This window comes from Borostomias antarcticus (genome assembly GCF_949987555.1).
Source record: "Borostomias antarcticus genome assembly, chromosome: 8".
NCBI lineage: Eukaryota > Metazoa > Chordata > Actinopteri > Stomiiformes > Stomiidae > Borostomias > Borostomias antarcticus.
Genome location: NC_140241.1, coordinates 4,083,842 through 4,154,483, shown reverse-complemented (window position 1 = coordinate 4,154,483; position 70,642 = coordinate 4,083,842). Strand labels below are relative to the sequence as shown.

General features: G+C 44.1%; 5 protein-coding genes across 6 annotated transcripts in view; 1 reads left to right on the top strand and 4 right to left on the bottom strand.

The window, feature by feature from the left end:
• Positions 1-23,729: 23,729 nt before the first annotated feature.
• On the bottom strand, positions 23,730-28,865 carry cfap418 (cilia and flagella associated protein 418). The gene is made up of 6 exons (XM_084441823.1): positions 28,575-28,865; positions 27,441-27,543; positions 27,246-27,307; positions 26,010-26,075; positions 25,715-25,810; positions 23,730-24,465 (listed from the first exon to the last, which is right to left on the bottom strand). Exons 1-6 carry the CDS (start codon positions 28,715-28,717, stop codon positions 24,306-24,308), a joined length of 630 nt encoding a protein of 209 aa, XP_084297949.1. The 5' UTR covers positions 28,718-28,865; the 3' UTR covers positions 23,730-24,305.
• Positions 28,866-30,953: 2,088 nt separating this feature from the next.
• Positions 30,954-32,832, bottom strand: cd83 (CD83 molecule; the record flags this gene model as incomplete). The annotated part of the gene is made up of 4 exons (XM_084442026.1): positions 30,954-31,109; positions 31,856-32,086; positions 32,392-32,516; positions 32,781-32,832. 4 exons carry the CDS (start codon positions 32,830-32,832, stop codon positions 30,954-30,956), a joined length of 564 nt encoding a protein of 187 aa, XP_084298152.1.
• An 8,011-nt stretch (positions 32,833-40,843) lies between these two features.
• On the bottom strand, positions 40,844-55,862 carry LOC311312153 (uncharacterized protein; the record flags this gene model as incomplete). The annotated part of the gene is made up of 23 exons (XM_084442024.1): positions 40,844-41,049; positions 41,731-41,808; positions 42,433-42,523; positions 42,716-42,892; positions 43,283-43,429; positions 44,226-44,270; positions 44,604-44,639; positions 44,995-45,066; positions 46,643-46,696; positions 46,902-46,955; positions 47,050-47,103; positions 48,177-48,230; positions 48,351-48,404; positions 48,555-48,608; positions 48,735-48,788; positions 49,060-49,113; positions 49,503-49,556; positions 49,841-49,894; positions 51,335-51,388; positions 51,709-51,822; positions 52,105-52,241; positions 53,058-53,142; positions 55,836-55,862. The coding sequence occupies 23 exons, from the start codon at positions 55,860-55,862 to the stop codon at positions 40,844-40,846; spliced, it is 1,809 nt and encodes a 602-aa protein (XP_084298150.1).
• Positions 55,863-56,760: 898 nt separating this feature from the next.
• snrnp48 (small nuclear ribonucleoprotein 48 (U11/U12)) lies at positions 56,761-62,263 on the bottom strand. Its single transcript, XM_084442181.1, has 9 exons — positions 62,064-62,263; positions 61,081-61,194; positions 60,797-60,857; positions 60,538-60,618; positions 59,665-59,850; positions 59,311-59,432; positions 59,009-59,106; positions 57,839-58,525; positions 56,761-57,454 (listed from the first exon to the last, which is right to left on the bottom strand). The coding sequence occupies exons 1-9, from the start codon at positions 62,235-62,237 to the stop codon at positions 57,313-57,315; spliced, it is 1,665 nt and encodes a 554-aa protein (XP_084298307.1). The 5' UTR covers positions 62,238-62,263; the 3' UTR covers positions 56,761-57,312.
• A 3,789-nt stretch (positions 62,264-66,052) lies between these two features.
• sri (sorcin) overlaps positions 66,053-70,642 on the top strand; it is a 6,614-nt gene continuing 2,024 nt past the window's right edge. The window contains exons 1-5 of one of the 2 annotated variants that reach the window (XM_084442416.1): positions 66,053-66,149; positions 67,042-67,137; positions 67,624-67,693; positions 68,084-68,127; positions 70,324-70,471. In XM_084442416.1, the coding sequence (XP_084298542.1) occupies positions 66,102-66,149; positions 67,042-67,137; positions 67,624-67,693; positions 68,084-68,127; positions 70,324-70,471 (406 nt within the window). In that variant the 5' untranslated portion in view covers positions 66,053-66,101. The remainder of the gene's footprint in view (positions 66,150-67,041; positions 67,138-67,623; positions 67,694-68,083; positions 68,128-70,323; positions 70,472-70,642) is intronic. The other variant, XM_084442417.1, reaches the window with a different exon arrangement.

Below are 70,642 nucleotides of genomic sequence, written 5' to 3'. Positions count from 1 at the left end.
ACTCAGAACTGGCTAACCTGGGTGGAGTTACAGTACTCAGACCTGGCTAACCTGGGTGGAGTTACTCAGACCAGGCTAAGCTGGGTGGAGTTACTCAGACCTGGCTAACCTGGGTGGAGTTACTCAGACCTGGCTAACCTGGGTGGAGGTACTCAGACCTGGCTAACCTGGGTGGAGTTACTCAGACCTGGCTAACCTGGGTGGAGGTACTCAGACCTGGCTAACCTGGGTGGAGTTACTCAGCTACTACAGTAACTAACGTGCTGATGATCATTCGCCTCTGATTCAGGAAGCGAGAGGCTCGTGGGAGGAAGAGTGGTCCCTCCTCACAATCACCACCCGCCATGTTCTGTCTCTGCTGTTGGGAGGTGGATGTGAAATGCAAGAACTCACTCACACACACACACACACACACACACACTGTCGTATGGATTTTTTTTTTCTACAATCCCAAATCTTCTGTATGTCTTCGTTTGTCAGTTTTTATACTTCAACGGTCAAACTCACCCGAGTGATGACGTGGACTCTGTCATAGACTCAGGGCGTAGCCCGGAAAGTCTGTGTGACAAAACTGAGCATGAAAAGGGATTCATGTCTTATTTTCTTTCATTTGTTGTCACTGCTCTAAGGAGTGATTCCAAGACACCCATTTCAGCTGGCAATAAGATATCAGAATACCAATACTTGTGATTTTGGAATGCAGATCTCTGTCTTCTCTATTGTCTATGATTATTATCAGATGCTCTCCAAATGCTTCTCAATATATTCTCTTTTTGAAGGGTTTTCATGAATTGGTTGCAGATGATTTTGTTGTGGATTGCACTCACATCGGTGGCACATTAATCTTGATGCGATCAACCCTACGGCATACTATACGTTAGTTCCCAAATGATCATGTCTATCCAGGTTGTTCCTCTGAATGCTTTTTAAAGACTTTTGTACATTTGTACAGTTCATTTTGTACATTTAGGTAGATGTTAAGACGACGGGTTCTCCCTGTGCTGTTCGCAACTACAATAATGACGACCGGATCAATCACCAGCACTTTACCCTCCCTGAGAGACGGGTCGGAACCTGGACTTACGTTGTCACGGAGACCGTAGAGACTGACAGGATTGGACCGTGGTACTTCCTGTATGACATCACCTCTGGAGGGTGAGATGAGATGAAATCCAGAGCAAAAACAAGAGAGCTTACCATTCCCTTAACAAGACTGTCTTGTTTGTTTGCTCTGTGATTGGAACCACTCGAATCTCATGGAAAAGAACTCGCGTTCGTGTGGTGTCTTTGCGATATCCTCCTCCCTTGTGATTTTGTTTTGCTGTTTCGTCATTTCAATAACTTCTCAAAAGGGCTAAAACCTGAATGTAATCCAGCATATCATTATTAAATACTAATTTTCTCTGAAATATTCTCTAAATAACGTGGTGGTGGTGTGTCTGTCTGTCCTCTGCTCTCACACCCCTGCATTCCAATAAAAACAGATCTTCAATTCTTGTGTATTTCAAACAGGAAATAGGTTTGTTGTGTGTTCATGGCTGACTGAGCTCCATGCTGTTTAGAATGGAACAGCCAAATGATGGCAGGGGCCCAAGAACCCACTGGCCTATGACGTCATACATTCTTTAGTCAATGGTCACATGACCTACTGTACACTATTGACCCGACCCCTCTTGACCATAACCACTGTGGTGTAGTAGCCAAAGTCTGTCAGTGCTGCTCAGCATGAAGCCTGGCTCATAGTTCTGAACTAGTGAGTAGGCTAGGTAGCTTATTAAGGAATAATAGGCTAATGGACGTGACATCACTGCAAATGACGTCATAGTGTAGCCTACAATAAAATAAAACAATTCTGTTACATAGCAGGCTTCCTCCTAGGCTCCTTCTCTCGTCTACCCACGCGACCCATTAGACGGAGGGATGAGTAACCGGATCGCAGGTAATCCCGTTATGATAGTAGCCGAGCTGCGCTCATTTGCGCCCCCTACCGGAGCACAAGGAAACTTATTCAACAGGCGTGAACTTGAACTTTAAACTGCTTGAAACGCAGCCACCACTGCACAGAGATCCTCTAACCCTGTTTTATGTTGGCCCATTTATTCAATGTAACGTTATCTAGGCCTACCACTGGATAGATAAATGACTAATAGTAGGCTACCTAATATAATTAATTTTATTTATAAAGCACCCTTCATTGTAAACAATCTCAAAGTACTGAAACAATCGCAAAGTCATTAGGAAAACAGACACAAATTAATAGGCTATATAAAATATATATTACTTAAGCTTTTCTAAATAAATAGCCTAGGTCTTTAGACCAGTCTTAAAAGAACCTAGAGTCTGAGGTGCCCTCAGATTGTCAGGGAGGGCATTCCAAAGGCGGGATAGAGCAGAGCTGGGGGTATGAAGTCCTGGGGGTATGAAGTCCTGGGGGTATGAAGTCCTGGGGGTATGAAGAAGCAGGCTGTGTCCAGATCAAATATATCAGGGGGCGTTTGGCGGAGAGAGTTCTTAAAAGTGTATTAAGTGTATTACAGTAGGCTAGTCCAGCCTTGAGGAGACAGAGGCATCCACAGTCCTCTCAGCATCAGACAAGGTTAAGGTGGGCCGTGGGACGGAGTATGGTGATGTTTTTAAGGCGATAGAACGATGTCTTACAGAGATGTTTGATTTAGGTGTCGAAGGATTGACCTCTAACTTGACATCGAGGTTGAGGAGGAGAGAGCGACTGAAAATGACTCAGACACTTAAAATGACTCAACTCTTAAAGATATCAAACTGAATAGACAATTTTGATTGTTCTTCTTTGCCTATCTAAACCGATTGTTTTAAAACGGTTCTTCTAGCCTATCAAAACCAAAAATCAGACATCGCGGATGATCCGCGTAACAATCGATTTGATCGTTGGTGTCGATTACGTCAGATAGCCTACGTCAAATCACAACGAATTCAGATGCGCAATTTGCTTTGACATAGGCTTATTCGTTTCAGCCAACGTAAAAGCATGGCTGATGTTAAATGATTTATGCAACCATGTTAACTCGTAGCTCCCAGGATACTCCCACTCCCGGTAAAACGTTTCCACGATGTAGTTTGTAGACGGGCTCGGTCAAAATTAGCAATTTGCACTAAAACATTGAAGCAATATGTTTATCAACAATGTTTTATTACACATACAGTGCAATATGTATTAATTAATTAATATATGCATATTCATTTTGCATTTGTCTAACATTTACAGACCAAAGAAATTGTTCACAAATTGCTTATTAAGGGCTATTGTTGGTGAAAGTGGGAGTGTGGACATGTAAATCTTCATTCTGAATAATCGTCATGAAAACAGTTTGCCTCCTCTCTCATTGTGTTGCCCTCAGCCTACAACACCAGGGGCCAGGCTTTGAGGATCCTGAATGGGGCAGGAGAGAGGAAGAGAAAGAGGTCTGGAACCCACTGCGCCAGAACTGCTGCTGGACCAGAATGCAGTTCACCAGACGAGTCTTCGGCTGTCCCCACGCCCCCCGTGCCCAAGGTCCTGTGCCGACGGTCTGCGAGAGTCCGTGGGAGATGCGAAGCACCGTCCTCCAGGGCCCGGGCTGCAGGCAGCTGGGGGTGGCTGGAGCCCTCACCCCACCACGCAGCCCTGAACCCTGGCCAGAGCTCCACACCACCAGCCCTGAACCCTGGCCAGAGCTCCACACCACCAGCCCTGAACCCTGGCCAGAGCTCCAGACCACCAGCCTTGAACCCAGGCCAGAGCTCCACACCACCAGCCCTGAACCCTGGCCAGAGCTCCAGACCACCAGCCTTGAACCCTGGCCAGAGCTCCAGACCACCAGCCCTGAGGGAACCGGAGGAGATGAACCGCCGCCAGGGCCGTGGGTCCCCCTCCACCTCCCGTCCCAAAGCCTCTAAACGCCGTCGCAAAGGTAAAGAGGGGCTGCCTCCCCGCACCTCAATACAGCCTGGAGTTCAAACACAGATCAAAAAAAGTTACTAACTTTGGTTGTCTGTCCCTCTTACTCTCTCTCCCTCTCCCTCTCTCCCTCCCTCTATCTCTTGCCCTCTCCTCTTCTCCTCTCTCTCCTCTCCCCCTCTCTCTCCTCCCTCTCGATTCTCCTCTCTCCCTCTCTCTCTCTTCTCTCCCTCACTCTCTCCCTATTTCTCCCCCTCTCTCTTCTTTCCCTCTCTCTATCTTCTCCTCCCTCCTGTCCCTCTCTCTGTCTGGGCAGTGAGGCTGGAGAAGGTGTACACTAAGGGTCCGTTGCTGGGGAAAGGCGGTTACGGCTCGGTCTACGCCGGCACCCGGATATCAGATGGCCTGCCGGTGAGACACCTTCCTGCTTCTGGACAGTTTGACAGTGACACTGTTTCAGGAGCGTAATCAGTCAGAACTTCACCACAGCCTGGAACTGAGCTTTCGGTCCACTACAGCCTAGAAGAACTTAGCTTTAGATCGACTACAGCCTAGAAGAACTTAGCTTTAGGTCCACTACAGCCTAGAAGAACTTAGCTTTAGATCGACTACAGCCTAGAAGAACTTAGCTTTAGGTCCGTTACAGCTTAAAACGTAGCTTTAGATCGACTACAGCCTAGAATCAAGCTTTGAGTCCATTACAGGTTTTATGCCCACTTATACAACACCTATATTAGTACCTTATAGCTACTCTACTCCAGTACTTTTGAGACTCTGGAGAGAGAGAGAGGGAGAGAGATAGATAGATATATATAGAGAGAGGGAGAGAGATAGATATATATAAAGAGAGAGACAGACAGAGAGAGAGAGAGAGACAGAGGTGAATGGTGATGCAATCATGGGATAAGAATGTTCGCAGTCACTTATAAGAATCCAAAATAACCTGGTCTCAAACTGTCCTGCATCATGTGTCCTATTGTACCTCAGAGGGCTGTTTTTCCTCAGACTGTCAAACAATATTACTGTCCTCCACCTTGGAACTTTCCCTCCCTCCTCCCTCCCTGATATCTGCTTGAGAACATGATAGAGAAGGCTGGTTTTTAGAACGAAGCATCAGAAAAGACGAAATAACAAAAGACGTTCAAGGTTTAGCACCTCTCCTGCATTGCAGAGCAGTAACACCATCAGAAAAAGCCATCAGCCTACTGATGAAAGACCTGGTCCAGCTGAACGATGTCCTGAACCTGTCCTCCCCTCTGGGTCCTTCGCTCTTCCCTCCCTCCCCCGGTTCAGCTGAACATCTTGATTTTCAAACTACAGTATATTAGACTATTATATTTCGCTACGCTTGCACTTTGGCTTTAGCACTAGATTATGCTTTTAGTCACTTGTTTAGAAGGGAGATGCACTGAGTTCTGCCAAGTAGTAGTACACTAACTGTCTGTTAAATGCAGTTATTGTAAGTCGTTTTGGATAAAAGCGTCTGCTAAATGACTGTAATGTAATGACTATAATGTCATATGTTTTACCTCTAAACTTTAGAACATTTAAGGAGATTACCTTTAAGAGCTTACCTTTCAAAACTGTGGGATGATATCATTATTGAGTCTATTATCATCTTAAATTAAGGGAAAATTACCTATCTCTTTCAATTGGCCACTGATATGTAATCTTTGGTGGTTTTTAAAGCTTTAATGACATTGTGCTTCTGGGTAATGTTTTTTTATGGTGGAGCCCTGCGCAGTGTGCAGGAAAGGTAGGCCTACTCTTCCTTCAATGTCTTTAGTTGTTTCTTCTTTTTGAGTGACCCTTCGTTCTAAAAATGAACCATGCTCTTTTAATTGTGCTGCTAACATCTTTCACAATATGACAGTATTACAGGCACATTCATTAAAAGCTTTGCTAACTTTTAATACCATCACAAAGTATTTATTATCCCTGTTGCAGGTGCACTGACTGACTGCCAAGAGTCATCAGGTTAAGAGCTAATGTAGTAGTAATGTAGCTAATGTAATGCATGAACCATAGGCATTAGCCATAGGCTTCGACCCCAAGGAGGCCAAGCCTGACCCCTGATATATCACTGTCTAATAGGTAGCCATCAAGTATGTGTCCAAGGCCCAATCTGAGGAGGAGCTAGACATTGTGAGTACTTGTATCAGATATTAGCTTAGCAAGCTGAATGCTAATAGCCGATAGCTGTATCCAAAAACGCTAACACCGCACTCTCTCTCCGCGCGGCCACGCAGCCGGGTCAAGGCGGGCCGCTGCCCCTGGAGGTGGCGCTGATGAAGCAGGTGAACGGGGCGCCGCCGTGCCCCTACGTCCTGCAGATGCTGGAGTGGTTCGACCAGCCCACGCGCTACGTCATGGTCCTGGAGCGGCCCGAGCCCTGTCAGGACCTGCTGGCCTTCTGCGAGGACCTGGGCGGTACCGTGGGCGAGGGGCTGGCGCGCCACGTGCTGGCGCAGCTGCTGAGGGCGCTGGAGCACTGCTGGGAGAGAGGGGTCCTGCATCGGGACGTCAAACCCGAGAACCTCCTGATCCAGAGCGACTCGCACCGGGTCAAGCTCTTTGACTTCGGGTGCGGGGATGTGTTGAAAAATACAGCCTACAAGGAATTTGCAGGTCAGGGGGTAATTTATTTCAGAAATGGAATAACTGGAATTCTTAAAATCTTCTTTGTCATCTCACCGTACCTCAGAGATCGTAGGGCAGGACAGGGTTAGTGGCACAGGTGCAGGGATTACACCTGCAGTATTAATAGTAAAAGTAATGGTCTACCATAGGATATGAATGGTGACGGTAGATATTTTCATGGGCTGAATGGTGACAGGTGGTATTTTCAGATTTGAATGGTGACAGGTGGTATTTTCAGATTTGAATGGTGACAGGTGGTATTTTCAGATTTGAATGGTGACAGGTGGTATTTTCAGATTTGAATGGTGACAGGTGGTATTTTCAGGGGCTGAATGGTGAAATCCCCCCGTTGCCCGTCTCTCCCTCCCCGCAGGCACCCTGGAGTACTCGCCCCCCGAGTGGTTCCACCAGCAGCAGTACCTGGCCTGGCCGGCCACCGCATGGTCCCTGGGCATCACCCTGTACCAGCTGGTGTGCGGCTGCCTGCCCTTCTACACCCTCCGGGAGACCATGAAGGGGCGCGTTCACTTCACCAAGGGCGTCTCCCCAGGTGAGAGACAAGAGGAGGGATGGAGGGATGGAGGAGGGAAGGATGGAGGGAAGGAGTACTCAACAAAAAGTAAAATGAAGGACTGCGTGGTGACGTGGGTGTTATGCTACTTGTTGCGTTAAGATATGCCGAGTGAGGGGGAACAGATGGTTGTCGACAAGTTTTGGCTTGTCAACAAAGCATGTGGCTTAATTGCTCTGTGGGAATCCTACAACATGCCCAGCAGGCCTTTCATTTGAAATCCACTCTGATCTGGGCCTGTCAGATTGCCGTCAGCTGATTCGTTGGTGTCTGAGAACGAACGCGATGGAACGGCCCAGCCTGGAGCAGGTACAGCTCCACCCCTTTCTCATGGAAGGACCCGCCCCCAGCCAGGTCTGCCCAGAAGGCCACTCCCACTCAGGGACAGATTAGCTAAATGTTTGACTCGTTTTGACAGGAAGAGATAAAACGTTGAAAATGAAAACTTGTCATTTGCCTACTCCTACTGTTACATGCTCCTTCTAAAAATGTTAAACCTACTTAAGTCTACTACTACATCTACTGCTTAAGTCTACTACTACTTCTACTACTTAAGTCTACTACTACTACTACTACTACCTCTACTACTATTACTACTACTACTACCTCTATTACTACTACTACTACTACTACTACTACTACTACTACTACTACTACTATTACTACTACTACTACTACCTCTACTACTACTACCTCTACTACTATTACTACTATTACTACTACTACTACTACTACTACTACTACTACTACTACTACTACTATTACTACTACTACTACTACTACTACCTCTACTACTACTACCTCTACTACTATTACTACTACTACTACTACTACTACTACTACTACTACCTCTACTACTACTACCTCTACTACTATTACTACTACTACTACTACTACTACTACTACTACTACTACTACTATTACTACTACTACTACTACTACTACTACTACTACTACTACTATTACTACTACTAGTATTACTACTACTAGTACAACTACTACTACTACTACTACTACTACTACTACTACTACTACTACTACTACTACTAGTATTACTACTACTACTACTACTACTACTACTACTCCTATTACTACTACTACTACTACTACTACTACTACTACTACTACTACTACTACTACTACTACTAGTATTACTACTACTACTACTACCTCTACTACTATTACTACTACTATTACTACTACTAGTATTACTACTACTACTACTACTACTACTACTACTACTACTACTATTACTACTACTAGTATTACTACTAGTCACAGAGTGACTCACCAACAGAGAAAAGACTGAAAGAACAGGAGGAGAGAGAATTTCCACAGGCTGGTAGAACAGAGAGTTCAGATGAGGGACATGTCTGAACAGGTTGTCCTGTCTGTCTCAGGGATATGAAATCTCACATTGAGACACCAGGGGGAAGTGTCTACGCTGCAGGGGAGAGGCGGAAGGCTAGTTGGACGGATGTTTTGATGAAACTTAGGATGGATATAAGACCCAGACCAATGAATGGTACATGTCGAGACTTTGGTCTAATATATAACTACAACGCAGGGCTATTGTCTCCCTAGGAAAAGCCACATGGCTTCATTTCCTGGTTGTTGTGGTGCTGAATTCTGTCGTGAACACGAGGGCAACGCAGGAAGTTCAGAGGAATCAGCTACAGTATCTGTGTGAATGAGTGTTTGAACAAAGCCAGAGAAATAGGTCAGCCATCTTCGGTATAACTAATTATTAGACTGGAGAATCAACCCCACAGAGATTAGATAGAATTTGCTTATATCAATGGACTTGACACAATTCTGAATGTGCAAAATGCTTGTTACTGTATAGGCTACAGCATGCTGTACACAAATGTGACTACTACATTGTTAAATGTAAACTCTGATGAAGAGCAATTCAGATGCTAACCGAATGAAAAGGTGAAAATGAAGCTGAGATGCAGCATGTTTGTGCTACGTATCAGTAAAGAACAGTGTACATTATACTGCACAAAGGACACAAGTTCATCACAAAGGAAGAACCTAAGAAGAAAATACAGGAGGACAGGAGAAAGAAGTGAATTTAGTGGAAACAGTTTTCAAAGAGCTCAATCTCAGGATGTCCTGATAAAGTAATTTATTGATTCGTTCCTTTATGTTAGTCACATTGAGTCTGAACAGGTCAGGACAGGCAGTGTTCTACGCCCAGAACAAAAACAAACACTTAAAACATGACAAACATACATGGAAAAACAAAGAAATCAATATAGGCTATTAAGCAAGGACAGCCTCAAGTCTCTGATTGATCATGTTAGCTAGGTTTTGGTGATAGCTCTGTCTGGGTCTATTCTCTTTATTTCTAGGTAGGACTGAATATCTTTATTACTAGGTAGGCCCTAGTATCTTTATTACTAGGTAAGCACTAGTATCTTTATCTCTAGGTAGGATCTAGTATTGTTATTACCTGGTAGATCCTAGTATCTTTATTACTGGGTAGTCACTAGTATCTTTATTACTAGCTTGGACCAAGTATCTTTATTTCTAGGTAGGACCTAATATGGTTATTACCTGGTAGGCCCTAGTATCTTTATTACCTGGTAGGCCCTAGTATCGTTATTACTAGGTAGGCCCTAGTATCTTTACTACTATGTAGGACCTAGTATCTTTATTACTAGGTAGGCCCTAGTATCTTTATTACTATGTAGGACCTAGTATCTTTATTACTATGTAGGACCTAGTATCTTTATTACTATGTAGGACCTAGTATCTTTATTACTATGTAGGACCTAGTATATTTATTACTAGGTAGACCCTAGTATATTTATTACTAGGTAGACCCTAGTATCTTTATTACTAGATAGGCCCTAGTATATTTATTACTAGGTAGGATCTAGTGCTTTATTACTAGGTAGACCCTAGTGTATTTATTACTAGGTAGGACCTAGTATATTTATTACTAGGTAGGACCTAGTATATTTATTACTAGGTAGGACCTAGTATATTTATTACTAGCTAGGACCTAATATATTTATTACTAGCTAGGACCTAGTATATTTATTACTAGCTAGGACCTGGTATATTTATTACTAGGTAGGACCTAGTATATTTATTACTAGCTAGGACCTAGTATCTTTATTACTAGCTAGGACCTGGTATATTTATTACTAGGTAGGACCTGGTATATTTATTACTAGCTAGGACCTAGTATATTTATTACTAGCTAGGACCTAGTATATTTATTACTAGCTAGGACCTAGTATATTTATTACTAGTGAGGACCTAGTATATTTATTACTAGCTAGGACCTAGTATATTTATTACTAGCTAGGACCTAGTATATTTATTACTAGCTAGGACCTAGTATATTTATTACTAGCTAGGACCTAGTATATTTATTACTAGTGAGGACCTAGTATATTTATTACTAGCTAGGACCTAGTATATGTATTACTAGCTAGGACCTAGTATCCTGTCCAACGTGTCTTGCTTTAGCAGCTGAATGCTTACAGTATCTTGTGTTCTTGTTACTTTCATTGTTTTTACATTGGGCACTTCTTCTTAGACTGTACATATTTAAAACAGAGGACAGTTTATGAACAAATGTGTACAGTATATACAGTAGGTGTGTGGTTACGTATTAACAAATGTGTATACAGGTGTGTGGCTGCAAATGTGATACATGTGATAAATGTGATACATGATAGATACATGGTTCCATGTTTTTTTAAGTTTTATTAGGATCCCTATTAGACAGCCAGTCTTCCTGGGGTCCGCACAGCAAAGCAATTAATAGAAACACTGAATTTAGCGGATAATACAACATTATACAAAATTAAAATAACAATAACATCAACAACAACAACAACAGCAGCAGCAACAATAATAATAATCATCATCATCATCATCATAAAAAAAAGAAAATCTAAACTTTATAAACATGATTCCCAATTAGAAGCGGCATTCATTGCTACCTTATTGCTTATCGCGTGTTCCAACATTTTTGTCCATGTTCTGTATATTGTTTTAACATTGCTGTAACACAGCTTTAACATTTCTAGGATGTGAATGATTTCTGATGTTTTCGTGAGGGCGTATCTGTCTCTCAGACGATCTTAGACGTGTGACTCAGAGAGCCTGTGTTCTCCTGTACAGAGACAGACCTGTTTGATTATGTGTGAGAAGCAATGCAGGGGGGAAACCACATGTTGCAACACCACAAACAAACAGAGCGAGGCCACACTTTCACATTAGCAACACACTCCTCCATTAGAGGGCTTGATAGGCATCTCTTGATTGGCAGGCAGCCTCCTGCTGTTGAAGAAGCTGACAGTAGCTTCGTCTGTCACGGAAGCGTGCATGAAGCACCCTGCTCTGCCGGGTGGGGAATGGAAATATTAAGGCTGAATCTAATTCCACTTTTTCTTATCGTCTCACAAGGTAACCATCTTTTTTTTTGCCATATACTTCTTTCCTGCACACCTGGATACTGGCCATTTCAGGTGTGCAAAAGACTTCTGTCAAGAGTTCTTTCAGTCCTCTGACAAAGTAGCATGCTTCAAACCCGTACTGGCATTTATATTGTATTCAATCTATTTTCTCATTGCATATTTCATTCAGCGACACTATCATCACTATCTGTATCGATGTGATATAATGATTGTGCTACCTGTGACTCAATTAATGTCAAATATAACACTTAAAAATGTGCAATTTAGAAAAACGTGGTAAGTGGCATTCACAAAGATATTGCCGTGTTGTGATTTTTGATCAATACTATTTGGCTGCCGCTTTCTCATTCTGAGCCAACAAATAACCTGGAAAGCCCAAACAAAGTGAAAGTCATGTTTATTTGTAACATACTACATCATACAGGTACAAAGTACGAAGTAGTGATCCTGTTCTTCCGCTAGCTCCTAGATTGTGCACACACTAAGCAATATATATATATATATATATATATATATATATATATATATATATATATATATGAGAAACAATGTCTTATGTATTTAGATATAAGATACAAAGTATATACATGAAGGGATGGGATGCTGGAACTATAGACTAGTGCAGTTGGGTTAAATAGATAGGTATACGCATGGGTCTAGAATTCGTAATTCATAATATAAAGTGCAGTTGTGCTGAATGTAGCTACTGAGTTGAGTCCAGAGTTCAACAGGCCGTCTCTGTATTCAGAACCCTGCTGGTCTGAGGCAAGAAGGCCTTCTGAGTCTCTTAGTTGGTTTAGAGTTTGCGCTACCTCATTCCTGACCTGAGCAGAAAGAGGAGGCTGTTGTCCAGGTGACTGGGATCCTTCAGGGTTGTCCTGGTGACTGGGATGCTTCAGGGTTGTCCTGGTGACTGGGATCCTTCAGGGTTGTCCTGGCCCTGGTTCTGCACCGCCTTGTGTGGATTTTTTAATTTTACCATTTCGTCAGGCAAGTCATTAAGATCTTCTTCTTCTTATGGCGGCCTGGGAGATGAAGATGAGATCACCCCTGTGCTGACCGGACCTCTCTGCCTTCTGGTCTTTCCTGGAGATACTCCCATACCAGTTGGTGATGTTGCCGGTCAGGACCATCTCAATATGTGTAGAAACCCCTGAGTATCTGGGGAGACACTCGGAACTTCCTCAGACGCTGAGGTGGAACAGCATCTGCCTTGATTTCCTCACCATTGGGGCGGCTGTAGCTCAGTTGGTAGAGCGGGTCGTTCAATGATCGAAGGGTCAGTGGTTCGAATCCCAGCTCCGACTGTACACATGTCGAAGTGTCCTTGAGCAAGACACCTAACCCCAAATTGCTCCCAATGAGAAGGTTAGCACCTTGCATGGCAGCTACCGCCATTGGTGTGTGAATGTGTGTGTGAATTGGTGAATGAGAGGCCATTGTAAAGCGCTTTGAGTGCCGCTAAGGTAGAAAAGCGCTATATAAGTGCAGTCCATTTACCATTTACCATTTACCATCGTGTCTGTGTTTATAGCCCATGTCAGATCCTTGCTGATCTGGACACCAAGAAGATCTGGCAACCAAAAAAACAATACAAAATATCTCTCCACAGGGGTTCCATTGATGTTTAGAGGGTTGTAGATCTCTCCTGCTTCGCGAGTCTTCCCGTAGTCCACTATCATCTCCTTCATCTTTCTGACAACACAGAACTACACTACAAGAACTCATCTAAATGACCACTACAATAACTAATCTAAATGACTACACCACAATAATTAATATGAATAACTATAAATGATCTAATCTTCTGTGATACTTCTTGAAACAATTTCTGTTATATGAAGAACACGTTGCCAATGAGATACATGGGGAGCACAATTTTCAAATAATTTCTTGAAAGAATGTGTTTATATGCTGGTGCTAATATTACATTACATTACAGTCATTTTTCTGATGCTTTTATCCACAGCGACGTACAGTAATTGCATTTAACGTAGGAAAAGCCAATGTTCTACTACTTGCCAAAACTCAGAAGTGCATCTCCTTTCTAAAACAAGTGACTAAGAGCATAGTCTAGCACTAAAGGTAAAGTGCAAGAAAATCAAACTTAAAATACAATAGGTGCTTAAGAGGGAGGATTGTGGTAGTAGTATGTGGCAGTAATATTATTTATCCAAGTCAAGCTGTAAATGAGGCAGTTCAGATCGTGATAAAGTGCAGGGAGTTAGTGTCAAACAGACGGGCCCGATAACACCAAGCTCAAAGTGAACAATGACTAAGTCCATTTACAATGTTTTTTCATTGAGGTCTGAATAAAATACACAATTCAGTGAAACTCTTCTGTTTAGAAAAGTGTAGATTCAAATGAATGTTTCATAAATTAACACTTTCCCTCTGCATTATAGTTTGGAGCAACAATACAGCCATGGTTGTTCATGGTTCCATTATTGTATTTCATGGTTTCATTATTGTATTTCATGGTTTCATTATTGTATTTCAAACACTACTGCGGTGTCGATCTGTTTAATAGTTTATTAGCCATGTTACTTGTGACGTATCCAAGAACTCAATCAACAATGTGATGGAGCTGAGGTGGCTAAATACATGACTATACCACTTCACATGGCATAATCTACACCCAATCATTCTTTATTAGGATCCCCATTGGCTAACTCCACAGAGACAGCTAGTCTTCCTGAGGTCCAAACTCACAACCACAACAACATTACAAACAGTGAAAAAGACCATTTAAAAACCGATACAAAATGTCTAACTTATGCACTATTGATACTAAATTTGAATAAACTTAAATTCATGCCATGCAGCGATATGATCCTTTGCTTACAGTGTGTATGTGATAAGGTAGTGTATTTCATAGGGAAATGGCTCTGTAAACAGTTGTCCTTTTCAAGAATATTAGAATTATATAACCTCAAATACCATAACCTACTGTAAACCCTATAACCTAAACCCCACAATCTAAACCTTATACATATTAACTGACATGGTTCAGTTCAAAGATTCAGAGGCTTCATTGCTGTTATCAGCATCTGACATTCATTGTTTCAACTGTTCCAACAGTTTGCTCTGTCGGCTTGGTAAAATATACCACCTGGGCTTACTTGAGAGATAGGGTTACAAACTACCCTTCATTATCAATATTGTTTTAAATATATAATTAAAGCCAATTCTCTTCCAATGACCTTATGATCCGGAGAGACTGAGGAGTTGACCTCCGGTCTGACTGAGTGACTCTTGTATTCAAATGATGCTACAGTGACTCAAAATACCCAACCAGTCTTTCCTCAGTACTGATTGGACGCTCCAGCCAAGCTCAGTTTGACATCTGGAGGCCTCCGCAATCTGTGTTGATCTGACACCATAGAATATAGTCCCTGAAACGCCATAGAATATAGTCCCCCTAAAATAATATTTTAAACAGATGAGATCTCTTTGGGTGAACAAAATGTTCCACCACGTTCGCTGTGTACAGGGCAACGGTGGTCATTAAAATATCGACCTGTTTCCAAATCAAGACAGTCTTTTCAGAATGCTGCTCTAACTCAAATGAGGAGCCCAGCATCCCATGAGGTGAAAACCAAGCACAGTTGTCGTGGTGTTCTTACTACATTCAAGGCTGGTCCCCTCAGTGTCCCCCCCCCCCCCCCCCCCACCCCACCCTCTTTTTCCACAGTGACATTTCCACAGGAAGTGACTCACAGGATGTGGCTGCTCTTCTGGAACGTCTGCAAAGAGCACAGCACACCATTGGCCTCCAGACAGCCAGGGCATTTACTCTGTGTGTGTGTTTGTGTGTGTGTGTGTGTGTGTGTTTGCGCCATGCGTGTGAGTTTCCATTTCGTGCCTGTGCCCAAAATATATTTCACCGTAAACACTGAGGGTTTCACACCATATTTGATTTGTATCTTGATTTCCAGAAACCCGTACACCACAAGGCTACTACAAGTGAATACCCACATAGCAAGCGGATGTGATAATGATTCTGGGCCATATATGGGCCGGAACTAAGCCACAAGGGCCAGATCTGGCCTGTATATGGCCCAGATCCGCTTGCTGCTCATCATATGTCCCGTCTCTAGGAGCATTTCTTGGCACCTGTATCTTGTACATAACGACAAAGAAACATCCTTGACCTTCTTCTAACCTCCCTGTTCCACAGGCTCCGCTCTACCACTGCGGCTGTCTCACAACTGCTCCGGTCTCATCCAGGCTCTCTACGGGGGGACATGGACACCTCTGACCTTTGACCCTGGGGCTCCAGAGTGGCCCGGGGCAGCGACAGACTTATGTGCCAGTGTAAGCTGTGGGGGAGGCGGCGAGTTCAGCCAGAAGGGCGTGGTCCTTCTGGACATGTCCAGCTGCCTGAGCGGGTGTGTGTACGGTGGGCAGCAGGTGGACAACTGCTCTGCAGCTACAGGGAGTGACTGCTCTAATGGGACGAACGTTATCTGTGGCGAGGATCTCGTTAGTGGTCAGTACAGTTTGTCAGATCAAGTGATTATATTTGACTAGTTTACCAGATGAATCGGCACTCAAAGCTAGGGCTTCCTAAGCAACAAACTGTTAGTGTTCAGATTCTGTGAAACAGTATCGCCTTGATCTTTTTTGAAACCTCAAATATGATATTGCTACATTGCATGCAACAGTTGAATATCTGGAGTTGTGCTCAGCACCATTTTGGTTGGAAACTGTGTACAACACCTCTCATTGAGCCTGGTCCTCTGTGAACTGATTGGTTGATTGATCTGTCACTCAGGGCAGCAGGAAGTGCGATTGGCCGGAGGAACGGGCCCATGTGAGGGGAGGGTGGAGGTGTGGAGGGGGGGCCAGTGGGGGACGGTGTGTGACGATGGGTGGGATCTGGTAGACGGGGGCGTGGCTTGTGCCCAGTTGGACTGCGGCTTTGCGCTGAACGTGACGGGACAAGGCGGGGCCTACGGACCAGGCGTGGGCGTGGTTCACCTGACGGAGGTGAGCTGTGGGGGTGGAGAGAAAAGCCTGTGGGAGTGTCCATCGCAGCGGAACGCCAATCACTGTGGACACAAGGAAGACGCAGGGGTGGTGTGCTCAGGTACAACAACGCTATTTTCATATATCATATCAAGTGTCATATTCTGTGTTAAATGCACATAATGTAATCAATTAATCAATGGATTGACAGTTGATCATTCAGATTAATAGTTTCTAACAGCTTTCTTTGTATCTTTCATGGTTACACTCAAATAATGCCCTGGAATGCCTATTAACATATCCAGTAACAACTAAAACGTGACTGTCTTCATTACCTCAAGTTTCTCAAGATCTTCCTCATATCCCTGATTGTTTGCCGGCTACAGGCCAACGACAGGGATGTGATGAGTTGAGAGAGTGAGGAGCAAAGAGGGATGAGGCTCATGACCTTATCAGGCTGTGTTTATATGTGTGATATTTATTCCCTTTGCTCTCGAGTAGCGCGGAGGAAAGGAAACTCCTCATAGCTAGTGTAACCCATCCGTTTCGGCGTGCCCAGGGCAGGATTAGACCCCCTGTCTCCCGTTTGGGAGGCGAACACACTGACAGTTGCGCCAATAGGGACGGACCTCTTGGAGGGCCTGTCAGCGCCGGTTTCATCCAGCTGCTCTCACCTTTCACTCAGTTACACTTGCATGGAGAGCAGGAAAAACCCTCTATATGACGTCACACCACGTTGCTATGACGACCAGTCGCATTTAGCTGAGCTTTTGTTGTGTACTTCACTCATGAAGCCTACTTTAGTTACACTCAGTATAGTTCAGATGCTAGACCTCCAACAAGGTATTATCATTATCACAGCATTATCGTTATCTAGTTTTCATTCTTCTATTCATAATTCTGAGGCACTGCCATGGATTCCTGTGTGTAATTGCTCACTAAAATGTCTGACCATGAACTCTGACAGAGTAAACACTTAAATTAATGAACTTGAGGGACAAAAAAACAGATACCTGAGGTGGTGATCTCTGGTCTAGAATATCAGGGAGCTGTGCGGCACGTGTGTGTGTGTGTGTGTGTGTGTGTGTGTGTGTGTGTATGTGTGTGTGTGTGTGTGTGTGTGTGTCGCTTTTGTATGAATTTATAATACCTTAATTATTTTCTCTTCTCCGACAGGAATTTTCAACGGATCTCTACCAGACCACCCGACAGAACAGAACACCCCAATTTGGACCACAAGTAAGCCAACGTTTCAGCTTCATAGTTAGCTTGTGGGGCGAGTCTCTAGTTGTACTGGCTGCCTATCTCACAAAGCTGCTCCCGCTGGGCCGAGTAGGCCGTGATGAGGCTGAAACGCTATTCCACGAGAACGCCACGCCAGCAGCGCGATCTTGGCTCTTACCATCTACGTATGTGAACAGAATCAAAGTGTTGTTGAACATCCATGGCGGCCGGCACACCTTATTATAGGATTTGATCAAGAAGCCTAGCCTCCTGAATTCATACAAATATGCAATGCAATTAATAATACTGAGACTGCTCATTAAATAATCTTTCTTGTCTACTTTACTATTCTACATTTTAATCTGACTCAAACGATCATTTCAGTTTTTCTCCCTCCAGACCAGGTGACGTTGACCGGTGAAGCAGAGAAGCCACCCCGCCTCGCCCCAGCCGTCTGGGGCTGCATCTGTCTGTCTGTCCTCCTCCTCCTCGCCCTCCTGTCCAACGCCAGACTCTTCCTGTCCATCAGGAGGAGAGCTGGTGAGTCACTGTTCGGCTGTCATGTTGTTTCCCATTTCCCCAGTCTTTCTCGCTGTAACTCTTCCGGAATGTTCCTTTCCTTGAACCTCTCAGACAAGAGTGTTGCATGACAAATAAAGACTTCTTCTTAAAGTACCTACCTATGCACCAAAGGCAGACATGGGAATGAACTTTTTCTCTGTTACTAACACTTGTGATAGACCAAACACACATCCGTCAGCTGACGCCCGACCAGTCCCTCCCTAGCGCCAGAGGGGGCGCTAGTCAAGCCCACCTCGTCAGTGTCAGGACCACAGACAGGTACACCAGTGAGTAGCCTACTGTACTAACTGACACACTCCTGCTGTTATGGATGACGCACTTTATACTCTTAGCACCTTATTGGTTCTACTTCCCCTGCAGGTCCACTGTGTATTTGGTGGAGAGTTTTGGTGTTGGTCCTCATTTACCTCCTTTGTCCATCTCTCCTTCATCCCTCCATCTCTCCCTCATCCCTCCATCTCTCCTTCATCCCTCCATCTCTCCCTCATCCCTCCATCTATCCATCTCTCCCTCATCCCTCCATCTCTCCCTCATCCCTCCATCTGTCCATCTCTCCCTTATCCCTCCATCTCTCCCTCATCCCTCCATCTGTCCATCAATCCCTCATCCCTCCATCTGTCTATCTCTCCTTCATCCCTCCATCTGTCCATCTCTCCCTCATTCCTCCATCTCTCCCTCATCCCTCCATCTCTCCTTCATCCCTCCATCTGTCCATCTCTCCCTCATTCCTCCATCTCTCCCTCATCCCTCCATCTCTCCTTCATCCCTCCATCTCTCCCTCATCCCTCCATCTATCCATCTCTCCCTCATCCCTCCATCTGTCCATCTCTCCCTCATCCCTCCATCCGTCCATCTCTCCCTCATCCCTCCCTCATCCCTCCATCTCTCCCTCATCCCTCCATCTGTCCATCTCTCCCTCATCCCTCCACCCGTCCATCTGTCCCTCATCCCTCCATCTCTCCCTCATCCCTCCATATCTCCCTCATCCCTCCATCTCTCCTGCAGACCTTTCCCAGCGGCTTGATCAAAGTTCCTCAGATGACTCTGACTATGAAAATTATGACTTCAATGTCCAACCTCCCATTGCTATGGCTACTGCCCTCGGTGAGTTGATATGATGGAAACCCCAACGTTGTTCATCCTCACAGTTAGCAATGATTAGCAATTTAAGAACATGTGATTTTGTTTTCTTAGTTGTGCCCCCCAATGCCCCAGAGAAACACAGTGTCCCCTCTGATGGGGACAGAACAGAAGAGAAATGCGATACTGCAAACCAAACTGGTTCGTACACAGGATCATTATGTTCATCATTTGTGGATATCAATGTTGTTGTAGGTACTTTTTGACGTATCTAGTGTGAAGGCAAGGCAAGCCTAATACATGTCCACATTCTAGTGAAGGTCTATTAAATAATGACATGTCCATGTTCGAGTGAAAGTCAATTAAACAATGAAATGTCCATGTTAGTGAAGGCCTAAAACATGATATGTCCATGTTCTAGAGAAGGCCTATACGTGATGAATAATGACATCTCCATGTTCTAGAGAAGGTCTATACGTGATGAATAATGACATGTCCATGTTCTAGAGAAGGCCTATACGTGATGAATAATGACATGTCCATGTTCTAGAGAAGGCCTATACGTGATGAATAATGACATGTCCATGTTCTAGAGAAGGCCTATATGTGATGAATAATGACATCTCCATGTTCTAGAGAAAGCCTATACGTGATGAATAATGACATGTCCATGTTCTAGAGAAGGTCTATACATGATGAATAATGACATGTCCATGTTCTAGAGAAGGTCTAGACATGATGAATAATGACATGTCCATGTTCTAGAGAAGGCCTATACGTGATGAATAATGACATGTCCATGTTCTAGAGAAGGCCTATACGTGATGAATAATGACATGTCCATGTTCTAGAGAAGGTCTATACATGATGAATAATGACATGTCCATGTTCTAGAGAAGGCCTATACGTGATGAATAATGACATGTCCATGTTCTAGAGAAGGCCTATACGTGATGAATAATGACATGTCCATGTTCTAGAGAAGGCCTATACGTGATGAATAATGACATGTCCATGTTCTAGAGAAGGCCTATACGTGATGAATAATGACATGTCCATGTTCTAGAGAAGGTCTATACATGATGAATAATGACATGTCCATGTTCTAGAGAAGGCCTATACGTGATGAATAATGACATCTCCATGTTCTAGAGAAGGTCTATACGTGATGAATAATGACATGTCCATGTTCTAGAGAAGGTCTATACATGATGAATAATGACATGTCCATGTTCTAGAGAAGGTCTAGACATGATGAATAATGACATGTCCATGTTCTAGAGAAGGTCTATACGTGATGAATAATGACATGTCCATGTTCTAGAGAAGGCCTATACGTGATGAATAATGACATGTCCATGTTCTAGAGAAGGCCTATACGTGATGAATAATGACATGTCCATGTTCTAGAGAAGGCCTATACGTGATGAATAATGACATGTCCATGTTCTAGAGAAGGCCTATACGTGATGAATAATGACATGTCCATGTTCTAGAGAAGGTCTATACGTGATGAATAATGACATGTCCATGTTCTAGAGAAGGCCTATACGTGATGAATAATGACATGTCCATGTTCTAGAGAAGGCCTATACGTGATGAATAATGACATGTCCATGTTCTAGAGAAGGCCTATACGTGATGAATAATGACATGTCCATGTTCTAGAGAAGGCCTATACGTGATGAATAATGACATGTCCATGTTCTAGAGAAGGCCTATATGTGATGAATAATGACATGTCCATGTTCTAGAGAAAGCCTATATGTGATGAATAATGACATGTCCATGTTCTAGAGAAAGCCTATATGTGATGAATAATGACATGTCCATGTTCTAGAGAAAGCCTATATGTGATGAATAATGACATGTCCATGTTCTAGAGAAAGCCTATATGTGATGAATAATGACATGTCCATGTTCTAGAGAAGGCCTGTATGTGATGAATAATGACATGTCCATGTTCTAGAGAAGGCCTATACGTGATGAATAATGACATGTCCATGTTCTAGAGAAAGCCTATACGTGATGAATAATGACATGTCCATGTTCTAGAGAAGGCCTATACGTGATGAATAATGACATGTCCATGTTCTAGAGAAGGCCTATACGTGATGAATAATGACATGTCCATGTTCTAGAGAAGGCCTATACTTGATGAATAATGACATGTCCATGTTCTAGAGAAGGCCTATACGTGATGAATAATGACATGTCCATGTTCTAGTGCATTCGTTCCGCTCATCCAGCACATCGTCTGGGGAATGCTATGTAAGCATTTATGCAGAGGAGAACGAGCAGCTGGAATCACCTCTGTTTTTTAGCACGGACAGCGCAGTAGGTAAGCATCACGCTTCCTCACAGACGTTTTTGGGAGACTGTAGCCATGTTTCCATCCACTTGTCAATCGAATTGTGTGAGGATCGCTAAAAATATGAATGCGAATAAAGCCGGTGAACGTGCGTTTCCATCTAGAGCTTTAAATCGGATAAAGCATTTATCACAAAATACTTTTATCGAAGAGAAAATCCGATGAGATCGACAGTACAAACTTTTTGTAGATTTTCATGATTTTTAATCGAATTTTACTGTTTCCATAAGGCATTTTTAATTCGATATAACTTAATTCGCATAAAACGTGTGGATGGAAACATGGCTTGTGAGAGCCTAACACAACAACACTATTTACTCTTACAGTAATATCGTTGCCTAACTCGCACATCATCCGTTTCTCCCTAGAGAGGAGACTGAGAGGGGATGGCCAGCAGGCGGATGTTGTGTGTGGCAGAGTGGACTCCCTGGGGTCCACCTCTAGCACGTCGTCTGGAGAAAGCTATGAGAACATAGCCAAGCCTGTGGACGAGTCTGCACCACCAGGTTCGCGTAATTATTGTCACGTAAACGCCACCTTACAAATTTGTGAACGGCTAGATAGATTTGCACCAAACAAACACAACCCCCACAATATTACTGACAAAATGTTTTCACTCTAATTACTTCAACTTAGGAGCACTGTGTCATTAACGTTCCTAGTGAGCAGATATGCAAAGCACTGAAAGCTGTGAACCCATGAAAAATGCATTTTGTTCACAGGAGAAAGTGCTTATACTCCAGGTACTGTGCAATCAGCCAATCAGCAACATCAGTGCCAGGCAGGAGGCAACGACCATTGCCTGATGACCAATCAGAATCAAGGTACCTGATACTGCAGCTCCAGCTCTGATGAGTCTGTTTCCTGGTGTCAATGTTTTTTGGATTCTGTGAATTAATTCAACGGCCGCCGAAGTAATCCGTCAAAGGAGAGAACTGAGTCTACATTGAAACGTTTTGCTAAGCTCATAAAAGTCAAAGACAACATTTCAAATTATGTCAAAGTGTAATTCAAATAGCTGAGGTATGGCAGATCTGGGCATAGGTCATAGCTTGTCATGTCTTGTCAATAGCTATTCACCATTGCTTCATCAGCTGTTGTTGCTGTAGGGGATGGTCATTAGCATCTCCACGGCCATGACACTGTCAATCCACTGGACCTTCAAATACACACTCTCCATTTCATTTGGAAATGTTCATGAGACATATATACTATTGTAATAGTGATGTCAGAGTCATGAATACATTATCTACTGTACAGTACAGTATAACGTAGTTACTTTGATTGTAATTCACTGCGTACTATGGTCCATGTATGTTATCATAATAGCTGATGGGAATCTTTATTTTACAGTCGATGTGAAAAGTTGATCTTCTTCTCCAGGGCCTTACGAGGACAAGGAGGTCCCAGGCGAAGAGGAGCTGGGTTCTGTTGCCCTGGGGGAAGATCTTAAGAGGAGTCCTTCAGACAGCGAGTATGCTGTTACCAAATAAACACCAACCACAGCTATGAGCTATGAACTTCAGAACTGTAAAAGTCAACGCACTATGAAAGGGATGAGTTATTAAAAAGGTATACAAGGCAAGCTGGTGAAATGAAGGGTCGTTTTTTCGACACTAGTTACGTCCAGAAGTACCTACAACAACACTGTGGAATACAATGAGGAATGAGGTTGCTCTACGGCTCACTTCTTCATACAAGTGACCTTCGACCTCCACATCTGAGACTGACCGATACCTAAGAGGAAGCAGCATGACATTTCCTCAGACATCTGCTGTATTCGCATATGCTATGGTAGCAGGACTCCACACTGACATGTATAAATAGTCACAAAGGAATGAAAGCACCAGAGGATTTACGTTGTAATAATCCATTTAATTAAGTAGTACATAATGTGAATAGTCTACTATACACACACATGCACAGACTGGGCGCAGGAGAACACATGTAGGCTAATGCAATAAAATAAAACATTTTTATGACTTCAACTACTCATCATGACTGACATAATTACATATTATACAATGATTCATGTATATATATATCTTTGGTTGGAATGGAAGCTTTCATTAAGTGTTAGTCAGGTGTAATAAACGCCAGTCAAACTAATAGAGAAACACTTCAGACATCCCTTAAAACAGAGAGAACACTGGGAAAAGACGAGTAGGGACCTTGAGACACGAGGTAAAGATCTGGAGCATCTGAAGTAGGTATTATACTGAATAACAAACCAGTGTATCCACAAATAAAAATTGTGCTGCGTCTGGCAAAGACGGCTCTTAAAACGGAGCTAGCTACGGGATCTGATGTTCGAGGACAGAGGAAGAGGTCCCAAATTCAACTAACATCAAGATAAATGAGAAGAATTTCAGCAAAAACATCGCAGAGGCAGCGGAAATTTCTCAGTATGTCTGTTTCTAATTGGAGGACCGATTGGTATTTAAAGTAACTGAGTGGGTAGAACGAGACGAGGTGTGTGTGTGTGTGTGTGTGTGTGTGTGTGTGTGTGTGTCAGATGCTGTGTTTTCCACAGACCCACTTGAGCTGTGACTGGTCCCTCAGGTGGGTCAGGTCTCCGGCTGAGAACCAGCTGCACTGGCAGGCGTACGCCCGTCTGCCCCCCCTCCTCCTGAGCTTGGCTCGCAGCTTCTGACAGTCTGGCATGTTGTTCCTGACACACACACACACACACACACGCACACACACACAAAGGTCAACAAAGCAATGACTAAATAAGGCTAATAAACAGCTCTCACAGTACAGTATTGGTATCAATTCAACGTATTTTACTTTCCATGCAGTGGCTGCTGCTACTCAATCAATCAATCAATCAATCAATCAATCAATCAATCAAAGCTTTATTTGTATAGCGCATTATAGCTGCTGCTACTGCTATACAGTATGAGCGCCCCTCCACCATGTCAGTGACCCTGGCTATCAAGCAGCATTGTGGGGTTTATAATTCAATTTATAGTAGATCTGAACCATAACTAATGTGCCGGATCAGTCAGAATAATACAAATCTAAATTGTTCCTTCTCTAGAGTTCTTAACTTCAAGAAATCAATATGTCCAGGATGAGGTGTATGTGGCTGGATATAAAGTAAAGCTCAATGCTGCCATCTACTGACTAAATAAACCAGTCAGTGAATCTTTTTCTTTGACAAACACTGCAAGATGAAATTAAATTTCAGTCATAATATTTCACTTAAATCTTCAAGGCTTTTAAAGCGGACATACAATTACTTTCTAACACTTTAAATGCAATGATTGAAAACTGAGAACAAGAGACTCACCCGACTCTAATCTGACCAAGGAGAGACCTAGTCTTATCTGACCAAGGAGAGACCTAGTCTAATCTGAACAGGGTGAGACCTAGTCTAATCTGAACAGGGTGAGACCTACTCTGACCAGGGTGAGACCTACTCTGACCAAGGAGAGACCTAGTCTAATCTGACCAGGGTGAGACCTAGTCTAATCTGACCAGGGTGAGACCTAGTCTAATCTGACCAAGGAGAGACCTAGTCTAATCTGACCAGGGTGAGACCTAGTCTAATCTGACCAGGGTGAGACCTACTCTGACCAGGGTGAGACCTACTCTGACCAGGGTGAGACCTACTCTGACCAAGGAGATACCTAGTCTAATCTGACCAGGGTGAGACCTACTCTGACCAAGGAGAGACCTAGTCTAATCTGACCAGGGTGAGACCTAGTCTAATCTGACCAGGGTGAGACCTACTCTGACCAGGGTGAGACCTAGTGTAATCTGAACAGGGAGAGACCTAGTGTAATCTGAACAGGGAGAGACCTAGTCTAATCTGAACAGGGAGAGACCTACTCTGACCAGGGAGACTCACCTGAAGAACAGGTAGTCAGAGGAGAGACTCACCTGAAGAACAGGTAGTCAGAGGAGAGACTCACCTGAAGAACAGGTAGTCAGAGGAGGCATCCCACTCATGGTCATCAAATGTGACCACACGGAAATCACAGGAGGTACACCTCAACTGATCACATGACCTGTCACCACACACACACACACACACACACACACACACACACACACACACACACACACACACACCATATTTAGTACTGTGGCCGCTCAAGCTTCCATTGCTACAGACGCTCACTTCTCAGATGAAAGTACTCATTCTTATAGGAGAATGTAAAGAAAACAACTGGACAAAGATCAGTGTGAGTGTGAAATATAGTTCACCTTTGAGAGACGGCTGTTCCAACACCGTTTGCAATGGAGCTTCCACCCAGGAAAACTGGACAGCACCTGAAAACAAGTCAACTGAAATTCACAGCCTAGGACTCCAGTATAGCTTTGCCAAAATAGCCTCACTGGAATCTAATTTCATATAAATAGCTTTACTATAAGCTCACTCCACAAGTTGACCAACTGTGATAGACTATTCTGCTCACAGTTAGCTGTGTGATCTATGTGAACTGTCTGGTTATTGCTGGCTGCAGTACATCCAGAACAGTGCTGCCAGGATCCTGATGAGAGTGTGGAAATATCCCCCCATCACCCCTATCCTGGCATCTTCACTGGCTCCCTGTCTCCTACAAGACTCAATTCAAAACCTTTCTCGTAACTTTTAAATAGACACATGGTAATGCACCACCCTACCTTAAATAACTCCTCACTCCACTAAACCCCTCTGGCAATCTTCGATCTGGAAACAGCCTGCTTCTTCATACTGTACCTCCAGGACTAAGCTCTGCTCTATGGGAGATCGGAGACCCCCCCCCCCCCCCCCCCCTTTGGAATGCCCTCCCTGACAATCTCTGGGTTCTTTTAAGACTGGTCTAAAGACCTAATTATTTATAAAAGCATTTTGTGTATATAGTGCGTCTTTGTTATTATTCTGCTTGCTTTTATTCTGCATGTTTGTTTTCTTAATGACTTTGCATAGTTAGCCAACATTATCTATAGTTATTTCTAAGTGTCCATCTAGCTAACTAAGGCTAGTTAATATCTTAATTACAGCACATGAGGCTAGCTAGTTAGAGAAGCCAATGTTAGGAAAGTAACACATTCGCCAACAATAGCATCATTATACTGGTGGGCGACATTGAGCTGTGTCAAGTAGGTGATCCACAGATCAATGCACCTAACCTCTACACTAACCAATGAGAATCCTTACATGTACAAGGATTAGACGAGATAGGCGTCTCCTCGAGCTTTAAACTCTGTGCATTTGGAAAGTAGAAGTGCCCCTGTGTAGAAATAGACTATACGTTTACACAGTCTATTTTTTTGTGGCAAGCACTCTCTAGTGGGGGCTCTGGTACAGTGTGAGGGACGAACAGACACAGACCGATCAAATACCCCCCCTTTGGATTTCATCAGGTGGGGGGACAATTATCCACTGCCCATAATAGCTGTGTCACTGAAATGACAATGACATTTATTTGCCTTTAAATCACTCTGAAGTTCACTTACTTTTTCTCTCCTGATTGTGGCAAAGACCTCTCAGTCTTTGGAGCTCTGGATCGTTGCTCAGCCTGCAAGAGTGAGACAGAGTATGAGAACAACCTTCTGCTGAAGCTTGTTCAGACACATGGTCACTTTAGAAAAGCAATAAAAGAAGGTTTTCTGTAGCTGAGTGAAGGCTTTTCAAATAAAGCAAAGGCTTACTTTTAGATTCAGGGCTTCATAGTCCTCGTCGTCAAGTATGTCATCAAGAAGGGCGTCTATATCTTCACTGTCACTTTTCCTCTGGGTTGAATGTTTGGGGGTACTGAAAATGAAAAACAAGGGTTATAAGCAGTCAGAAATGAATGAATATTGAAATTAGCCGTCTAGGTAGATGGTAGCCTACTCAATCCCCGAGGAGAAATTGCACTGTTACAGTAGATTCAAGTACAGTAGATATATAAATATTATAAATATAATATACAATAGACCTACAATGTACAGAAATGTAAAAAAAAAAGATGCCTGCACACTGCCCCAACCACCAACGTTGGACTGGAGTAGGCCTACCATGTTTGTGCCATGTTTGTTCGTGTCTGTTGGTTGGATGGATGTTTTGTTGGTCAACATTGGTCGGGGCCGGGTGCAGGTACCCGGGTGCAGGTACCCGGGTGCAGGTACCCGGGTGCAGGTACCCGGGTGCAGGTACCCGGGTGCAGGTACCCGGGTGCAGGTACCCGGGTGCAGGTACCCGGGTGCAGGTACCCGCACCGTCTCAGTCGGTAGTAGCAAACTCAAGCGGTCAAGCAAACGTTACCTTTATGCCTAACGTTAGCCTAGAACGATATTCCAGAACCAAACAATGATAACATAATGATAGCATTATATAAGCTAGCTTTCTTAAGATACATACTAGGGATATACGTTAGAATGCTAGTCTAGACAACTAGCTAGCACTGGCTAACGCGTTAGCTAACTTTGCAGTTATGGTGCATTCGTTTGTGGTCGGAGGTGGCAAGTCGCAAGTGGCAAAATACCTACCTCCGACCTGTGTGCATTCGAGCTATATACCATTATATCACAGTTACCTAGTTATATCTATATACCATTATATCACAGTTACCTAGTTATATCTAGTGCATTCGAGCAACTGGGGGCTGAGAAACATATCCGAATTTGCGACGAGGAAGTGCGAGTTCATGCGGTGTTTTATTTAATCATTCCTAGTAGCAAGTCACAATTTGCCACCTCCCAGTTATAAACGAACGCACCATTAGTGCACTACTAGCTGACGTTAGCCTAGGTGATTTACCAGGCAGCTAAACCCATAACATAGCTAACGTCCTGTCCACGTACCTCCGTTTTATCTTCCCTCCCGTTATTTGCTTCATTAAAGTTCGATCCGTGCACACACCGGGTGGGGCTTGTGGCGTCAGTGAAACATTGCGACAAAACTTACTTTCAACCTCATCAAGTAGTTCGTCCAAATCGTCAGCCATCGTCTCACATTATGTTAGCTAGCGCCAGGTGGCCATACACTCACGTCGTTACCATGGGCATTGACGGAGTGATTAGTAGAAGCTACTAGCTAACATGCTAACGTTCACTAGCTGTATTCCCACGGTAAACGCACGGCTGAGGTTTGTGTACCTGTTCACAAATAGATCAAATAACCGGAGAGGGGGAAAGTAACAAAATTAAAAATGCCTTACTAGAAGCGAAAAAAAGCATGTTCCCTGACCGGGAATCGAACCCGGGCCGCGGCGGTGAGAGCGCCGAATCCTAACCACTAGACCACCAGGGATCTGTGTTTTCGGTGCATCAAGTATAGTATTTGTTTTGATGTACCAGAACAAGCTGACCTGATTGGTTTTATTTAATAATTAGCTGGAAAACTGTCTCAATGTTTTTTCCTGTTTAAATAAAGGTTATAAATAAATAGGAACTGGTATCAAAATCCTCTGACAGGGGCGTTCTCCATCCGATAGATGGAGCCATTCTAAAGCAAGCATGTGTTTGTTTAGGTCGTTTATTGATCCACGGGAGTAAATAGTGCTGTTATATCATCAGTATACAAAGGCCATTTTTGGCTATCATATGATACATCAATAGTGACGCTATAAAACGTGCTTTATAACCAGTGATTATTTTAGTACACATCATCACTGTAATGTAGGCTGACCTGGCCGTCTCTCGAGACACTTATCCATTGCTCCCTTTTCATGTATAAGGGCAGCCCTAATGCAGCTCCCCCCATACCTAGGTCATTACCCATAAACACACAGCTCATATAGAACACAGGACTGGTAAACCCTGGAGGTCCCTTTAATAAATTGAGAATTGGGGAAACTCTGCTTTTAGTTATAGTGCCTGTGCCGTGAGCCCGTTGTGGTCACTGTCCCTATGGAACAAACTTTGGGATGTACTAGTGCCATTAAAAGACTGGAGTTTTATTCTGATGTTTGTAATTGTTTTTATTGAGCAACACATGACCGCTGACTGTAGGCTACTGTACATAGGCTGCACACACATCACAACGGCACACATACAGTATATAAAACGTCACACTCACATTAACACTCTGTACACATACTGTTCTCATCGCACACCATTTTGTACATTGTATTTTACATTTTGCTTTGCTCATTTGCACTGTCCTGTCTTTGCATTGTCCTCTCTTGTCCTTGCATTCCGTCTAATGTCGTCAATCACCAAATCAAATTCCTAGTAGGTGTAAAAATTACCTGGCTAATAAAAGTGATTCTGATTCTGATGTGCACATGCTTTATACTACTTGTATTGAACTGTTTGATTTTGTACTTTGTGCCAGCAGCCAACAGCCATCACAGTGCCTGAGACATTTGACTACCCACAAAATGAAATTATTGTAAGTCACTTTGCATTAAAACATCTGCCAAATGACTGCAATGTAATGTTTTCCATTCTTGGACTATATTATGTATATTTGGCTTTTTCTGCTTCTTTTGTATTCAGTACTTTACTTTCTGTCGCTCTGCTGCTGTAACACCCAAATATACCCCCCTGTTATAAAGTGTCATCTTACAAAAGAGATCTTTTTCTCAATGGGACACCATGCATAAACAAAGGTTAAAAAAGGTAGTATATACATAGCATTAGGGAAAAGTAGTCCAAGGCACCAGACTGCACCTCCTTCACTCTACTGCCATCTAGTGGTTCATGGTCATAGTTACACAAGTTCCCATTGATGATAAATAAAGTATCTAGGGATGAACAGCTGCTTACTGTATAATAAGTGCAATATTTTTCAGCCTAGGGTGCTCTAGAGTGTTGGCCAGATTATGTGTAACTCCTTATAGGGGCCAGATTATGTGTAACTCCTTATAGGGGACAGATTATGTGTAACTCCTTATAGGGGACAGATTATGTGTAACTCCTTATAGGGGATAGGTACTGTATGACTGACCCCCAGGGATCTGCCCTCGTCTTACACCTCTGAGTTTTCAGGGGAACCTTGCAGCATTTCAACAGGGCTGTAACACCTGTGACCATGTTACATTCTCATGTTACAACTCACCCCTCTGTCTGCCTGATCTCACTCCTCTGTCCAGCTTGGCGGAGTGCTAAGGCGCTTGGATTTGGACACTACCAACTGACTGAGACTCTCAATTTGAGTGATACGTGAAAGTGAAATCTTCTACCTACCTACCCACCTACTGTACCTATGCTGAGCCCAGACCAGCTGAGAAGTGTCTCTCACACACACACATGTTTCATGGACGCCTGTCCCGACCAATTAGGACCCAGAGTGTAGATCAACATCAAGTCTTTCTTCTCCAGGGGTTTGTCCAGAAGGACTTCTTTTGGGTTCCTCTTCTTCCTCATCTGCAGCAGTGTATGTTTCAGGCAGGCCTACAAGTGGAAGAGTGACAATGAGCCTTTACGGTCGTTATCCCTTTAAACACACTGGATTGATATATTATAATGTTTATATTATGTGTTTGCTTTTCATTGTGTTTGTTATCACACAAATTCAAATAGGTATGTAGGGAGGTACATTTTAATCCCAGAGGGGAAATTGCAATAGTCCCACTTGTTAATAATGCAATGTTGTGTTAAATAACAGATTTGCTTGAGTAATGCAATTGAGGGGGAGCTGAGTAATACAATGTAAAGTAGCCTGTATGAATATAGTAATTATAATTCGACATAAAATAACTCACATAGCTGATGATAAATGTCACAAGTGCTATGACAAGCAGCAAAATGGCGCCCAACAGGTACATATTATCCTTATCTTTTGACTGGTCTGTGGATTTGTCGTTTGGACAACCTGCAATTGAATAAAATGTAATTGTTACGGGTTTTTTGTTGAAGAGTCCAGCTTAGAGTCCAAACATCCAGTACGATTTACAATACTGTCAATCATAGAGCAATAAAACACACAAAGAAATCACAAAGATGTAAGTTATTTTAGAAAAAGCAGACAGTGGCAGTTGAACCACAGAGTGACCATGGTATTTCTTTTACCTGCTACAACAAAAATTGTAGAGATGGTAGCCTAATTATTTGCTTTAAACTGTACTTTCATTATCTGTCAAGTCCTCAAGTTTAAACTTTCAGATGTGGATATTATAGCTGTGTTACTTACCCACTACCCTGAGGTAGGTCTGACCCTCCTGGTTCTGCTCTCCAATAGGTGCAGCTAGGTGACACCTGTAGTCCCCGCTGTCCTTGACGGTCACATTGGGCAAGATGATGTCCAAAGAATTCTCGAGTAGTTCTACTGGTCGCTCCAAACCGGAATACCATCTGGTGGTGCCATTAGGTGATAGGTCTTTCATTAGCAGACCTCTCAACCGGTGAGAATAATCTTCATCTTTGTCAAACTGTACAAGAAGGAGAGTACTTTAATGTTGCATTTTAAGATGGGTTAGAATACAATCAAGTCTGGGAACGAGAACACTCACAGTGATGGACCCCAATTGTCTGAGTGATAGCTTTAATTTGTGATATTATGACAAATCTAATTCATAGGCTATAGTGTTGGTGTTCTCACTAAGACATGGGAACCGTTATTCATAACTACGCGGCCCAAAACGTTTGGACATCCGAAAGGGTCAAATATGGTCGAATTGGTAACTCCTCTCTAAAGATCATGCTGAGGGTAAAGCTTCAATTGAATTGAACTTACCTTATACCATTTCACTGCGCGGTATTTGACGTCCGGCTTACTTTTAGCTTGACACCGTATAACAGAGCTCATGCCACAGCCAGACCTGACCTCCACAGCATCCTCTGTGATGACCGAGCAGTACGCTAAAAAGAGAATGGTAATGTTCAATTCCACGAAAAACGACATAGCCTACAACCCCCCCCCCCCCCAAACACACAAACACCCCACTCCAGTACAAACACAGACATGAGGAAACATACCTGAGAGAGCCAAGAAAACAACGGAAAGCCCCAGTACACGCATGTTGCAGTTTAAGACAGACTGTAGCGCCTACAAGAGTGTTCAGTAGCCTTTGTACTTGTACTTGTGAAAGTGGAAGTGAGTCTATGCTCCTCCCCCACCTTTACCCTCTCTGCTCCCTCCTCCTCCTCCTCCTCCTCCTCCTCCCTCGAGGATCATAATTACTGTATCATCTATCCACGCCGTCCGCGAGGGAGGCTACCTACAGTAGGCTATACCGCACTGACCAGAAGAACCTCAACATGACACATTGGCTACGCCGATTCTTAATATTTGGTAAGCCTTTATTTACAAATAAAGAATAGAAATAAAATAGAAAAGTTGTATCATAGCGCTCTTCAGCTGACAGAAATAGATTCGGATGAAATGTATTTTTGCGAGCATATTAGGCGTACTCATACAGCAAAAACGTTGTAGTCTCGTTAGGACTATTTGACAGACAGATGATGTGTCTAAAACAAATGTCACACCAATCGTCAAAATTCTACGACTTTAATTAGCTGTAGGCTAAGTGTTATTAGCTGTAGCTGGACCCGGTTGATTACCTGGGAAATCAGATATGGGAAGTCCCGTGCCTTCCAACAGTTAAATGTCAGGGGGGGGGTTCCCATGACGTACCGTTAAGAGAACGGGTTCCCTGCTTGGGTTTCCCCAGGCCTGCCGCATGCGTGTTATAGTATATGGGAATTCCGACTTTTTTGTGCGTGGCTGTAAGCCAGCGCACCATAGATAGCATTTGTCTGGTTGTCACTCCCTCCCCCCTTCCCTCTCTCATTCCGTTCCGTTGTTGACCTGCAGTTCTATGTTGCCACCACAAGAGGCAGTAGTCCCAGCACACCAAAATAAATACACTATGACACCACATACTTTACAGATCATCAGTAGTACAGTGGATAAAGTGTCTGACTCCCATGTGGATGGTCAGGGGTTCAAGCCCTGGTGAGGAAGATTTTGTTTTGTCACTGGATGTTATAGAAGCTATGTAAAAATGTGGTTACCTGGTGGTGCTATGTCAGTTATTGAATTTATGTGCAGTTATTGAACACTTAAAACACTCCTTTTTTGAAATTATACCTACAGTATAGGTGTCTCAGTAATTACCCATTATATATTAGGCTATACTTTGCATGTATTTACAAGGTAAATGGTTAGTAATTGGGGAACTATGAAAGGAAGAGTTACTCAAAAAATGTTCAGAGTAAGTTAATTTAGCAATAAAAAATCCATAAGCTTAGGGCCAATGGGCCTAGGATATAGACAATAAACTACTGGTGGAAGGTCCGCTAGCCTTGTGTTATCTGGGTTTATCCCTTACCGTTGTCCAGAAACAGAAATTGAACCAATTGCAGCAAAATAGCTAAAGTTACAGGAATCATCAGTGTAACTGCTTTAGCCACTGACCGCTACCATTAATGTTATGGAAGCTGCTGCTAGTTGTTGTGAGCTCATGAGCTAACTGGCCATCCCGCTCTTATTGTGCTGGATTAGCATTGGAAGCATTGGAACTGATGTGTCCAGGCGACAAGACCTATCTTAATTTATCAGACATTATTTCACGTCATTTCAATTCACAGCTATTTCAGTGGCATGACTAGCTTCCGTCCTACCAGTCCTGAACAGAAACAAGCCAGCCACGCACATAAGCCAGGCTGTACCTGGCCTGGTTTAGTGAGTCAGATTCATTGACTCAGCAATAAAATAAAAAACCTTCTTTCGGCTTCCACACGGCTCTTCAGACAAATTTTGTTTTGACCTATGATAGTATGTGTGGCACATAGGCTATCACTAAATTATTCTATGTAATTATAGCATAAACCTTATTTATTCCCGATTATCATAATTTTATTTTACAAAACCTTGAACAATGTAAAAATCAAAGCCCAGCATGGTATTGTACCACCACCTGCATGCCCCTCTAGGCATCCTTGGAAAGGCTACTGGTAAAAAATAAGTAGCCTAGTCCAGGGTTCCCAACCTTTCTTCCCCAGAACCCAACTTACTTACATCTGATGGGATTTGTGCCCCCCACCCCCAAGTCGTTGTGAACGTCCAGTCTGTGTACGTCCTACGGAGGCCAGCACACACTGGAACGCACTACAACTTGACGGGGGGGGGGGGTAAATTCCATCAGGTGTAAGTTAGTGTACAAATGAAGTGCTTTGACAGTTTAGCAGTAACGATAATGTTGACATGATTCAGAGTCTCAGATTAATTAGTTGAATTTATATATTGTAGTGTGGTAGATACAATTGCTCTGTGACATGTCAAGGTCATGATTCCTTAACAAATATTTGTCCAGCTAAATATGATATGAATTAAGGCCTCAAATTGTTTGAGGCCCAGCGCCCCCCCCCCCTGCTATCATTGTCGGCCCCCTGGGGGGGACCCGGACCCCAGGTTGGGGAACCCTGGTCTAGTAGTCCATACCGCACCAATGTTAATGAGACATGCCTCGGCATGGTCCTGAGAGGCTGACTCTGAACAGAACGTCGCCTGCAGAGCTGCTTCAGAGAACCACTCCAACTCCTCAATTAAACGGCAGAGCTATGCGAGTCCTAACCAGGCTACAAGTTTAACACCAGCTGCGGCGACGCCCAAGAACATATAGAATGACTCGCTCTGAACCAACGCAAATACGGGGGAAAGGGGCGACTGGCGCAGCATGCAAAAGTCATTAACATCACTAGTGTTTGGTATAATATGCTTACCCGAAAGACACATCACTAGTGTTTGGTATAATACGCTTACCCGACTGACACATCACTAGTGTTTGGTATAATATGCTTACCCGAAAGACACATCACTAGTGTTTGGTATAATATGCTTACCCGAAAGACACATCACTAGTGTTTGGTATAATACGCTTACCCGAATGATACATCACTAGTGTTTGGTATAATATGCTTACCCGACTGACACATCACTAGTGTTTGGTATAATATGCTTACCCGAATGACACATCACTAGTGTTTGGTATAATATACTTCCCCGAATGACACATCACTAGTGTTTGGTATAATATACTTACCTGATTGACACATCACTAGTGTTTGGTATAATATGCTTACCTGAATGACACATCACTAGTGTTTGGTATAATATGCTTACCCGAATGACACATCACTAGTATTTGGTATAATATGCTTACCCGAATGACACATCACTAGTGTTTGGTATAATACACTTACCCGCCTGACACATCACTAGTGTTTGGTATAATACACTTACCCGCCTGACACATCACTCGTGTTTGGTATAATATGCCTACCTGCCTTGGGTTAGTCATATGATCCGTGGCGTTAAGACTTATTTAGCATTTTGTGTGTATTTACATTTTTCAGGTCTACTCTCATCAGCCACAGCTGTGGTGGAGAAGAGCAAGCTTTATTCTTGTCATGGAGATGGATCTACTACGCCTGAGTTACCAGTAGAGCGCCACTGTGACCAAGGCTGGACTAGCGATGGCACGGTAACCTTACATTTAGCCTACATTGACAAGACAAGCACATGTTTTCGTCTGTAGCTAGACCTAAAATACACATTTTTCTTTTTAATCTTTCTTTTCAACTCACTGAACAACATATAACAAACAGTAAGACCATCTGAAAAGTGAAACTCAGTTCTGTACTTGCCACAGCTCTTTGCCCACTACAAGGATGGTCCAAACGGATGCATTAGCCCATGCAAAGAGGTGTTCTCTGGGAAAATCGCCCTGAGCAAGTGTGACAACGTTACACTTGCCATTGTGTGTTCCAACGTGGGTGACTATAAGTAACATTTCCCCTCTGAGTTTAGTTGTATTGTAGTTGTACCTGATGTAGGCTAGTCACTTGATATATTTATTTTTTTCCCCACACAGATGGAAAATGGAACTGTGGATGAAACAAGGATCACATTCTTTGGTGAGATTTCTCATGTTGTACAGCATATCATATCTGGACTAGCATAGGATTGCATTGTTACTTGAGAACTACCCTGATTGATTGTGTTATGGTTCCGCGGCATGGTGGTTAGTGGAATAAGGTATAGGGTGAGGGGCTCTTCATGGGTCAGTGGATGTGGTATGGGGGCTCTTCATGGGTCAGGGGATGTGGTATGGGGGCTCTTCATGGGTCAGTGGATGTGGTATGGGGGCTGTTCATGGGTCAGTGGATGTGGTATGGGGGCTCTTCATGGGTCAGTGGATGTGGTATGGGGGCTCTTCATGGGTCAGTGGATGTGGTATGGGGGCTCTTCATGGGTCAGTGGATGTGGTATGGGGGCTCTTCATGGTTAAGTGGATGTGGTATGGGGGCTCTTCATGGGTCAGTGGATGTGGTATGGGGGCTCTTCATGGGTCAGTGGATGTGGTATGGGGGCTCTTCATGGTTAAGTGGATGTGGTATGGGGGCTCTTCGTGGGTCAGTGGATGTGGTATAGGGGCTCTTCATGGGTCAGTGGGTGTGGTTTAGGGGCTGTTCTTGGGTCAGTGCATGTGGTTTAGGGGCTGTTCATGGGTCAGTGGATGTGGTTTAGGGGCTGTTCATGGGTCAGTGGATGTGGTATGGGGGCTCTTCATGGGTCAGTGGATGTGGTATGGGGGCTCTTCATGGGTCAGTGGATGTGGTATGGGGGCTCTTCATGGGTCAGTGGATGTGGTATGGGGGCTCTTCATGGTTAAGTGGATGTGGTATGGGGGCTCTTCGTGGGTCAGTGGATGTGGTATAGGGGCTCTTCATGGGTCAGTGGGTGTGGTTTAGGGGCTGTTCTTGGGTCAGTGGATGTGGTTTAGGGGCTGTTCATGGGTCAGTGGATGTGGTATGGGGGCTCTTCATGGGTCAGTGGATGTGGTATAGGGGCATGTAGTAGTCAGCAAAACTAGATTTGTGTCACACCCCTGGAGAGCCCTCTGCCTGTACTTTGTTCCACTGCTGTAATAGCTTATGCAGCTAAACATGTAATTACATAGCAATTCAGACATAACTACAGTTGTTATTCCAGATAGTATTATGTGGATTATGTTTTGAATTAATACAATATTGTACACAGTGTGATCAAATCACCTCCCCTTCATATTTTTCTGTAGCTACAGGAGAGAGCATCGGAAACAAGGCTCAGTTTCTGGTGACAACGACCCCTGGACAGAATGGAGCTGCCCCAAAGGATCACCGTTTTCGTTATGGTATGCTGGGGTTGGGGGGCTGATAAGTACAGACGACATTTTAGTGACGTTGTTGTCAGAGTAACCTTCCACCCTCTCAGTAACCTGATCATTTTAACATATTCTGGTACACATGAATCAGATGTTCTGACATCAATGCCCCACAAGCAGTCTATTCTAGCAGTCTATTCACAAGCAGTCTATTCTAGCAGTCTATTCACAAGCAGTCTATTCTAGCAGTCGATTCACAAGCAGTCTATTCTAGCAGTCTATTCCCAGGCAGTTGTTATAAAACTATACAAAGTAGGCAACACAGTGTCTACTCTTAGGAGTAGGGTCACATTGCTATAGTGCAATACTGTATTAGCACTACACACTGTGCACTCCACATTGTTAATGCCAGGTTGTGTATGTTTCTACCACAGGTCTGGTGGCATGCGCAGCACTGCTTATCTTCCTGATCTTGTGAAGAATCTTTTTGTTCTGGACATGAGGTCCTGGCTTCAATCACACCGTCCTCAATGAAGACCTCCTCTTCCTGTGTGGAGCACAACCTAGCAGATAGATCAACAACGAGCCACTATCAGTCTCAGGGTGTTATAGCAGTAGGTACTGTATAATATCTGTTTATTAATAAATTATGAGCCAGTCTTGCTGCTGCGCAGAAGGTCCTCAATGCAGAAGTTATCGGAGCCAAGTAAACAGACATGCTAAGCTTATCTAACCTTAACTTTCACACTTTCATCTGTGCTAAAAGGGAATGAGTGAAACAGCTGACCTCTGTAGGAGATGGAGTAGGAGCTCTGTACTGTAGATGTTTACTTCCTGAGCACATACACTGTACTACACATACTGTACAGTTAGGCATGTACAGTATTTTGAAAAGATCAACGTAGCTTAAAAATATAAGCTAGATTACCATAACAATTGTGGATGCTCAAACTTAAAAAAATGTGTATGTGTGTATGTTTTAAATATATATATATATATTTATACCTAGCCTATATATCTCTATATTTATATGAAATAATAATACTTGAAAACACATTTTACACACACACTAACGTTTAAACACAACCAGCCATAAGAATGTTGCTATATTTTCTGAATGTACTGTAATGTCATCTCTCCGTTCTCCAAAGATCAGTAATTCCATTAGCATCAGTATTAGCATTACTGACAAGTTTTATATGTATTTTTTACTGCCTTCACTTGTTCCTTGTATGTACACAATGCCTTCCAAATGCTGTCGTTGCTATTAATATCTAAAACATAAAGCAAACCTCTGTACATCTGTCTGCATCTCTGTTTGTATTTTCCTCGGACACCGTCGGCTGCCTCTATGGATGCAGGTGCCTACTGTAGTTGTGTAGGCCTCTATGGAAGCAGGTGCCTACTGTAGTTGTGTAGGCCTCTATGGAAGCAGGTGCCTACTGTAGTTGTGTAGGCCTCTATGGAAGCAGGTGCCTACTGTAGTTGTGTAGGCCTCTATGGATGCAGGTGCCTACTGTAGTTGTGTGGAGTGAGGGAGAAAATCCCAACACACCCCTGGTTTTATGGTTTTTGTCTAACCCTCATATTTGCTTTACAGTGCAATCATAGTTTGATAGAGCAGGGTGAATGTAATACAATGGTTGGAAGTTACATATATATCATACTACACAGATCGGGTCCTTTCATTTAGCTGCAAAAGGTCAGACATGTAGATAAGCTTGCTATTGTCGACAGGACGATATGCAGTCTGACATAAGAAGTCTGTAGGCAAACATTGCTCGATATGGGACGCATGTTCCAAGTACAAATGAAACATATACAGGCCCTGGAAGGGCTCACAGTGTACAGCCACTAGTTTGAATATCGGTCGTCTTTGGTCGATTTTACTGACCGCTAGATAAACAAGAAGATGACAATTTCGTTCAACAACTGTACATGCTGCCGACATGCATCAGGGGGAGGGGTCACTGGTTCACTGAGTACTTATTTTGTGATCGTGGCTGGTTGGAAGACATTGTAGTTTCCTTCAAGGAGGCTATATTAGTTTTGTTTTTTCACAGATCCAGGGTACATGCAGCCAGAAAGACACAACCAAATGTGACAAATAGTTTGTAAAAAGGGTTTTAAATTAAACTTTGGTTACAGCCTTAAATGAATAAAGACACCAAGAAGACACCAAAACTGACTAATAAAAAGTGAGGACTCATCATAAGAAAAAGTAAAGACAACTTTTATCTAAAACAGTGTTATATTGAACACACAGTACATGTACATCAGATACTGTACAAAATTATTTACAGATCATTCTTTTATTTTCATTGTACTCACAGTGATGTTGATCATATCAAAAACAGAACAAATAACATGACTTACGGAGATTTCTACTTTTCTTCTCAACCAATAGTTGAGATAATTGCATATTTCCTAGTCAATTACTAAATTCATTTTACTTTTTTGGAAAAAAATTCTGAAAGATTCTAGGTTCTGCATAAAAATTATGTGTATATATATATATATATATATATATATATATATATGGTCTCACAAAAATAAAAAGAAGTTCATTGTTAAATCAATTGAGTCAATTGAGTTCTGGAAGCCGTGTGTGTGTCTCAGGTGAAATGTCCTCTTGGTTGGTATCTTCTCTCTGTACAGAGTCTCCTCAGTAACCCCCCCCCCCTACTGGCGAGCTTGTGGAACCATGGTTACACCCCCCCCCTCCACACTGGTGAGCCCCACAGAACCATGGTTACACCCCCCCCCCCCTCCCCCCACTGGTGAGTCCCGTGGAACCATACTCTGACCAGCTCCACTTCAATATCAGTCAACGTGGGAAACGAACACAACATGGACCCAATACACACTAATGCCACTAATGATGCACATATTGAACATTTCCCAATTCAATCAAGGTCAATTCCCAGGGTGACTGGAATATCTATGGACTTAACCCAAACTTTCCCATGACACGATCCTCCAGGATGACACCCATGCATAGAGCAGCCCTTCTCCCCCTTGCAAAGCCCTTAACTGGGCTTAGATCTTGTGGCTGAGGGGTCCCTTCACCAGACCCTGCTCCTTGCGCACCACTGGTGCGTGAATGCTGCAGTCTCGTGCTTCGCAGATGCCAGGTACCCCAGCGTTGCCCGCCATGCCGGGCTGGCCCACGGGGCCGGGGAAGCCGCGGGGGCCGCGAGGACCCTCCATGCCATTCTTAGGCTCGCCCGGGTGTCCTGGCAGCCCTATGAGGCACAAATAACCCAACACATGAGTCATGGGAAAGGGTAACGGGTGAGGTTATCAACAGGTCGTTTGTAAAAATGACTCCCAAACATTAAGAGATTTCCCGAGGAAAGGAAGAAAGACGACAATCCTCTTAAGAAAGAACAGAGGCCATTTCTGCCTGCATGAAACCCTGTGTTTCCAGGATTATGATGTTTCTGATGTAGAACATAGAACAAAACAGAACTCTATATGTTTGTTGATAACATACCAGGGCTGTTACCTGTTCATGTTCTCACTTCATTTGTCCAACATCTGAGTTGTATGTCACTTACAGTAGGTACCAGTTAAAAGGTCTGAGGGAGATCTTTGAGATGTTATGGTAAATGGTAAATGGACTGCACTTATATAGCGCTTTTCCACCTTAGCGGCACTCAAAGCGCTTTACAATGGCCTCTCATTCACCCGTTCACACACACATTCACACACCAATGGCGGCAGCTGCCATGCAAGGTGCTAACCTGCTCATTGGGAGCAATTTGTGGTTAGGTGTCTTGCTCAAGGACACTTCGACATGTGGACAGTCGGAGCTGGGATTCGAACCACTGACCCTTCGATCATTGAATGACCTGCTCTACCAACTGAGCTACAGCCGCCCCTCAATGTTGATCAGTTCATGGAAAGACTGTGTCCTACTGTACCTCTGAGACCCTGGGGTCCACCGTGTCCCGGCAGACCTTTACCGGCGTCACCCCGCGCTCCTTTAGGACCTTTCGGACCTGTGGAGAAACAGAGGGAACAGCAGATGATCCATTAGAAGAACAGACTGAGGGAAAAGATCGAAAGCCCTACGCCATTATCGTCCACCGTTCAATTACTCCTTGTCAACCGTCCGCATTGTTAAACAGTTCATGTTTGGTTGGACTATCTTGTGAGGAAGTGAAATGGACTTCAAGCAGGTTTGGTTGTAGATGCAAAAGCTTCTTATTTTACAACCTTGGCTTTCCACTTGAAGCATGTTTGGGTTTGATGCAGTACACACTATTCTAGTGTTTAGACCTCAGGAGCCACCCTGTTGTAACCAAAGATTCAGGGGATAGGCTCACCTTAACTGACACAGTTAACCAGTATACAATATAACGTGTTTGTTAGTGTAACCACACGTCATGTGTTTGTTAGTGTGAAATCATATGTTTAACAGCATGTGTCATGTGTTTGTTAGTGTAACGGCATGTGTCATGTGTTTGTTAGTGTAACGGCATGTGTCATGTGTTTGTTAGTCAGAGGAGCTGAGCTCAGCTCAGTGAGGCAAGTGAGGAAGTGAAGAAGCAATACTGACCGAGTGACACAACAACAGTGGCAGCATCTCAACTGTCTGTCTGGGGCTTGACTACATACTGTACCTCTGATTCCCGGTGCCCCTTTCTGCCCCTCCACTCCTGTGTCCCCTAGGCTGCCTCTGGCTCCCTTGGCACCGGCCTTGCCTGCTTTACCCTGAGAGAGAGAAGGAGAGAAGGGCAAAGAAAGGCACATGGCGACTGAGAGATCAACAGCGCTTACCATCTCACTACGAGAGCCGAGAGCCATACATACTGATTCACACTGAAACCAGATCTGAAACACCTGGGGATTTCAACTGATGTTCCAGCAAGGATTCAGGTAGTTTTTGAGGGTTTATTTACTCACAGTTTTGCCTGGCGCTCCGGTGGGGCCCTTGGCTCCAGGGGGTCCTATGAGTGTGCGGTTGTTGATGGGGCAGCCCTGAGAACACTTGGCCCTGATAGACACAGCATACTGGGAGATCTGGGCGGTGACCACTCCTCTGCACAGCTGCAACACCTGCTCGTCTGTCAGCCCAGGGCCCTGCCAGAGTATGGATAGATCAATCAACAAATCAATTAACAAATTAATTAACAAATCAATAAACAAATTAACTAACAAACGAATTAACTAACAAACGAATTAACTAACAAACGAATTAACTAACAAACTAATTAATTAACAAACTAATTAATTAACAAACAAATTAACCAACCAATCAATCAATCCATCCATAAATTAACAAATTAATCAATCAATCAATCAATCAATCAATCAATCAATCAATCAATCAATCAATCAATCAATCAATCAATCAATCAACCAAAAATTCAGAGCCGTGCTATCTTAGTCTTCCTCTAAACCAAATATGGTTTGTACTATTAGAGGGAAATACATCCTCCAGAGAGACCGGGGTCGGCTACTGATACGCACCGGGGGACCTGGAACGCCTTTGGGTCCTGAACGGCCTTTGACCCCGAGGTCACCCCCTGCGCCTGAATCTCCTCTGGGTCCTGGGACACCCGGGGGTCCGACGCGTCCAGCGACACCGACAGGACCGATGGTGCCTCGCACCCCTTGCTGTCAGACATATGAAGGGATGAGGGAGAAATGGACAGATGAAGGGATGAGGGAGAAATGGACAGATGAAGGGATGAGGGAGAAATGGACAGATGGAGGGATGAGGGAGAAATGGACAGATGGAGGGATGAGGGAGATTGGAGAGATGAGGGGGAGGTGGAGAGTTGGAGGGATGAGGGGGAGGTGGAGGGATGAGGGAGAGGTGGACAGATGGAGGGATGAGGAGGAGGTGGACAGATGGAGAGATGAGGTGGACAGATGGAGGGATGAGGGAATTGAAAGAGGACAGGGTAAGTGAGGACCAACACCAAAACTCTCCACTAAATATAATGGTACCTTGTTCTGAACTATGTGCTATTTGTTCCATCATTGTTTAATGAATTTTAAATGAATTGCTGAATCCTAAGAGACACAGCTTCTTAATGAGCTCTACTTCACTCTCTCTCTGAGCTTCCTGGAGCAGTTATATGGTGACAAGGGGTATAAGGGCATCACTAATCAGAGTAAATAATGGACCGATAGCTTCTGGTGAGGTAACTCAGTTCTAGGAGGAAGTAAACACAGTATCTAAAAACAATGGCGTAACCCAATAAAAGACGAGACGTCACAGCTGTCGTGTCCCCTGATGACACGAAACACAAACCTTTCCTTTGTCACCACGTGCGCCGAAGCTTCCCTGAGTGGAAAGAGGAAGAGGGAACAACGTCAGAAAGTAAGAAAAAACCCTGATACTTGGAACGAGTAAGTGGAATTACACACAGAGTTTATTGACATGATCAGGGGTTTTTGTGGCTACCTTGTCTCCTCTGACTCCCTTCACCCCCGTCCTCCCGGTTGCACCCTGAGAAGAAGAGAACACCACGTTTAATCTTTTATTCAACCAGGAAACATATAAATTGTTACAACTTCTTGGCAGGATGTTAGAACTGTCACAGGAGAACTGGTGATACCAACTCTGAGTCACGAGGAATGAGACAAGCGCGACTAATATCTGATAAACATAGATCATAGTCCGAACGGGTTACAGAGTCACCACTGATCTAATCTCACCTACTGCTGGGGTCAGTCATGGCTATTTACCTACTTGATGCTTGAGCCGATCATACGTTTGATTAAAGCACAAACAATAGTCTTATTTGAATGAATCAGATTAAAATAAAAAAACGGAAGTCACCTTCTCACCATCGGGCCCCGTCTCACCTTTGGCTCCCTGGAAACATGACATCATTTCAGTAATGAGACAATCATACAACATCATTTCAGTAATAAAACAATCATACAACATCATTTCAGTAATAAGACAATCATACAACATAATTTCAGTAATAAGACAATCATACAACATAATTTCAGTAATAAGACAATCATACAACATAATTTCAGTAATGAGACAATCATACAACATAATTTCAGTAATGAGACAATCATACATCATTTCAGTGACGAGACAATCATGCAACAGCTCCTCCGTTTCTTACACAGCCATGTGTTTAACTAACGATTCAGCAATCTGGCTATGAAGAGTGAGGATGATGTCAGTGTTTTGGTGAGTGCTGAATACACACAGGCTGGGCCTTGAGGCCTTTAGGCCCTGGTTTGCCTGGAACTCCTGCGTCTCCGGTCTCTCCTTGAGGTCCCTGGTAGGAGAGACAAGGACAGGTCACTGCAGTGCCAACATGACATACAGGGGGTTTACCCATGTGACAACTTCTTTGTTTTTCTGCGTATAAATAGAGACATGACATGAGATACAGATGTCTGTCCGCCCACACGAAACTGAAGCTCAACGTGGCATTTAAATATTCAGCAAAACAGAAAAGGGAAATTCCCAAAGGGGGAAGTTACTTGTGCCGTTGAGTTTGAATAGTAGCCTGTGTTAATGACAACAGGTCATGCTTATAGCACGTGTCTTACCACGGCTCCTACACAGGTCACATGGTGGTTATAGCATGTGTTCATATGGTGGTTATAGCATGTGTTCATATGGTGGTTATAGCATGTGTTCATATGGTGGTTATAGCATGTGTTCATATGGTGGTTATAGCATGTGTTCATATGGTGGTTATAGCATGTGTTCATATGGTGATTATAGCATGTGTTCATGTGGTGGTTATAGCATGTGTTCATATGGTGGTTATAGCATGTGTTCATATGGTGGTTATAACATGTGTTCATGTGGTGGTTATAGCATGTGTTCATATGGTGGTTATAGCATGTGTTCATGTGGTGGTTATAGCATGTGTTCATATGGTGGTTATAGCATGTGTTCATGTGGTGGTTATAGCATGTGTTCATATGGTGGTTATAGCATGTGTTCATATGATGGTTATAGCATGTGTTCATATGATGGTTATACTGTAGCATGTGTTCATATGGTGGTTATCGCATGTGTTCATGTGGTGGTTATAGCATGTGTTCATATGGTGGTTATAGCATGTGTTTATATGTTGGTTATAGCATGTGTTCATGTGGTGGTTATAGCATGTGTTCATATGGTGGTTATAGCATGTGTTCATATGGTGGTTATAGCATGTGTTCATATGGTGGTTATAGCATGTGTCCATATGGTGGTTATAGCATGTGTTCATATGGTGGTTATAGCATGTGTTCATATGGTGGTTATAGCATGTGTTCATATGGTGGTTATAGCATGTGTTCATATGGTGGTTATAGCATGTGTTCATATGGTGGTTATAGCATGTGTTCATATGGTGGTTATAGCATGTGTTCATATGGTGGTTATAGCATGTGTTCATGTGGTGGTTATAGCATGTGTTCATGTGGTGGTTATAGCATGTGTTCATATGGTGGTTATAGCATGTGTTCATATGGTGGTTATAGCATGTGTTCATATGGTGGTTATAGCATGTGTTCATGTGGTGGTTATAGCATGTGTTCATATGGTTGTTATAGCATGTGTTCATATGGTGGTTATAGCATGTGTCCATATGGTGGTTATAGCATGTGTTCATATGGTGGTTATAGCATGTGTTCATGTGGTGGTTATAGCATGTGTTCATATGGTGGTTATAGCATGTGTTCATATGGTGGTTATAGCATGTGTTCATGTGGTGGTTATAGCATGTGTTCATATGGTGGTTATAGCATGTGTTCATATAGTGGTTATAGCTTGTGTTCATATAGTGGTTATAGCATGTGTTCATATGGTGGTTATAGCATGTGTTCATATAGTGGTTATAGCATGTGTCTTACCCCAGCTCCCACACGGCCTGGACGTCCTCTCACGCCACGGTCCCCTCTGTCACCCTGCACAAACACAGCAGCACACAGTAAACTCACCTCTTAATGCTAAATGTCCTCATTATATTAAGTGTATATACAATGTTTTGAGTGTCACGATATTTCATGATTACATCGATAAGCCTCTAAGATGGCTTCTAAGAGTTCATACAGTACGAGTGTGCCTGAACAGGTGGTACGGTGTCCTCACACGCTAAAGCCGTCGCCTTACCTTGATGCCAAACTCTCCAGGGACGCCAATCACCCCAGGAACCCCGAGAGGACCCTGCAGGAAACACAGCGGGACTCCATTTGTTCAGGGGAATCTACTTCTTTATGTATCGGCTACTTATTTGAGTCATTTCTACTGAGAAACTCACATCCTCTCCAGGATCCCCGTCACTACCTGGCAAACCACCAGGGCCTGCATCACCCTGGAGATGAGGAGACAGAGAGAGAGACAGAGAGAGAGAGAGAAAGAGAGAGAAAGAGAGACAGACAGACAGACAGAGAAAGAGAAAGAAGGAGAAAGAGAGAGACAGACAGAGAGAGAAAGAGAAAGAGAAAGAAAGAGAAAGAGAGAGAGACAGAGAGAGAGAGAAAGAGAGAGAAAGAGAGACAGACAGAGAAAGAAAGAGAAAGAAGGAGAAAGAGAGAGAGAGACAGACAGAGAGAGAAAGAGAAAGAAAGAGAAAGAGAGAGAGAGAGAGAGAGAGAGAAAGTGAGAGGGAGTCTGACTTAAAGTAAAACCAAAAAAGAAAGATATAGGTGTAGAAAAAGTACCTAGGACATGGACTATTTCGATGAAGAACGATTGGGAATGATTGGTACTACAGAATGTGATACAGAGATCATTTCACATCTGACTACATCATGTGAAGCCACTGTCACCCCAAAAGGGCAACAGGGTGGTTTTCTGAAACATCACACTCCAAGCAAAGGTCAGTTATGAATGCTGTGAGGGGAAATATCAATTTCTTCATATGACTCTTAATATGACCGTGATACAGTAAACAAGACCTTTCCTAGCTGCTCTGCACTGGATGGTCTGCAGGAGAGCGTTGAGTGCTGTGTGGTTAGGGTTGGGGTTAGCAGACCGTTGAGTGCTGTGGGGTTAGGGTTAGGGTTGGGGTTAGCAGACCGTTGAGTGCTGTGGGGTAGGGTTAGGGTTGGGGTTAGCCTTTGGACCATACCTTTGGACCAGGATCTCCGTGGCCTCCTAGCTCTCCAGGGTAACCCTGAGAATGAAACCAGGAGGGTAAAGACTGTATTATACTACAATACAACTACAATACTATATTATACCACAATACAGTTACAATAATATCATATATTATACTACAATACAATTACAACACAATGCAATTACTATATTACAATTACAATACTATATGATACTACAAAATACAGACACTTGAAAAGAGGGACAGACGAGAGGAGATGGAGAGGAAGAATGTGTGGTAGAATGAACAGATGGATGAAGAGAGGAAGAGAGACAGCCTCTTACATTGTAGCCTTGCTCTCCACGGTTCCCGGAGAACCCAGGTGCCCCGATCTGACCCTGTGTGGATAGAGAAACACCAGAGATGCTTCAAGACAAGGAGATGCTTCGACGATAGCCTGTCTGCTCTGTATAAGCGTTTCTTCTTTGCGTTTCTCTCGTAGATACAAACAATCATACCTTCTCTCCTTGTCGACCGTCGGGCCCCAGCTTCCCTTGCGCTCCACGTGACCCCTGTAGAAATGACAGAGGTTGATTGGTTGAGAAGAAAGGGGCTGCGCACACTTTCATTCACATTCAAATGCTGTGTGTAAAAAAGAAGCTTCTAGTTTTCTGCGAGACGCGTGGAGTGGTCGGTGTGTGTCGGGCTGCAACCATGTTTACCTTGATACCTTTAGTTCCAGAGGTGCCCCGGCGGCCGGCCCCGCCCTCTGGGCCCTAAGATGAGCAGAACCAAACATGTGAGCAGTGCCTGATACAACATGGCTATGAGCCAGTGACCTCAGGAGTGGGACAGTCCAGCCCCAAGAGGATCTTTTGTCACGTAGATGTGGTCATACTCACAGTGTCCCCTACAGCACCTACTCCTCCACGTGGTCCCTCCATTCCGATGTCCCCCTGCAGACCAGAGGACACACAGTTAGGACAAACATCTTCTGTTAATGAGCTCATAGTGGTCATCTAAACGACCTTCTCTGAAGTGGGGTAACAGTGCTTTCACTTCTGCAGCGTCTCGGATGAGTGTACGCCTGACATGGAATTGAAAGCAGACACACTCTTCTGGGTGTTATGGAGGGGGGGTCGCGGGTGTGTGTGTGTGTGTGTGTGTGTGTGTGTGTGTGTGTGTGTGTGTGAGATACGGGTCGTGGGATGTCTGATTGGTCTTTACCTTCGCTCCGAGGCCTCCCACCTCACCTGGATCGCCTGGCAGCCCAGGTACACCCTGTTGAAAAGAAGGGGTCACAGGAGGTGAGCTCAGATAATACAATGACACGGTCAAACAACAGCCTTGAGAGACAGATAGAGACCTAAGAGAGAGAGAGAGAGGGAGAGGGGGAGGGGGGGCGGAGAGAGGGAGAGAGAGAAGGAGAAGGAAAGAGAATGTCTGGGCGTGTTAGAGCTGACTCTTATTTCATTTTTATTGAATTGGTACTGGTCGCCATCTAGTGGTCGTGACCTGTAAGGACGACGCTCCATCAACAAGCTGGTAGCTTGCAGAATAAAATACACTCTTCACATACGCCTACAATAATTCAGCTCATTCTTTACATCAAGTACAAGTATGATGCAAAAAAGAAATTAGAGACATATTTCCTCAGCTCCTGTACTCACCATAGCTCCAGAGAAACCAGAGGCTCCTTCCTCTCCATCAAGGCCGGAGTCACCCTAGTGATGGGTCAAAGGTCAAACATTAGGTGTATCAACTGCCATTGTTTCTGTCACAGTTATAGGTGTTGTGATGTCATGACCAGCTAGATGTATTGTCCCTGAAAAAATAAAACAAAATATTCAGTATATATATATATATATATATATATATATATATATATATATATATATATATATATATATAAATATATATATATATAGGTCTCTATATAAAGTAGCAGTTAGCAGTATCATTAAGGGACACTTTAGGTGTGATTGTCTTTACAACACCAGTTCCTCACCACAGGCCCAGTGTCTCCTCCTCTTCCTCGAACCCCTTTAAATCCTTTGTAGCCCTGAGCAGAGAGCACAGACACAACAGTTCAGCAGGGCGCTCCTCCATGTGTGATAAGAGAGCCTTGACTGAACCCCCAAGCAAAGAGCTTAGGAGAACAGAATGATGACTCAACAAGCACACTGACTGACTGACTGACTGACTGACTGACTGACTGACTGACTGACTGACTGACTGACTGACTGACTGACCGATGACTGACTGACTGGCTGACTGACTGACCGATGACTGACTGACTGACTGACTGACTGACTGACTGGCTGACCGATGACTGACTGGCTGACTGACTGACCGATGACTGACTGACTGACTGACTGGCTGACCGATGACTGACTGGCTGACTGACTGACTGACTGACTGACTGACTGACTGACTGAAAGGCTGACTGACTGACTGACTGACTGACTGACTGACTGACTGACTGACTGGCTGACTGACTGACTGACCGACTGACCGATGACTGACTGACTGACTGACTGACTGACTGACTGACTGACTGACTGACTGACTGGCTGACTGACTGACTGACCGATGACTGACTGGCTGACTGACTGACTGACTGACCGATGACTGACTGGCTGGCTGACTGACTGACTGACTGACTGACCGACTGACCGATGACTGACTGACTGACTGACCGATGACTGACTGGCTGGCTGACTGACTGACTGACTGACTGACTGACCGACTGACCGATGACTGACTGACTGACTGACCGATGACTGACTGGCTGACTGACTGACTGACTGACTGACCGATGACTGACTGACTGGCTGACTGACTGACTGACTGACTGACTGACTGACCGACTGACCGATGACTGACTGACTGACTGACCGATGACTGACTGGCTGACTGACTGACTGACTGACCGATGACTGACTGGCTGACTGACTGACTGACCGATGACTGACTGGCTGACTGACTGACTGACTGACTGACTGACTGACTGACTGACTAACTGACTGACTGACTGACTGACTGCACATATTTCACATTCTGCACATTCTAGAATGTCTTAGCGGGAACCTGGCCAGCTCAATGTAAACAGTTCAGTTCAGTAGGTAATGACCCCAGACTGAAGTCTCAAAGAGGACAGTTGCATGCAGGTGAATAATGACTTGCATGTTGAGCCTTCTGCACGTTTTAGGTCACTTTGTTTGACCGATACTGAGCAGCATCTTACCCAGAACAGAATGATCTATACCCAGATAGCAAGCGGATCTGGGCCATATACAGGCCAGATCTGGCACTTGTGGCTTAGTTCCGGCCCATATATGGCCCAGATCCGCTTGCTATCTGGGTATACAACAGAATATATGAAGTCCATTTATTGACTGATTACATTCATTATATTATTATTACAATGTTATTATATTACTATTGTTATTATATTACATTAATTCACGTATATTCACTATGCACCGAGTCACACACTCACCTCCCTTCCTTGGGCCCCTGGGAAACCCAGTTTGCCCTGGAGTCCTCTGGAACCCTGGATGGGACAGACAGACAGACAGACAGACACAGACAGACAGACAGACAGACAGACAGACAGACAGACAGACAGACAGACAGACAGACAGACAGAAGACAGACACACAGACACACAGACACACAGACAGAGAGGAGGGTCAGATAGATACGACAATATTGGAAACAAAAGAAGAAGAAGTCAAAAACGTGAGTGACTGAATAACAGACAGACAGCCACTCCCTACTCCCAACTCCCAAATCAGTTTCAATAAGCACAGATGGTTGTCATCCCAGTACATTACATTGACATTCTAGGTTGGCAGGTGCAGAGGTACCGACCTTGGGCCCTGCGAACCCGGCGAAGCCCGGCTCCCCGGCCTCACAGTTGGCGCATTCTGTGGGCCCCTCCTGGCCCAGGATCACATCGTCTCCTGAGGGGAATTCGAAAGGCACCTGCAGCACCACATCACACAACACGACATCACATCACATCACATCACACAACACGACATCACATCATCACATGACACTGAGAGAACATCAGAACACATGGCTTCACTCCAGGGTGCTTCCATCTCTAACATGCTCACATACGAAACACGACTAGTATGACTATGTCTATTGTATGGCTTACCAGCATGACTGTACTACAGTATACTGTATCATATCACAACAAAACAACACAATGAACAAAACTGAGCCCATGGATGGCGATGTGTGGCGCATGACAAGCACCTGCTTGACCTCCTTGGCGTAGTAGGACTCGGTGGTGGTGGCGTAGGGGTAGGACTCATCTGTGATCATGGTCACCACAGTGGGCTCTGGTTCCTGCTCCTCGTAGGTGTGGGTGGGCTCAGGGGGGTAGTCCACCGCTAGGGGGAGGGTTAGGGAGGAGGTTGGAGGGGAAGGGAATGTGTGTAGGCTGTATTAACTCGTGATAAATCAGTTTATTTGCAAAATGAAGACTGGAAACAATCCATTTTTAATCAGCTGAGTTGGCATTTTATGAATTACCTGGGTGAGGGTAACCAGAAGGGCCATAGCCATCAACCAAAGAGCCTTCATAAGTGTGTTCACCTGAGACAAGAGGGAGACATGATTGTGGATCAGCTGGGCAGTTATACAATAAGTTATACAGTAATACAGTTATACAGTAAGCCAATTTGACTACTAACAAATGGTGATCTACTGTTGCCTGGATTTCAACAGTTTACTTCCGATTTGTACCTTGTCCATTGCTCACCCGTTGGCTTTGGTTACATTTGGTAGAAGTAGAACTGTCGGCCTACATCTAGGTGAATTTCGGTCCATTGACATCCCACAAACTGAGATATCTTACATCTTACTTAACAATAAGCAACTTTCTGTCAGCCTGTCTGTCCGTCGGCCTGTCTCTCTGTCTGGACTTTCCTCAGACACCGTCGGCCTGACAGCATTCTTATTTGCCTCAGGTATCCGCAGGGGTCCCGTTTTGGCTAATTTTAACATACTGATCCATAAAACTGCCAGCCAATAGAAATACTTCTGCGACTAGAACCCCAACCCCAGCGTTCCAGCTGCCTACAATAGACTAAATGACTAAATGGACTAAATAACCAATGACTGATTTCTCCAGCGGGTATCAGAACCGGTCTAAAGTGATAATGGCGTGACCCTCGTGTGTGTTGGTGTGTTTTCTCCGTCCTGACCTGAGTGGTAACCAGAGTAGTCGTCCTGCGCGTTCGACAACAGAGCGCAGAGCAGGAGCGCCAGCAACCGCCCGACAACGGACACCTGTGGAGAGACGCAAACCACAACATACAGGCCTATCTTATGAAGATGACACATTTTTGGAAGACTCCAATTCCTGTTGTGGTCACTAGGTTGTCTTACTGTAGTTCATCTACCTCGAAGCATTGTGAATGACAGATATTCGGACATATTTGCACCAGGTAGGCTACATTCCACAATGAAATGTCTTGTGGCCATGCACACGTAAGCAGCAGACATCTTCAAACTTCAGACCCCTGCACACAATCTCTGAAGATAAATTCTAGAAAATGCATTCCAGCACAGACCCTCAGGAAACACTGCAGCCTAGGAAGGCTTTCACAGCCCTAGATTTTCAATCGATCTGATTTCATTTCTTGAATGAGTCCTGTAATCCACACGCATTAGAATCAAATCAAATCAAACTTTATTTGTATAGCGCATTTCATACACAGAGGCAACACAATGCTCTTTACAGAGAGAAATGGGGGGGGAGGTTTTTCACAGGTTTTTGTTCTTCAGAGTGAACCTAATAATGAATGGCTTTTTCAGGGAGATCTATTGAGGCTTATTCAATTATTGCGTCCGCCCAGGGTGAAGTCCGGGGTCCGAGGAGAGGTTATGTATTTCACATGAAAACAGTAGGCCTATACTGTAGTCTGTGAGTTGGCAGCATTTGGAACAGTTTCAATCATTGGGCCTAGTCATTCATCAGGGCTGAAAACACACATCTCCCATTGGCTAATGTGCTTTGAAACTGATGAACTGCCCACTGACGTCAGGGCAGCAGAGTCGAGGCCCATCTTTCAATGCAGGCTCAAAACTCTCCTCTTAAGAGAAATATTACCAGGATCCTCCCTCTTAAACACCTGTTGTACTTTTAGTTTGCTACTCTTGCACACTGCCTTTAACACTAGATTATGCTCTTAGTCACTTGTTTAGAAAGGAGATACACTTGTGAGTTCTGGTGAGTAGTAGTACACTGACTTCCTATGTTTAATGCAATTATTGTAAGTCGCTTTGGATAAAAGTGTCTGCTAAATGACTAATGTAATGCAATGTAATGTAATGAGCAAAAAAGATTTTTGCAAATTTGAAATTCACAATTCCAGCGAAAAGCCTAAAACATTTGTACATCCTGTTACATTATCCTGACCAGCGTAGTTGGAGGGTCTGTATTCTATTGGATGCTGCCAGTGAGGTAACCAATGGGAGGAGACTCCACCTACAGGACCAGCATGCATCTTGGTGACATATGAAGATGTGAGTTCATCTGAGATGTGAGGAGACAGGAGAGAGAGAGAGAGAGAGAGAGATAGAGATAGAGAGAGAGAGAGAGAGAGAGAGAAAGAGAGAGAGAGAGAGAGAGAGAGAGAGAGAGAGCTCAATAAGCCCTTTGTGAGGATGAAACCACAAGGAGAGCAGCAGCAGTTCTCAGGCTCATCTCACATTCTAGATACTTCTGTGGTGCTGTAGCCTTGTAGCCTAGCCCAAGACTGGCCCTTCAGCTTGTCTCACTATGGGACTTTCTAGGTGGCTGTTGCAGAGTGAACTCCTCCCTACTCATCTCCACCAAGAGTTCTCTCACTCACTCACTCACTCACTCACTCACTCACTCACTCACTCACTCACTCACTCACTCACTCACTCACTCACTCACTCTCTCTCTCTCTCTCTCTCACTCACTCACTCACTCACTCACTCACTCACTCACTCACTCATTCACTCACTCTCTCTCTCTCTCTCTCTCTCTCTCTCTCTCTCTTTCTCTCTCTCTCTCTCTGTGCACCTTTTCTTCAATACATCAGAGTATAGGCTACCTGAAGAACAATTTAGTTCACCTGCAATTCAACTCACTTGTCTTCAATTTAATTACATATATTTATGTAACCTCTCCACGCTGTCATATGGATCCAAATACTACAAGAGGGACAATCAACTTTACGTAGCTGTCACTCTAAATAAAAAAGAGTGTTAAAACGTGATGTTGAACCTGTACACTCGTAATATAAATAACCTGTTAATGAGCCTGATCCCATGGCTTCTGGGCATTTACCCAGAATCCTTTGTATTATTGACCCGGAGCGTGGGAGGAGCGCGCTCACTCGTCCTGCAGGCCCCCTGGGGCAGAGAGGTGCAGCGTGGGAATGACCTCATCAAGTAATGAAGATGCCAGTATCCAGGAGCACTCGCAGTAACACAAAACACACCAGGAACAGCACTGAGGTGATTTACAATAAAGGCTCCAAAAAAGCCCAAATAAATCGTTACTGATGTAGTACGTCTTACAATGTGTACTGGAAGGCCATAAAACTCAACTGTCACATCCTTGACACTCCTTTCATGTCCCCTTGTCCACAAAGAAACAGAAAGTATACTGTAAATCCTCCCTCTACAAGCAGGACACAGGCTTCACTGTAGCCAGTAATCAAAATAGACCGCCAACCAAATCATATATGTGTGAGAACCCATCTCACAACTGCAACACAGCTCAAAAATGGCACGGTTCATCTTCGGCATCACGTCCAGTCAACAAAAAATGAAGGAACCCAAATTAAAGGCCGTACAACGAGGCGCACAGTATAGCCTACTTTTCAAACAGTCTACACAGACCATTCACTGACACCCTGGTCAGGGGGCCCTCCATCGCCGGCCCCCCAGTCCCGTCTCCCCCTCTCGACCCTGGGATGAAGACCCTACGGGCTGCCCCTTCTTACCTTCACCTTCACCCCGGATGCTCCCATCGTTCTGGTTCTGTCCGCTCGATCCTGTACAGTCCACTCCAACCAGACCGGGCGCAGGGTAGTCACAGACCCTCTGAAATAACGATGAAAAGATCCAGGTTTCTCCGGCCCTGTGCGGTGCTTCTCACAGCATTCTCACTGCCCCACTCACAACGATGGTCCCCCTGCCCTCTCTCTCTCTCTCTCTCTCTTTCTCTCCCTCCCTCTCCACAGGTTCCTTCAGGCTCTCAGGCGCTGCCAGGCTGCTCCCTCCTCTGCTGCTCTCTCCTCGACAGGGTGAGAAATACCTGAGCCTGCCCCTCGCCCCGAATAAACACGGAGAGAGAGGGATCCAGAGAGAAGAGAAGGATGAGAGAGTAGAAAGTGTTGTTGGTAGGTGGTTTTTATAGCCGACGAGATTATAGGTTCCATTTTTGCTGTGATACAGCATGTCTGATAGTAATGTCGTTTCAATTACGCCCATTTAATGAGTTTGATTCAATTAAATATATGAAACGTTCGAGACTGACGTTTACAATAGCATTCGTGAAGTTGAACTCACTGGAGCCCCATTGAGTCAATTCACTTTCAATTAAACCTCACCTCTTAATTGACCCAAATTGAACCATCCTCGCACCTCAAACTAAATAACATGAATATTAATAGTACTAATGATAATATTAATAGTTCTAACATTAATATTATTAATAGTGCATAATAGTACTATATTTGCAACACTTTGATCAAGTGTTATTGATATGAATCAGACCACACTGAATAAAATGAAACTATATGAGATCCAGCAATATGATCTGAATACAGATTTAATGACATCATTAGAAGCTTACAGACGTTCATTGACCCCAGTCGTGACCCCTAGAGCCCTCCTGACCCCTGGTAGAGGCGTGACAGCTATGACACTGCTGTCCAACATTCCATACAGTCTACCAGTGACAGAGAAGGATCCAGGGGGTCAACTCCACTCGGAATGGGGGGACACGTCCTCTCACAGCTGTACTGCCCCTGTCCCCTAACCTCCACTAGTAATGGAGGGTGGGGGCACCCCCCCAAACCAAAACTATGCCCCGCCCTCCTTCTCACAGTCAAAGATAAGGGTAGAAATGATTAGGGCATCCCTCCATACCCCCTACACCCCTACTGGTAGAAGTAGCCTCAACAACATCTCAGCTGTACACAGTACAAAGATATGACCTCCCACTGTATGTTGAGCTCTATCCCTTCTGTGAATAGCTTCAGCATGAGTTACAGATCCAACCGAATGAACAGCGGGTCACAGAACTAAACAAACAATAGTAAACTCATTCAGGAAACATGACTTTTATTATCATCTCAAATGCCCTCCCGTTCTAAAATCTTCTAAAATAAATGTTTTGCATCCACCCGATTAGCGGAGGACGGGAGTTTAAAAGCTGCAGTAGGCGAGTCTTCAAGGGGCCGAGCTTCAGGTGAATCACTTCTCTTGCTCTTCCGTTTTCTCCTCTTCCTTTTTCTCCTCCTTTTTCCCCTCCTTCTCCTTCTCTTTCCCTTCCTTCTTTTTCTTTTTCTTCTTCTTCTTCTTATCGTGATGTCTCTCATCTGGGGACCGGGAATCCCTGTGAATTGCAAAGAAAAGAGCTTCCACATCCACTATGCAGACCAGGCGCCGGACAAACTGGAGTAGCAAATGAGACAAAGATTAGAGTCCGCACACGTGAGCATTTAAATGGACTGCTCCCATTGGTTTATCTTGGGAACAGTCCATCATATAAATGCTCCAGGGTGCAGACTCTACTCTTTGTCTCAATCCCTGTGAATGCCCCCGAAATAACAAACATAAAAGATAATTGCGTCAGGACAGTAGAATAACTACAGCATGAGGACAGTAGAATAACTACAGCATGAGGACAGTAGAATAACTACAGCATGAGGACAGTAGAATAACTACAGCATGAGGACAGTATAATAACTACAGCACAGCTGCCAGGTTCTGATCCCACCTCTTTCTCTTCTTCTTCCCCTCCTTCTCTCGGCCGCGGTCTCTACTGGGCTCTCTGCCGGGGTCTCTACTGGGCTCTCTGCCGCGGTCTCTACTGGGCTCTCTGCCGCGGTCTCTACTGGGCTCTCTGCCGCGGTCTCTACTGGGCTCTCTAGCGCGGTCTCTACTGGGCTCTCTAGCGCGGTCTCTACTGGGCTCTCTAGCGCGGTCTCTACTGGGCTCTCTAGCGCGGTCTCTACTGGGCTCTCTAGCGCGGTCTCTACTGGGCTCTCTAGCGCGGTCTCTACTGGGCTCTCTGCCGCGGTCTCTACTGGGCTCTCTGCCGCGGTCTCTACTGGGCTCTCTGCCGCGGTCTCTACTGGGCTCTCTGCCGCGGTCTCTACTGGGCTCTCTGCCGCGGTCTCTACTGGGCTCTCTGCCGCGGTCTCTACTGGGCTCACGGCCGGGGTCTCTACTGGGCTCTCTGCCGCGGTCTCTACTGGGCTCTCTGCCGCGGTCTCTACTGGGCTCACTGCCGTGGTCTCTACTGGGTTCTCTGCCATGGTCTCTACTGGGCTCTCTAGCGCGGTCTCTACTGCGCTCGCGGCTCCGGTGGCGTTTGCGATGGTGAGAGGCGTGGCCGTCCCGGGCGCTGATGTGAGAGTGGAGGGACTCGGCGGACGGAGACCGTCTGTCCTCTGTTCCCCTCCTGGCAGGTGAGAAGACGAGAGACAGAAACGTCAGAATTCAGATGGTTTCAGTTTAACACGATGCACTAGTGACGTAGCCTACAGACAAGTTACCTGTAGTGTGTAACTAGCAGTCATGCTACCTGTGTGGTTCACTAGTGATAAAGCCTGCAGTCATGCTACCTGTGTGGTTCACTAGTGATAAAGCCTGCAGTCATGTTACCTGTGTGGTTCACTAGTGATAAAGCCTGCAGTCATGTTACCTGTGTGGTTCACTAGTGATAAAGCCTGCAGTCATGTTACCTGTGTGGTTCACTAGTGATAAAGCCTGCAGTCATGTTACCTGTGTGGTTCACTAGTGATAAAGCCTGCAGCCATGTTACCTGTGTGGTTCACTAGTGATAAAGCCTGCAGTCATGCTACCTGTGTGGTTCACTAGTGATAAAGCCTGCAGTCATGTTACCTGTGTGGTTCACTAGTGATAAAGCCTGCAGTCATGTTACCTGTGGGGGCGTTTAGTCTCTCCAAGCTCCTCCTCCCTCTCGTCTTTCCACTGTCTGGCCAGCTCGCTGGAGTGGACGTCAATCACCTCCCGGATCACCTAGGGGTAACGTGAAATATTTTACATTAACAACACACACACACACACACACAAACATATAGACATCACACACACACACACGCACACACACACACACACAAAACCAAGCTAACACACTCACTGCATGGATATTTTTCATTTACATCTCACAGTGTAGTGCTCGCACATAGATAGATATTTACTCTTATTAGATAAAAGCCACACCTCTGTGTAGGACTTCTTGGTGATGTGGACGTTCTTGGCTCGGTAGGACTGGCGTCTCCTCTTGTAGTCCCTCATCTCAGCCATGAGCTCCAGGTGAGACTTGGGTCCGTTCTGATCGTCACCTGCACACCAAGAGCCCACACAGCACACAGCGACTTCATATAAGAACAGAACACACTTAGCCCGGTAGACAGGTGCAATATTTGAGCGAATGGTGCACTTTATGATAAAAGCATGAAATTTGGCACAGTTAGAACATGCCCTAAGAAGGTTTTCTGGCTATAGGGACATTGCAGATTTGTCCCCTGGTAACCATAGCAAACATTTTTCAAAATGGTCGCCACTCAGCCCTACCCTTTTTGAGTTTGGCCACCAGATCCACGTAGAGGTCCTCGTTGTTGGAAGCCCCAGCCTGCTCTCTCTCTTGTCTGGCCTCCCTTGTCACATGATCGTAAAGAGCCAATCGGTCGGCCACAGTGAGGTCACAAATTTCACGCTTGTGGTTTTGAGGGACATCCGGAGGGTCTTTGGAGTATTCACCTGCAGCACAGTAGCAAAGCCTTTACACACATTCATACACACCGCATAGACAGTATCACAGACGCACACACAGACTTGCAGACAACTGCACATGTGCACACGCACACACACACAGTAAACAATAGATTCTATTCATTAATCAAAAATACTACTATGTATTAAAACCAGCCACTATTTCCAACGGCCAAATAACAAAAATACTACTAAGTATTAAAACCAGCCACTCTTTCCAACGGCCAAATAACATAAGTGCGAAAGGGTAAGAAAGCAGTGAGGGCTTTCCCCAACACGTAAAGGGAAAAGTGTGTGTGTTTGTGTATTTGATGCCACCATATTTTTTAAAAGGATATGCCGTGAAAGGATACTGCATCATATCAGGCAACCCTGAGCCAGAGCAGAACTGTTTAGAGCTCAGCTCCCCTCTAATACTCACCCCTGTCACGGGAAACAGAACACACACCACACACACAATGTGACATCCCCAAAGACGCTTATGCAAAAACAAATAACCTATATTCTGAATTGTATGATGTAGATACAGAGGTTGGCTGACTGGCAACATCTACTGAGCCGCTGTATAATGCAGGCAGTCCGTACAGAAGACTCTAGCAGGCAGGTAGACTTATATGAAGGCATACAATGCTGGTGGCTAAGGACAATGGCACCTCCAGACATCGCCGCTGTTACCTTGGCTGTACAGTCGGTCAGTCTTCAGCGGTAGCGCGCTCGCTCTGGCCTGGAGAATCACCTGCTGCTGTGTCTGTCTGTCTGCAGGAGGAGGATGCATGAAGAAGACAGGCCATCATCTCACCAAGCTGAGCGAAGCTCAACTATCGACACGGCCACCATCGCAACTCCCCGCAGGTGCATCACAGTCAGTGGTTACCTTTAGATGATGAGCCATACATTTTCTTTTTCTCAGATCGCTTAGCAGTATAACACTCACCCATCGTGAAGCAGCTGATGTTGGCTTTCTCATAGTACACTGAGGGATCAACCATCTCCGCCTAGAGGACAGACATAGCTAGTTAGCTAGGGTCTGAGAGCACCAATTTGTCATGGGGGGTTAGATGGTACCTGTTGGATCAGTGGATAGCTTGCAAAGTCACTAGGAGATGTGTGTGTGTGTGTGTGTGTGTGTGTGTGTGTGTGTGTGTGTGTGTGTGTGTGTGTGTGTGTGTGTGTGTGTGTGTGGTGTAGTGTACTGTGTCCCAATTACAACACTATTACCTGCTCCTCTTGACTATAGCCCATTTTTCTGAGCAGACACGCAACTTTGTGTCTCTCCATGGTCCTGCTGGGCACTCTGTGGTTGGGGTAGTAGGGACACACCTCCATCGGCTCCTATGGATGCATCACACATGTCATGATGTCATTATGTCAAAGCTTGATCATCGTCAATATACTGTAGCTAACGTCAGTTTTCCAGTTTCTTATCAACATTTTCACTTCTGTGGTCTAGCGCGTATCCACAAATGTATGCTGAATGTAGATGCTAGATTATGAGCAGTTTGCTGTTTGTTGTGGACAAATTAATGGTGTGTTCGTTTGTGGTCGGAGGTGGCAAGTCGCAAGTGGCAAAATACCTACCTCCGACCTGTGTGCATTCGAGCTATATACCATTATATCACAGTCACCTAGTTATATCTATATACCATTATATCACAGTCACCTAGTTATATCTATATACCATTATATCACAGTTACCTAGTTATATCTATATACCATTATATCACAGTTACCTAGTTATATCTATATACCATTATATCACAGTTACCTAGTTATATCTATATACCATTATATCACAGTCACCTAGTTATATCTATATACCATTATATCACAGTTACCTAGTTATATCTATATACCATTATATCACAGTCACCTAGTTATATCTATATACCCTTATATCACAGTTACCTAGTTATATCTATATACCATTATATCACAGTCACCTAGTTATATCTATATACCATTATATCAGTTACCTAGTTATATCTATATACCATTATATCACAGTTACCTAGTTATATCTAGTGCATTCGAGCAACTGGGGGCTGAGAAACATATCCGAATTTGCGACGAGGAAGTGCGAGTTCATGCAGTGTTTTATTTAATCATTCCTAGTAGCAAGTCGCAATTTGCCACCTCCCAGTTATAAACGAACGCACCATAAGCCCTAGCAAATTGCTAACGTTAGCTAACGAGCTAGCTACCTGTGCGGAACCCTGGTCGCAGTCTTGTTTCCATCCCAGTGTCTCGAACAATTCGTCCAACTGATTCTTGCAATTCACGGTGAAGTCGGTCAACTCTTGCAAACAGCGCAATCTGTCCTGAAGTGTTTGCGTCTCAGGTGATTCACTCTTCACCTGCGAGTCACTCATTTTCATAGTTTAATCAAACCCAACCCCACTCATTGCGCAAAATTTGAATCTGGCGCAGGATGATGACGTACAGGATAGTGCGGTGTTTGAAGTGCATTCTGGTAGTTGAAGTTGTTTTCGTCATTCACCAAGATTGACTTGATGGCATCATAAAAGCCTTGCCTTTAGAAATGGCTTTGCTTCACACAAGTTATAATAAATACATTTCTTAGTTCATTTAGCCGTAGTCCTTAGAAACATTTGCAATACATCTTTATTTTCTCAACATGGTGTCTGGTCAATTCTAGCAGGGGACACTGAACAACATGTTGGGTAACTAATTACAATGATTGAAATCAAGATAACAGAAGGCTTTTGTCAACATATACAATTCATGAAACAAAAGACAATGAAAATGTAACAGTATAATAAGACAATTATCAGGTAACATTGTAACACATTGATGACAAAGCAGTTCAGTAAGACAGTAAACAGCTATACCTTTGTAAACAATCTACAAATGTTCTGTTACACTCAAGTCAGCTTGTGGTGATTAAAATTAGGGTTATGTGGGGAACAGCTGGTCATCAGACACCAACTCCACTAAATCATCTGAGAACATTCCGTCTGGCCTGGAAATAAATAAAAATACAAGTTTGTATCAGTTTCTTCAATGTGTTTCAAGAGGCTCTAAATCCAAATCGTACCATTTTCCAAGGCTTTCCTGTAGTCTACCCTTTCCATCTTTTTCGTCCTTCCTTCTGATTCTCGATTGTCCTATTTTTATTGTTATCTTTATGTTATTATTTTTTTCTTTCATTGCTTTTGTAATTTGTTTGTTATTGATTGTTGTTACTTATCTACCTGATTGCATTTTATCCTGACATTGTAAAGCACTTTGTAACTTTGTTTTGAAAAGCACTTTATAATTAAAGTTTATAGATTTCAAATCTACTTACAGTATTTCAAGTGTTTCTGTGTCCTCAAAGGCTATCTCTTCAACAATGTCCACCTCCACTCCAACAACGAATCTCTTCCTCACTGAGAAATTGAAACACGTGATTAGTGTAAAAGACCACATGGCAGCCTCACCACAATAGTGAGAGATCAACACTTACATTCATAACAGTGACAGGACCCAGGCCAACCAGGACTGGTGCTGCAGGCCCATCTCCCAGCTCTGCTCTGTCCGTAAACACACACACAGCCCTGGCTCTCTGCTCCCTGGCCCCGACTGTCAAAGATGGGGTAGGGCGAGGCTCCTCCATCAAAGGAAGTCAAGGGCTGGTGCTGGGGGCCACCAGTCATCCATATGCCAGGCGGGTCCTGGCCTGTGTCAAACCTGCCCTGGGGGTTCACTACTGGAGTGCGGAGGGGCACACATGCAGGGTCAGCGCCAGCCCACCCCCAGCTTCTCTGATCCTCAGCGCTTTCTGGGATGATGTCATTTGGGATGATGTCATGACAACCTGGAGAGAAACAGAAAAACAGAGACAGCGGAGAGAAAACAGAATCTGATCAATAAAAAGATTTTCTTTCTTTACTAGATAAATAAAGGATGTTCTGTCTTTACCAGATCTGTCTTTACTAGATAAATAAAAGATGTTCTGTCTTTACTACTGTAGATCTGTCTTTACTAGATCTGTCTTTACTACAGTAGATCTGTCTTTACTAGATAAATAAAGGATGTTGTCTTTACCAGATCTGTCTTTACTAGATCAATAAAGGATGTTCTGTCTTTACTACTGTAGATCTGTCTTTACTAGATCGGGGGAGGAAGAGAGAGATGGAGGGAGGGCTGTCTGGGAGATATGAGTAGTCTAAAGCTGAGGAAGATAAGATGGGAGAGAGGAGATGATGGGAAAAGTGGTGAGGAGAGGGAGGGGGAAGAGAGGAGAGTATACTGAAGAGGAGAATGGAACAGAGAGAGGAGGAGCGAGAAGGGGGTGGGGTCGGGGGGTGTTGTTATGTTGCAGTCTGTCATTGTGTCATGTGATTGGCTGTGATGTGTGCTGGGCCTGCCAGCACGCCTGCTGTGTTTTGGACAAGGCTCTTGGTCACAAGCCATCTGTACACGCTGGCAAGCAAAGAGGGATTGGTAGGTATCAAAGTGAGAATATCAGCATAAACGCTCATCGCAGACAGATAAACACAAAGATACATGTCAAGGAAACAAACCTAAAACAAATATGATGTATAAACGGAATGGTGCCCATCCCATTTCACTCAGCTCACCTATTTTGTCGCTGAAATTCAAAACTGTAATATCTTCAACTGTCAAATCTTTTCACACACAATGACACCTCCATAGTACATACTGTGTAGTAATTACCTGCAGAGTAGTGACACACAGTGGAATGGTCTCCTGCCCAGGCAACATGCTCTTCCTCACCGTCCTCCTCATCCTCCCAGAGCCTCAGACTGGCTGTGGACAGTGTGTCCAGTGTGTCCAGTGTGTCCAGGCGGCCATGTGGGCATCTGTGGGTAGCTGTGCTAGACCACCACCAGTTGAGGTTCGGTCCATACATCCTGTTTGAAGCTAGTAGTCCCTTGTGGTTTTGTGTCCAAAGTGACGACCGGCGGTCTCACTATGAGTGAGAGATGAGCCTGCGTCTCCCGGGCACCAGAGCAGAGAACACACGATTCAGCACTTCCTGTCCAAACAGGCAGTGCACACAGATGGTCTCAACCAGATTAATGACGTAATGACTTCTTATTTGTTGTGTGGTCATTACAACATCACATAGACAGCATTGAGGTTATTATGAGAAATAGGTTCCCATGTACAGTACCTGCAAGATTTTTTTGCAATCTGTTTTTTATGACCCTAATGGTATCCAGTTCAGAATTTTGCTTGTTGCCCAGGTCAACGAATGTCCCGTGGGGTTTGTTCGGCAGCCATCTTGAATTAATGTCCTTGCGAATGGCGAAAAACACAGATTTTCATAACTCCTGAACCAGACAACATACAAAGACAAATGAACCCACTTTTTAAATATACTTTTGACACCAGGAATCAAATGGAAATATCATTGACATGGTACAACCACTCTTTATTGGTGAAAAATAAGAAAATAACATTTTAGGCTCATTAACTAATTAATTAATTTTATTTATTTATTTAGCTAGTTAGTCTGTTGAGGTATGTGAACCAATCAGAGGTCATGTGCAAGTCGTGCAAGGGGTATAGAATCAGTGGGGGGTCATGGTGGAACACAAGCCTTGTTAATGAGTCTGATGGCTGTGGGAAAGAGGCTGTTGTTTCTTGTGGACCTGATCCCAATGTACCGCAGTCTCCTGCCAGAGGGGAGTGGGTCAAAGAGACCGTGATGGGAGGGGTCGGCCAGGGAGGGGTGGGATGGGAGGGGTCGGCAACCTCTGGCCCGTTTTAGGGTCCTGGAGGCGTGCAGGTCCTGTAGGGATGACAGTCTACAGCCAATCAGCCTCTCAGATGAGTGGATGATGCGCTGCCGTCTGCCCTTATCTTTGTGATGCGCTGTAGGTCAGGTCACTGATCCTGTCTACTACTTATTTTAGTGAATAATTCATTGCAGTGATATGCATTATCCACTTCAGAAAATGGTTGTATGAAATAAGCATCGTGCTATGCTAAGATAAACTCAGCATCTTTATCATTTGTTTAATCAAATCACGAGTTTTACTTAAAATTAGCATTCATTTCGTTAATTTTGTTCACTTCAATCAGCAAAAGAGTCTCTTAAGTGGGATCAGATAATTAGCTGTCCTCATCCGATTCGGCTTGAGTGTGAAGAAATAACTGGGACTTTTATTTTGAAGGCTTCAAAGTAACAAGCCATGCCAGGAAATCAAGCGCAATCTGGCCACCTTCCAGTTTGAGGCTATTACTGCGTTTGTGTTTCACTCCGAGATATGGCTTTCCCAGGATATGGTGCTCCTCAAGGCGGCTATCCAGGAGGGGTAGGATACTCTTATGACTTTATCTGCTGATCGATATTCAATAATTTTCGTTAATTTGTCAAGTGAAATCGTTCGCAAGACAAGGGCAAAGAATTGGACTCGATGTCCCGGAAGTTGGCTTCTGGGTTGGACACTAGATTTGGACACTGTCGGTAAAACGGATAAAGCTGGATTCCTCCTTTAATTTAAGTGCACCATAACGATATCTGCAACAAAATGTATTACATACAGTATTTTAATTTTACGTTAAATTCAAGAGGCCATAAAATAAGCCACGATGGGTTTTCAGTAACGTTAGATAAACAGGCTTAACCCACTGCAAGCCAATCTAGCAGCACGTTTGGTTCGTAAAGGATACGGTTAACGACTAGATAGATATCAACTTTATTGATCCCCGAGGGGAAATGGCACCGTTTGTGTTTCAATAGGGGGATTACAGGTGAAATACATTGGTCTTTATCGAGACAAGTGTGCGGGGTCTTTCAGATGGGAGTGTCTATTTCCTGACTGAGTTGACTGAAAAATGCGTTTCCTTTCCTAACAACATGGAGGCGTGGTGAAACCCTCCATTACAGCTGGTTTCAGCAGACAGAGATAAGTTAGATAACACCTGCTATGTAGCTAATCCCCAAGGCTTGAAACCTCTTTGCTATAGCCCACAACTGCTGCAAATAAGTATACCCGCTTCTCTGTTCCGTACACATGGTCTTTGATTTAGTGCAGTATTTACAGATTTTTCGTGACTTCAATTTATGATGACGTATAGAGAAGGTGCAAATCCTACAAACTGTGCTGTAGCCAACATCTTTTCTTTCTGTAGAATTGACCCCATAAATCTCTCCCTCCTCTACCCCCCCCCCCCCTCACCATCTCTCTCCCCCCCCCGCTGTAGCAGTATGGAGGGGCCCCAGGAGCCCCCGGCTATGGAGGCTTCCCCGGTCAGCAGCAGGACCCCCTGTATGGGTACTTCGCTAATGTGGCCGGGCAGGTAATAAACACCACTAACAGCTGATATACATACAGTACTGTAGCTTCATGAGCATTAACAGAAAGCACTGCCACTTTCCTTCATATGGCAAAAACGCTGGGACTTTCCATCCACATGTATCGTCCCAACTGACTTCTCTACTCAGGGCGGCTGTGGCTCAGGAGGTAGATCGGGTCGTCCAATGATCGTAGGGTCGGCGGTTCGAAACCCGGCTCCTCCTGTCCACATGTCAAAGTGTCCCTGGGCGAGACTTTGAACCACAAATTGCTCCCAATGAGCAGGCTAGCACCTTGCATGACATGCCGCCGTGTGTGTGTGCGTGTGTGTGTGTGTGTGTGTGTGTGTGTGTGTGTGTGTGTGTGTGTGGATGAGAGGCCATTGTAAAGTGCTTTGGATAAAAGCGCTATATAAGTGCAGACCATTTACATTTCTTCAGTGTGTGTTTTCATGAGTGATGAACCCGCCTGTCTGTGTTGACGACGGTAGGATGGACAGATATCAGCAGAGGAGCTTCAGAACTGCCTGACGCAGGCCAATTTCTCTGGCGGCTACAAACGTAAGCGTTGCTGTCTCCCACTAACTGTCCTGTTGGTAGTAGTAGTAATTACAAACTGTCGTGTTGGTAGTAGTAGTAATTACCAACTGTCCTGTTACTTAGTAGTAGTAATTACTAAAGTCCAATTTATGTTTTGTCAAGCGACATTTGTTGAGCGACACTTTTCAAGAAGCATAAATTATGCTTAGTAGTAGTCATTACCTGTGCGTTGAACATACTCCGTCTTGATAGATGGGCAGTAGGTAACAGAGTTACAGGGGGGTTAGGATTAGGGTTAGGGTTAGTTTGTTACTGATGGTGGTCACAAATTGACGCCCTGGTTCTGCTAAGGTGCAGGACAGCTGCCCAACTGGTCTTTTGTGTCATACTTACTTGTCTTTGTCTCTACAGCGTTTAACCTGGAGACTTGCAGACTGATGGTCAACATGCTGGATGTATCCTTGAGAGAACTGATAATTACCACGGTGCATGATGGGTAGCTAGAGAGACTATGTTTTCATTTACAGATAATGAACTGGGAAGTACTGTACATTTCCTGAAGAAAATGTCAAGTTGGCTTAGCTGACGTGTTACTACTACTAGTCCTTGATTCACAGTATCTGGGATGGTCTTCCTTAATAATAACTACTAACTACTCTAAATATAAATACTATAAATGACTATAAATACAACTGGTAGTACTACTAATACTACGGTGATACCATTTACAGATTTGTTTGTCCCACTGCCTTGGCCAAACATGACCTACTTTACATGCTGCCCTGAGATATATTTATATCTCAGCTTACAGATCTCACTATCACACACACACACACACACACACTGTTCAATCTGGTTGGACAGTCTTCACTTGCTGTGCATAGTATGCAGCGCTGGTATACTTTAATGTACAAGGCCGTTTTAGGGAAGTTACCCCTGTGCAGTACATGGGTTCTAGGTTTGTACCTGTTCATGACTCCTACAGCCTCAGATCCAGTGCTTGGTTACGTTCTCAGGTGTCTTCTGTGGGAACTGAGGCTGGAAAAAGGAGTCTTTTTTATTTCGGCCCCTGGTCTTGGAATGACCTACAGACTCATCTCAAACTGTTTTCCAACGTTTCTTTATCCAGTTTTAAACAGAACATTTCAGGGGTCCTTAGAATTTCCGAAATGCATAATTATATTGACTTGATTATAGCATGTTTCTCTCTTGCTGTGTAGTTTATCATTGCTCTCTTCCCTTTGTATTGCTTTGTATTGGTGTGATGTTCTTGTTTTTATTTTGTTGTATCAAACCATGTCAACCTTGCTGCCATCTTGGACAGGTCAGTATTGTAAAATAGATTAATATCTCAATGCTTTAATCTGGTTAAAATATTAATATTAATAATACAATTAAAATAACTACTAATACAACTACTGCTAGTATCACTATAACTACTAGCTGCTATAAATATAATAATATAAAAACTACTATAAATACTACTATTACTGCTAGTACTACTAACTACCAAGATAACCTCTGCTAGTACTGAATGAATATGAATTCATTAATTTTTCGTGCCTGGTCATTTACACGACCAATCCCTCATGGAATTATTCAGACACATTAAATGACCAAACATTCCGGCATGTTAACTCACCATCTAACAGCACAAGATAGAGATATCATCTAAACATAAATATACACATAAACATCATCCAAACACACTCCAAATATAGACCTCCTACAAATAACGCTCCAGCACCAGGAGATATCCCACAACAGAACAGCAGCAGTCCTAAGCCGCAACGAACGCAGCAATGAAGAGATTTGGAGAGTGGTTGTGTGCACAAACGGCTATCAGAACTATTCTCCATTAACTACCAAAACAGGTGAACATTTATGAAGTCCCCAAAATAATCAAATTGCCCGATTATGACATGTTCATTTTTCTGAAACTTTTTGTAACCCGATATTCCTGACACCCAATCTAAAATTCTTCTCTCAGGAGGCTGTCTATTTTCTAAATGGCTCTTTTGGTGCTTGTTTTTACACCCTGCCAAATGCAGCATTGCGCTGCATGCATATCCCTATGGCTGCAGTAACACTATACAGACAGCAGAGGGAGGCATAGACCAGCTGAAACTAACTGTTGTGGAGACATTTTAAACTAGAAATGGTGCTTGGAGAGCGCAGACCTCCACCCATGAATGCATTGCATGGCTCAGTGCGTGTACGTGCGAGCAACCACCAGTTTGAATAGTGGTCACCTTGCCCCCTCCCCCTCAGAACCCGAGATATCCGGCATAGAGAATGAATGGTGGCGGATATTATCAAACCGCTCAGACAATGTTCTGTAGGCCCAGAGGAATCCTATAATGCCCACTTGACATTTGGTCGATTTTACTGACCGCTAGATAAACAAGAAGGTTACCAATTTCAATCAACAACTCTACATGCTGACGACATGCATCAGGGGGAGGGGACTCCGGTTCACTGAGTAGTTTTACCGTTGCCTTGGGATGGATTATGTCTGGCAGGTGCCGTTCAGTGATGAAACCTTTATGTAGTTGCTCAGGTAGAGCACCCATGTCTCTTTTTATAAGAGAAATAGAGTTACATGAGGTACTACTGTAAGTCTTGTTCCTTGACCAGAGTGCCTCTCTCAGAGAGACATGTCCTGCACTATGGGCTTCAACGAGTTCAAGGAGTTGTGGGCCGTGCTGAACGGCTGGAAGCAGCACTTCATATCGATGGACCGCGACCGCAGCGGGACTGTGGACCCCCAGGAGATGCACCAGGCCGTGTCCTCCATGGGTATGTGCCTCATACTGGGTACCAGACCTGGCTCTACTCTGGGTCTCACAACTGACTTGTGTTTGACCGAGAACATGAAGGATCACTTATTGAATATTAGATATTCAATCAGAGAACCTCTGAGCTCCCATCATAGCCAAACCGTCACTGCTTTTACCTGTATTTTAGACT

Bases quoted from the DNA above. Each gene is read 5' to 3' on its own strand.
- snrnp48 (XM_084442181.1), bottom strand. From the start codon at position 62,237: ATGAAAATGAGTGACTCGCAGGTGAAGAGTGAATCACCTGAGACGCAA. The intron at 60,619-60,796 runs GTGAGTGTTATA...CTCCTCCTGCAG, and splicing joins CATCAGCTGCTTCACGATGG to ACAGACAGACACAGCAGCAG. The intron at 59,433-59,664 runs GTAGGGCTGAGT...CTTGGTGTGCAG, and splicing joins GGTGGCCAAACTCAAAAAGG to GTGACGATCAGAACGGACCC.
- cfap418 (XM_084441823.1), bottom strand. From the start codon at position 28,717: ATGGCTGACGATTTGGACGAACTACTTGATGAGGTTGAAAGTAAGTTT. The intron at 25,811-26,009 runs GTGAACTATATT...GTGTGGTGACAG, and splicing joins GGAACAGCCGTCTCTCAAAG to GTCATGTGATCAGTTGAGGT. The intron at 24,466-25,714 runs GTGAGTCTCTCC...TGTGTGTGTCAG, and splicing joins TCTGACTACCTGTTCTTCAG to GAACAACATGCCAGACTGTC.